The sequence below is a fragment of the Cibotium barometz genome, chromosome 36 (genome assembly GCF_041138505.1).
Source record: "Cibotium barometz isolate CiBa-2024 chromosome 36, ASM4113850v1, whole genome shotgun sequence".
Taxonomy (NCBI): Eukaryota; Viridiplantae; Streptophyta; class Polypodiopsida; order Cyatheales; family Cibotiaceae; genus Cibotium; species Cibotium barometz.
Window position 1 is genome coordinate 708,768 of NC_141081.1, and position 72,089 is coordinate 780,856.

At 39.1% G+C, this 72,089-nt stretch overlaps 1 protein-coding gene across 1 annotated transcript; it reads right to left on the reverse strand.

Annotated features, from left to right (window-relative positions):
- Positions 1–36,682: 36,682 nt before the first annotated feature.
- LAP3 (Calcium-dependent phosphotriesterase superfamily protein) lies at positions 36,683–38,753 on the reverse strand. The gene is made up of 5 exons (XM_086775382.1): positions 38,386–38,753; positions 37,849–38,133; positions 37,579–37,746; positions 37,305–37,463; positions 36,683–37,039 (listed from the first exon to the last, which is right to left on the reverse strand). Exons 1-5 carry the CDS (start codon positions 38,751–38,753, stop codon positions 36,796–36,798), a joined length of 1,224 nt encoding a protein of 407 aa, XP_086631508.1. The 3' UTR covers positions 36,683–36,795.
- Positions 38,754–72,089: the final 33,336 nt, after the last annotated feature.

Genomic DNA, 72,089 nt, shown 5'->3' on the forward strand with positions numbered 1-72,089 from the left:
ATTCATGACGAGATGAGGATATCTTGATTTCTCTAAGGGGGAAAGGATGTAACATACCCATCTTCACCAATAAAGAAATGTCCATGTAATAGATAAATTTATGAGTTTTTATGGTATAAAAATCAATGATTTTATTAAATGAGTCATTTCTACTTAGAATCTTCAAATTTTGAGCCCAATTTGGAATTTGTGCGCGATTTTACCCTAATATAGGATTTTACAGCATCCAAAACGGACACTGGATCAAGCTTATACGTAAATTTCATTTTTAGTTAAAAAGTGATGACCTTTAAACCTTAATAAATGCACGATCGGGCGTCCGATTGACGAACGGTCTGCACCCCAAAGACCAAGAGAACCTCCCGAACAAAAAAAGTTTTACCCCCTGGGGCGGCGGTCTGGCACGCAAATCGAGACTGGTGCCCCAAATTTGAAAACTTTGTCCCAAAAATTTAGACCGTACACACTTACCAGGGTGCCCGCATGATGGCCGCATAAGAACCAAAGGACGGTCGCCCACTGTGTGGTCCACACGTACCGCTACGTGGACACCCATGCTGCCCCCTTGACCAGATACGGTACATGCGTACCACTCCTTTCCCTGTTAACCGACATCGTACCTTTCTCCCTGAGCCATGCAGGCCACTGATCTTTATAGCCGGTACACCATCCTTTGTCCTTGCTTTGCGCAGCGCCCGTACTCGTACCCCACAGCTATATAAACCCCCCGGCCGGGGTGCTCCATGGGTAACATGCATTTCTGCATAGCTTATGCTATGCTGTGCCGCCGTCCATACCAGCATCTATCCCAGTGCAGTGTACTTGCTATAGTACAGCCGCCCCTTGCAGCCACTCCTCTTCACACCCCCTCATTTGCCACTTTTCAGATAAGGCAATTTTCCTCTATCTCCCTCTTGCTAGTAGGAGGCAGTGTCCTGAAACTCTTCTCCCCTCCCTCCCCACCCTCGTGTGAAGAGACTTACAGCAGCCCTTCTCCCCTTCAGCAAAACATTTTTGTGTTAAGGACATCTCACAATCCCCCCCATTTGCGTGGACTTTAGTAAGAGGTTTTAGCCTTAAGAGAAGATTCATGCGCTGTGGTATTTTGCTCATACGATGAGGAAACGATCTCAGAATTGAGATTTGATTGGAGCGTTTCGAGTGCGACGATAGCGAGCGCTATAAGACGACGTCCAAGATGGCCCCTTCCCAAAAACGTCAAAATATTACCTCGGTAGGAGCGCACAACAACGAGATTAGAGAAGATGCTCCCGATGCGGCTCCAACCCTCTCTTTTACAAGCTCCTCAAGGAAATGGTGGCCAGGTTAGCTTGATTATCTTTTAAAGAAGAGTTTTTTTTTAAATATTAGTGTTAATAAATGTGTATCTTTTCCTTTTAAAATAATGACATAAAATTGTATGAAGTTACGAATTGAGTGATGTTGTATTCAATGAATTGCATTGAAATTGTTATCTTTAAAGAGTGCAAGTTTTTCCTGGCTTCGACGCTAACTCCGTTCCGTGCTTGTGTAGTTGGGCTGCGTCGTTAGCAAAGCTCGGGAATGGTCCCAGGTATCCCTCATACCATTGGGAGAATAAGGTTTGTCGATTGGGACGAGAGATTATGATGCTGTCTACTAGTTCTGAGGGCCCAGGCTAGTGTGGTGAATAAGCCCACCCTAGTGTGCAGACATCCCTCTGAGGGGCAGAAGGATCAAGCGATGGAGCCTGAGAGGGCGACAGGCCAGCTTGAGTCCTCTTGCCAACGGTCGACGATGAGGTGTATGGTCCCATAGGGTTTTGCCTAGCATGTAGAGGCTGGAAGGCCGAATTCTAGATCATCGGTAGTATAAAGGAAAAGAATAAGAGAGCCGGTTTGGCTTGTATGGAATTGATTCATGTATAAACTTTTTTTATATATCTTGTCTTTTGCATTATTGTATTGTAGAAAAAGACTGTTTTGACAAACCTTGTGAAAAGGGCCTTAATTAAGGAACATGTTTATTTATGTCAAATAGTGTGGTAGGATTAATTAGAAAACAAATTGACGCGTGAGTAGGGTGGAAAGTGGGAGGATGGAATGCCCTGACGGCACCATCTATAGACGGGTGGACCCGATTAATCGGGTAGCTTTCCAATAGATTAAGTGAAAGCCCTACGCTAGATAACAACTCTATTCTAGAAGACTAGGCCAGTGGGTGGCTGTGCCTTGCATGGATGAGGAAAAAAGCGTTGCCTCTAGAAATCAAGTCTAGTAGTTGCCCAATTCATGATCAATTACCCTATGGGTGATTTGATTTTTAGAAGATCACGCTCCCCCTACGGGATAGGACTAGGTCTTACCTATGAATCGTATCCTTGAATCTCTACATGGTCAAGGTGTCGATAAATAGGAGATTTTCTCCAAGTTAAGCCTTAGTGGACTATCTTACGTGTTTCCCCTAGTTTAGAAGGGGGAAACCTTACAATTGGACTTTCTTCTATCATCTCGATAATAGCTCGATCTAGATAATATTAATTGTCAGAGCCTTCACGGTAGACCCCTCTGCTTGATTCTATTGTAACTCTAGTTGACGGTGATTCTATTGTAACTCTAGTTGACGGTGCTTCCAGATTGGACATTCAAAATTTTTGGTGTCTTGAAGCCTCCCCAGAGCCTTATAATCATAACATTGAAAAGTGCATCTAGATATTCTCCCTAGTCTACCTTGCCCACCATGGACGATACGATGGTGGGTTGGTGCTTACTAGATTAATAGGAGTCACTTGCTTTCATTAGGCAGGCTTGAGAAATGATGTCCTTCGGTACTTGAAGCAATGTCTCTCATGCCTAAGGATCAAAGCTGAAAGGGTCAAGATGCCTGGAAAACTTCAACCCTTGGATATTCCCCAAATGAAGTGGGAGTGCATTAGTATGGATTTTGTCACAAGTCTCGATATGACTCCATTCTGGTAGTAGTGGACTTACTTACCAAAGTAGCTCACCTTATACCAGCGAAGAAGACCTTCAAAGCTTCTGATGTTGCTCAAATATTCATCAAGGAAGTCCTCAAACTTCATGGTCTCCCAAAAAGGATAGTAAGTGATCGGGATTCTGACTTCACTTCAAAGTTTTGGCAGTCCTTATTTCAAGCCCTGGGAACTCAACTTTGCTTTAGCACAGCGTATCATCCAGAGACCGATGGCCAGACTGAGAGAGTCAATCAAGTAATTGAAGACATTCTCAGAGCATTTTGTGGACGGGAACGAAGAAGGTGGATTCAATACCTTCCTCTGGTAGAATTTGCCTACAATGCATCTTATCATCAGAGAATAGGAACGTCACCATTCAAAGCACTCTATGGGCAAGAATGCTTGTCTCCTCTAAATTTCTTTGATCCGACCATAAGAGTTGAGGCATTCAGAAAAATGCTCGAAGAGATGGAGGAACAAACCAAGGCAATCCAAAAGGATATTAAAGCTGCCGAAGATCGACAAAAGCATTATGCTGACACCAAGAGGTCTGAAAGGATCTTCATCAAGGAAGGAGACAGAGTTCTTCTACGAATGTGACCCAAACGAAGTTCTCTATCACTTGGGAAATATAAGAAACTCAGCCCTAGGTATTGTGGTCCCTATACAGTTATCAAGTGTCTAGGTAAAAGTGCCTATAAACTCCCAGACCATATCAAAGTCCACAATGTATTTCATGTAAGTTTGTTAAAACCATATGTACCCAGTCTCGATTATAGAACAAGTTGTAATCCCTACTCAAGGAGTCCTTGAATTACAACCCAGTAGCATCATAGGTTCTAGGGAAAGGTAACTCCGAAATAGAACTCTTGTAGAACATCTAGTACAGTGGAAAGATCACCCTGAAGAGGATGCGACTTGGGAAGATGAAGCTACACTCTTAAAGGATTATCCCCAATTCATGAGACGAGATGAGGACATCTTGATTTCTCTAAGGGGGGAAGGATGTAACATACCCATCTTCACTAATAAGGAAATGTCCATGTAATAGATAAATTTATGAGTTTTTATGGTATTAAAATCAATGATTTTAATATTTGAGTCATTTCTACTTAGAATCTTTTTAAATTCTGAGCCCAAATTTGAAATCGACGTGTGATTTTACCCTATTATAGGATTTTACAACATCTAAAACGGACACCGGATTAAGCTTATACGCAAATTTCAGTCATTTTAGTTAAAAAGCGACGATCTTTAAACCTTAATAAATGCACGATCGAGCATCCGATTGACGAACGGTCTGAACCCCAACAACCAAGAGAACCTCTCAGATAAAAAAATTTCACCTCCCGAGGCGGTCCGGCACGCAAATCGAGGTGGGTGCCCCAAATTTGGGGACCCCATCCCAAAAATTTAGACCGTACACACTTACCAGGGTGCCCGTACGATGGCCACACAAGAACCAAAGGACGGCCCACTGTGTGGTCCACACGTACCGCTATGTGGACACCCATGCTGTCCCAGACCAGATAAGGTACATGCGTACCACTCCTTTCCCTGATAAACCGACACCGTACCTTTCCCCTAGACCCATGCAGGCCACTGATCCATAGCCTTTGATGGTACACCATCCTTCCGTCCTTGCTTTGTGTAGCGCCCGTACCCGTATCCCACAATTATATAAACCCCCGGGGTGCTCCACAAGCAATACGCATTTCTACGCAGTGTATGCCTTGTTGTACCGCCATCCATACCGACGTCTGTCCATGTGCAATGTACTTGCTATAGTACAGACACCCCTTGCAACCACCCCTCTCACACCCCCTCATTTGCCTCTTTTCAAATAAGGCAATTTTCCTCCATCCCCCTCTTGTTGCTAGGAGGCAGTGTCCTTAACTCTTCTCTCCCCCCCGTGTGAAGAGACTTACAACAGCCCTCAGCCCTTCTCCCCTTTAGCAAAACGTTTTTGTCTTAAGGACATCTCACAATCCCCCCCCCAACCCCCCATTTGCGTAGATTTTAATAAGAGGTTTTTGCCTTAAGAAAGGGTTCATGCGCTATAGTCTTTTGCTCCCTCATACGGTGAGCAAACGATCTCAGAATTGAGATCCGACTGAAGCATTTCGCCGCGACAACGAGCCCTATAAGACGACGTCCAAGATGGCCCCATCTCGAAAACGTCAGAATATTACCTCGAGAGGAGCGCGCAACAACGAGATTAGGGAAGATGCTCGTCGCGCGATGCGGCTCCAACCCTCCCTTTTCAAGCTCCTCAAGGAAATGGTGACCAGGTTAGCTTAGTTATATTTTAAAAAAGAGTTTTTTTATATTAGTGCTAATAAATGTGTATCTTTTTCTTTTAAAATAATGACATAAAATTGTATGAAGTTACGAATTGTGTGATGCTGTATTCAATAAATTGCATTGAAATTGTTATCTTTAAAGAGTGCAAGTTTTTCCTGGCAACGCTAACTCCATTCCGTGCTTGTGTAGCTGGGCGGCGTCGTTAGCAAAGCCTGGGAATGGCCCAAGGTATCCCTCATACCATTGGGAGAATAAGGTTCACCGATTGCGGCAAGAGATTATGATGCTGCCTAGTTTCGAGGACCCAGGCTAGTGCGGTGAATAAGCCCACCCTAGTATGTAGACATCCCTCTGAGGGGTGGGAGGATCAAGTGATGGAGCCTGAGAAGATGACAGGCCGGCTTGAGTCCTCGCCAGCGAACGGCCGACGATGAGGTGTATAGTTCCGTAGGGTTTTGCCCAGTATGTAGAGGTTGGAAGGCCGAATTCTAGATCATCGGCAGTATAAAGGAAAAGAATAAGAGAGCCGGTTTGGCTTGTATGGAATTGATTCATGTATAAACTTTATATATATATATATCTTGTCTTTGGCATGATTGTATTGTGTAAAAAGGATGTTTTAACAAATCTTATAAAAAAGGGCCTTAATTAAGGAACATGTTTATTTATGTCAAACAATGTGGTAGGATTAATTAGAAAACAAATTGACGCGTGAGTAGGGTGGAAAGTGGGAGGATGGAATGCCCCGATGGCACCATTCTACAGATGGGTGGACCCGATTAGTCGGGTAGCTTTCCAACAGATTAAGTGAAAGCCCTACGCTAGATAAATAGCTTTCCAACAGATTAAGTGAAAGCCCTACGCTAGATAAATAGGTTCTTGGGCAATTCTATTCTAGAAGACTAGGTCAGCGGTTGTGCCTTGCATGGACGAGGAAAAAAGCGTTACCTCTAGAAATCAAGTGTAGTAGTTGCCCAACTTATGATCAATTACCTTATGGGTGATTTGATTTTTAGAAGATCACGCTTCCCCTGCGGGATAGGACTAGGTATTACCTATGGATCGTATCCTTGAATCTCTACATGGTCAAGGTGTCGATAAATAGGAAATTTTCTCCAAGTTAAGACTTAGTGGACTATCTTAAGTGTTTCTCCTATTTTAGAAGGGGCGACCTTACACATACATACATACATACATACATACATACATACATACATACATACATACATACATATATATATATATATATATATATAGACACACACACATATATATGTAATCGATCTACCGAAGGCGAGTCTCGTGCACTTGTATTATCTTAAGGAAGAGTTTCACAAAGCTGCCACATGGCAAGAATTTGGAGGTTTAAGAAGGGGAGGAGGAGGTTTGGGTAGAATTTGATTTTGGAAGCCTCAAAAGACATACGAAGCACGAGTTCCCAACTAGTCTCTTCTCTATATTTTCTTAAGGAAGAGTTTCACAAAGCTGCGACGTTGCAAGAATTTGGAGGTTCGGGAAGGGGAGGAGGAGGTTTGGGTAGAATTTGATTTTGGAAGCCTCAAAAGACATGCGAAGCACGGGTTCCCAACTTGTACCCCAAATAGATCACCCTCTAAATTGTTTATCTATGGTTTTGAAAGATTAGTAGATAGTTTTTGATGGCCATACCCCAATAGGTCACTCTATAAACTATTTATTTATGGCTTTGAAAGATTAGTATTAGATAGTTTTTGAAATATGCCAGTTGTGCATTAATGCCAAGTCTGTGGCTTGGTGCACTTCATTCTGTGGCTTGTTCAAGTCTTTGTTAAGTGTGGAGTGCATGTCAGTTTCATGTGGTCACCTTTACTTTAAGTGTGTGGGGTTGTTGGTGGTTAGGATTTCCAATCTTGCTTTAATTTATCGGTTTGTTCACTTATTTCATCGCTTCCTAGTTTGCCTCTAATGTGCCACCTCTGATGTGCTTCTTCTCTGTTCTCCTCTCCCTCTTGTCACGAGAGGGGGGGAGGGCTCCATTGTCCTTGCATGGAGGAACCCCCTATAATATATCTCTGAGTTTAACCAAGCTATGGTTAAAGACAATCTTAAGTTTTGGATGCTACAGATTTCAGTAATAATGAATTTCAGCAGAGCAAAAAATTCTAAGTATTAAAAATTAAGTGAAAATTCAACTTTGAGTTTCCTATTAGTTAATATGCTCAAAGGCAACCTTTAAGTGTGTATATGGACATGCAAATAGAAATTTGATCCCAAAAAAAGTAAAACGTGACCTATTTTTGGAGTTAACCTTCACATATGGCTGAATTTGGTAATTCTACTCGCTAAGGGTTGTAGACCATGTATGTTCTGGTAATTTTATATACCTACATGACTAGTTTCTAATAATTGAGCGCAAAGTTATACATGTTGCAAGTTGCAGTTCCCTGACAGCAGATCTACAGCACTTCGATAGCTTCTGGAGAGTAAACATGCATCCCAATCACTTAAGACATCATTAAATACATTGGGGAAGTACACTAATGTTCATTTTATTGTAAATTATTTTGAGATTAAATAAATAAATTGATAAACCGATGATAAGCATGTATACGAGAATCTGAGTCGATATATGGCACGCTTAACGATGAGTAATTCTTGACTTTCTTAATTATACATGATCGCCTTGGTCTATGCGACTCATAGAATAAATACTTTTGGTGGTAAAGAATTAGAAGATAGAATATTTTAGTAGTTTTACTTGATTTTAGGTATAACCTTCACGAGGGGCTATTTTGCAAAACCTTTATCTTTCCATGTGTTTAGAATCAGATTTTGACATAAACATGAAAGTTTTAGACAACAAACTCTACCAGAGTGTATGAGACTCTAGAAGGGCAAATCCCTTTTGTTTTTTAGTTATTTGAGTGCAAAGTGGGGCACTTGGCTGTATTAACAATTTTATGCTGAAAACACTTTAGCCATTTTGAACACTCTTGAAAAGACCTTAGAGCTTGTTTTTAGAGAACCATCATAGAGATATGTTCTAACAAGAGTTAGAGTCCCTCAAACTTTGTTGTTTCGACTTTTCTCTGATTTTAAATAGATTGAAAGTCCATGGATTTGAATGAAGAAGAAGGGGGTGACCGAGAAGATGAAGAGATGCAAGATCGTCTAAATTTTGATGATAGACAGGGTTAACGAGAAAAGGAGAGAAATTTTGATGAGCAACAAGAAGAACCTGGTCAAGTTCCCATAAGCCTATAACCAAGAGTTACTGCACAAGGTGGGTTTGATCTTTCAATACATTGAGCTATTAAGTAGGATATAGTGCAGGCTATGAAAATTACTATGAGCACAGGTCAAGTTACAAAGAAAAGGTCATTACCAACCTTTAATGGGAAGGGGAAGAGGAGTGAAGAAGCGGAAGCATGAATTAAGTAGCTTAAAGATTATTTTCAAACCTGCAACTTTAGTGAGGAAGCTAAGGCAAAGATGGCAGTACTTCTTTTTGAAGGTTCTATAAAATTATGGTAGAAGTCTATTATGTGTAGCAAGGACTCACGGAATGAGGATACCAAGTGGCGTCTAATCAAAAGGCATATGATTCAACATTACTGTCCACCAAAATATCACATGTAGAAAATGAATGAATTTTTAAAAGTTGGAACAGAAGGCACTTACTGTTGCAAAATATCATGACAAGTTTTGGGACTTGCATAAATATTCACCCTCTTTAACAGAGAAGGAAATATCTCCTTGATTTGTGAATGGCTTAATCTGTTGCATGGCTATATCATGAATTTGGGTTTTAGGAATGGGTTTTACCTCGGTTAATATTCACTTGTCAATGCTTTGCTATGGATCTTCCAAAGGAGGTTCTTACTGTGGTGGATTAGTCGCAATTGATAGCATTGCTTATGGCAACTTCAGTCTAGAGTGTTAGTGGGGAAATAAAGAAGAAGAAGAAGAAGAAGAAGAAGAAGGGTGTGTATCTTTTGGGTTGTTAGTATCTTCTCCCTTCTTAGCTTTTATGCTTTCTTGAGCTAGAGAAATCCTTGGCCTATAGGTGGGGTAACTGTATTCTACTTTTGATTCTTTATCCACTCTCTCTTCATCTGGGTTTGGTGTCTATGGTTTTGTAGAGATAAATGCATTATGTATGACATGTATGTCCTTCTCCTTAGAAAATCTAGGATATTCTATATGATCTTGATCAAGACCATATAATAAGGTAGTAGTTAAAGCTTTTAAACGCATAGTAATAATGTCAAACAACTTAAATCTAGGTTTGGTGGGTTGTAGTTTTGTAGAGATAAAGACATTATGTATGTATGTCCTCCTTAGAAAAGGTACGATATTCTATAAGCTCTTGATCAAAATCATATACTAAGGTAGTAGTTAAAGCTTTTAGATGCACATTAATGATGTCAAATAGCTTAATTATGTCATCTAATGGGCATTAATAGATGTTGGTGAGTATCCCAAGCCTTAAACCAAACCTCTTCTTGCATCCACTCTAGTGTTCTTTTTATCTTTGGAAGGGGAGCTATAGAAGTTACTCTTGATGGTTTCATTAATTCTAAAAGCTCTTTTGCTTGTTGAAGGTTAGTGGAATGTAATAGTAATCTATACCACAATCTAAAATTTAACACTTGGGTGGAGGGAGTAATGATAAATGGCATTTGGATCTTTTAGTTCTAAATTCCCATGAAATACAACCATTATTATAGTAGGGTTAGTGTATCTAGTAGTAGAGAGTTAGTGAAGCAAAAAACAGAGTAGTAGAGAGTTAGTGAAGCAAAAAACAGAGTGAAAGTTTAGAGAGGGGCCTGAGGAGTTATTGAAAGATTAGCCAATGGCGGTGCCCTTTCCATCAAGGTTTCTGTTAAGTCATTGAGATTTGTGGGTGTCATTAGTTGTTTTTCCTCTCTTATTGGCTTTGTTGGAGCTATACTAAATTTTCTTCCTTTTCTTCCAATGCTTGGGTAAATTTCTCCTCTCTCTTTTGCTTGGAATCTATTAGTTAGTGTTTACTAATTCTTCTTTCTCTCTCATGAAAGCCTCAACCTTGTTTTGTAACCTGGAGATGCCTTGGCATTTGTGATTTGATTGTTAAAATGTGTAGTGACATCTTGATGGCTTTTAATCATGGCATCCTTTTTATGTAGTATATATGCTACCCTAGTCTTCACAATTTGTAGTTCTTTGTTTAGCCCCTCACATGTATTTGTATATAATTTCTTGGCTTGGGATTTTTCCTCCTCCATTGCTACATTTTATTAAGTTGATATTGAGTTCTGCATTTTGTAATCTGTTTTAAGCATTTACCCTTGCTTCTTTCTTTACCTCTTGCTGGTCTAACAAACTTTGGATTTTTGTATTGGCATTGTTTGTCACCTCAGTGAGCTGTAATGTGTGTGCGTCTTGTATATTCTACATTCGTAATTGCATGTCTCCATGAAGCTCTATCTTATAGGCTAAGCTGTTAGTCTTGTCTTCTAGCTCTTTGGTTAGATTGTTCATTTTATTACAAAGTTTACCATGGCTCTCCTAGAAGTCTTGTAGCCTGCTCTTGAGTTCTGCTTTCTCCTCTTCTTGAGCTTTCTCTCTTGCATTCATCCGTTCCTCACTGTTTGATGGTTTCTCGATTCAGCTTCTTTATTTTGGAAGCTTGGAGGCATTGGTTCCTTTCCATCATAGTGTGGCTGTTAAAATATTGAGATTTGCTACCATTTCCTTGTGAGATGCATCCTCTATGCTTTTTGCAAGGTGTTTTGCGAAGTAATGTATTTGTCTAAAAGGAAATGTTCGAGTCCCTATGTCAATTTTTTGATTACATGTTTCTTCTCTATGTACATCATATCAAGAAACTACTGGATTAGTGCCATGCATGGCTCTTTATCAAATTCTTTAGTGTTCTCCAAGCATGGTTGCTTTGGTACGAGTGTATCTCCTTCACCCAAGGTTAGTTCAACTCTTTCATGCTTTTAAGAGGTGATGGTCCTATTTTATGATGTGGCTTGTTGCATGGGAAAAGTAGTAGTACTACAATTACTGTGGACATTGGTGAATTACTCATTTATGTTGGCATGCTACACACTATAGCTATCCCCCCTTACGCTTCATTACACACTACTTAATGGGCGTACTAGCTGGCATTTGTGAAACCCTTTCTTGATTTTTAATAGCTATCCCCCCTTGGCCTTGCAAAACCTCTATAATGGACCTAGTGGATGGAGTTCTTGAAACCCTTTCTTGCATTTTTAGAGCGACTCACTTTCCCTTCTATGAGGGCTAGGCATCTCCCTTAACATGTTTCTTCACCTTGTTCACTGGGGCAGTTGTTTCTTTAGTGCCCCTTGGTAGTACATAGTTGCCTACATCAATAGTTTCCAATTGTTACAATTCTTTTAGAGATGACAGGGGAGGTAAAAGCATCTTCTGTGGTAGCTAGCACTGCTTGTATGCATTGGGTGGTAGCTAGCACTACTTGTATGCATTGGGTGGTAGCTAGCACTACTTGTATGCGTTGGGTGGTGGTGGGCCTTACAGGTGTGTTCTTGTCCTTCCTTCTTCGTTTTCTCCTCTTGGAGTCTCTATTGTAATTCTATCTCTTTCACTTAGCTAGCACTACTTGTATGCGTTGGGTGGTGGTGGGCCTTACAGGTGTGTTCTTGTCCTTCCTTCTTCGTTTTCTCCTCTTGGAGTCTCTATTGTAATTCTATCTCTTTCACTTACACACATATTTTTCAACAAATTCTCTGTGTATGAAAGGATTTGTTTGTATGTACTGATATCTTTGTGTCTTTTTTTACCATCTATGGGTCGTGAACGGACCTTAAGTCAACAATGGAATGTGTACAGCATGACTAGGCATTCTTATCATTAAATAAATATTTATTGATTGTACAATGATTAAGAATTCTTGTCATTAAATAAGGATTTAATGAACGTAGAGCATAACTAAGATTTCTTGCCATTAAATAAGGATTTACTACCTTGCATCCATGCTTCGTCATATATGTAATGAAATCTTGTTAAAAATCCTAATATGGGTTTGATCATGGTGATAGACACAAGATTAAGCATAAGGTTAAGGTGGATTAAACCACACAAGAAACTCCACACACACACACACACACACACACACACACACACACACACACACACACACACACACACAGAGAGAGAGAGAGAGAGAGAGATTGCACACTCAACCAAAAATCTCTATTTCATTCACAGTAAACCATACAATGATATAGGCCTTCTAGCCTTATCCCACTTTACACATCATCATGCCATGTGGCACTCCCTTTTCTACTCTTTTGTTCACCACTCACACACCATACAATATCACATGTGGCATTCTTATCTTACCACAATATCTTGCACCTCTAGGGTGCGTTCACATACTCAAGCCCAAGATTCACTCTCACACATTTTACATTGCACATTTAAACACCCCTCTCCTCAATGTAAACTTGCATACAATCTCTCCAATCATTTTGATCATCTCACCTCTAACCCCAACTCAAAGTTGAGAAAATAGCATATTCCCCAGTTGATGGTTGTTGGAAAGATGTCGCTATTATAGTTGTGCCTGAACCCAAACAAATGTAAATTCATGGTTAGGCATGGAAGAAACGTGTCCAAAGATAGAATCACACGACTGATGAGAAGGGGAATTTCGAGTGATTGTAGAAGTTGGAGAAGTGCTTGACTCCTTTCTCATGAAAAGAGATTGTGTCTCTTCTTTTTCCTCTTTCTTCCACTTTCTTTATTCTTGCATTTCTTCTCTATCTTATTTGTGTGCAACCGTCTCCTTTAGTGATGGAGAGAGTCTGAAAAATAAAAAAAGCACCATATCTTAGTTGTGTGTGTGATTTTTAAGAAATTTTGTGTGTTAATTACCTTTTTAATCCTTCCCAAAGCGTCGAGCCAAGCTCGCAACATATACTTTGTTGGCTTTTTACCACAATTTTGGACTACAAGAAGGGAATTTCATGGGTGTGTTAGCTAGGAGGAAGTAAGCTTTGGAAGGTGTAATAATGGAAGGTTCAGGTGTCAATTATCAAAGAAAGATCTTGAAGAAGTTTCCAAGGTCAAGGTTATTGGTGAAGTGGAGAAGAAGTTGGTGTTAAAAACTGAAGAAAAAATCAAGTCCTGCAAAACAAGAAAGAGGTTTGCTGGACCATTTACTAAGTAAAAAATATTTTTTTTGGTTTATTTTGGTGTCTGATGCATTGGGAACGTGCTTCTCGACTTGGACGAATGTATCGACGATGTAGGGGAATGTCGTGAGTGTAAATGCTATTTTCTCTCTTTTTCATAGGTAAAATAAGCATTTTGCAGATTTGTTATCGGAGTTCTGCACATGATATTGTGGATAATTTTGGTAGAAAGGTTCCCCTTACATCTCATGAAAATTTAGGAAATTTTTCCTTAAATTTTAAGACATTTTTTGACCATAGAAATGGTAAATTAGGCTTTTTTAGCGGTTTTTTTTTGTGTGAAAAGCCGGCATGCGTGTTGACTGGCATCGTGCTTGTATGTCGTGTGGAGCTTATTCTTTCCCCCCTTTCTGTAAGAAAACATGGTGGCCAAGATGAGGGCAAGAAAACCCGGTAGGCGTAAAGAGTAGAATTTGGAAAGATTAAGACTTTTTGTGCCACATATGTGTGTCTTTGTACACAAATTTTATTTTGGCACATGCACACCAGTTGGTGAATGGGATGGTGTTATGGTTGAACCTTTGTTTGATTCCATTGGTCATGTGAGTTAATTTTTCCATGATTTTTTTTCGAGTTTATCTTGTGTGGAATTATTTCTTATTGGACCTGTTCCTTGCTTTCTTCGATGATGGTTGAAATTTGTGTTCCAAGTGTGTCGCCTTTGACACTTGTCCATGATAATTTATTTTTCACTTGTTTAAGTGTGTTCTATGCTTAATTTCCTAAGCCTAAGACAAATTCTATCATGGGTTAGTTGATCTATTTGTTTTGGTGGATTTTATTGGATGGTTTCCAAGTTTTATATGAACTCATCAGCTTCTGCCTAGATCACTTGTGTCTAGGGGTTTTTAATGAGTGCTACACACATGTGTTTCACTTGCTTTCTTTGGATTTTTGCTTGAACACCACCACATTCATATACTCTGGAGGATTGACGAGTTGGCACCAATTTTAATGCTTCTTTTGGCATGATTAATCACCATTAGATGGCATGCATTGATTTTTATGATTAACTATGGTTTTCATGGATTCGAGGTGCTTTTATGCTTCTATCCATGGTTTTATGAGGATCTTTTGATCTTTTGGATAATATCATGTGGTTTGAAGGTAATGTTTTCCTTTGTTTTTGCACGTAATTTTGGACTATGTTCCTTGTACTCTTGTGCATATTCCAACTTAGATACCTAGTTGCTTATGTATCTAGGTGAATTGTTATTTTTCTACCCTAGCTTTATTGTGTTTATTGGGTAGTTATCATTAGAAAGGCGCCAATAATTCAAATTATTTTCTAATGATGTACTTGAAAAGAGTTATTCCTTGATGTGGTCTCAGGTATGTAGAGACAGGTTTTTGTATGTGAAAGTCTAGGATAAGGCCATCTCATTCCTTTTATGCAAGATTTTATTCATATTTCCTAGACGGCATACTAGGGAGTTCCAAATTGGTAAGGTATGTATGGGTGGTATCATGGTGGTATGGGACGCTAGTGATCCCTCACATATATTATCTTATCGGATAATTTGGCTAAGGATTATTGCCTTGCTTACATCACTTGGCATGTTGACCCCAACATTCAAAGACAATCTCATTTTTTGAATTCACTTGAAGTTGTAGTGTAGGCGTTCTCTAGATAAACTTCTTTTATCTATAGTCTGCATGTTTTAATGGGTGTAATCTCGTCGACATTTTCACTTGTTGAAATTTGGCTAAGGATTATTGCCTTGCTTACATCACTTGGCATGTTGACCCCAACATTCAAAGACAATCTCATTTTTTGAATTCACTTGAAGTTGTAGTGTAGGCGTTCTCTAGATAAACTTCTTTTATCTATAGTCTGCATGTTTTAATGTGTGTAATCTCGTCGACATTTTCACTTGTTGAAATATCTTTCTTTAGATTTCAACGAGTTTATCTGTTTGTGTTTGGATTAAGGAATTTTGGATTCTTCCTTTGTTGGCATTTCCTTCTCTAGTTCCATCCTTTAGGTGATTTATACAGTTCACCTCATGGTTTACGGATGTGCATATGTGACTTATCGAGACATTGATGACTCCCTATGTTGATATGGGTAATTCGGGATGCCGATAATTCCCTGTGCAGATGTGGGTATGTTGGGCCCCCAATGGATCCCTGATTCCTGCCATTATAATGCCATGTCTTCCTACTTTATTCCGAATGGTTTACAATGAGAAAACTACTTTGAGTATGAGTTCCTTTGATCACCCCCACAGTGTGATGGGTAAACACAGTGTGTGAAGCAGATTGTAGAGGATATGCTTCGTGCATATGTCTTTAGAAAACCATTGAGTCGGGAAAAATATATTCCAATGATGGAATCTGCCTATAACAGTTCTAAGCATACGGTTATTGGTTGTTCATGCTTATGTATGGGTATCAACCCAGGGCACGTGTTGATGTTGGTCTTAAGGACATTGAGCTTGATGCATAGAGGGATTTCTTGCGAGATATGTAGGATATGCTGACCCAAGCTTAGGATTTTGTCAGGAGTGCTCAGGATAGAGCACAAATTTATGCTGATAGGGGAAGCTCTCCTTGGTCTTCTAAACCAGGAGCGTTGGTTTATTTGAAAGTTCCTAAAGATTCTTAGACTTTGTCAACAGGAAAGTGCTCAAAATTATCTCCTAGATATTGTGGTCCATTCCGAGTTAGTTGTCGGATTGGCACGGTTGCATATGAATTAAAACTACCTCCACATGTCAGAATTCATCCAGTCTTTCATGTCAGCAGACTGAAAGAGAAGCTGGGAGGTGTGGATAACATAGTTACTCCTCAAGAACTCATGAGGTTGAGGATTTATCATATGTTCCACATGAACCTAAAAAGGTACTTGAATTCACGAAAAGAAAAACTTGCAATCACTTAATCCTTGAGGATAAAATTGGCTGGAAAGATAGGGAAATCAAGGATTCAACTTGGGAGTCAGTTGAGAACATTCAGCGCAGGTTTCCTTCTTTTCATTGAAAGAGTACAATGTTTTGAGAGAGGGGAAGTATGTTATGTGCACATCATGTGCATATACTAGGAGGCTAACCCACCCTATGCATGTGAGCATGGGAACAGGCTCTAGTGGGACTAGGGTTAGGCCTAACCTTGGGTTGAGGTTAGGGTTAGGCAACCAAGGGCCGCACATGAAAATGGAAGGCCAAGAGTCACTCTGGAAATGGAAGGTCAAGAGTCACTCTAGAAATGGAAGGTCAAGAGTCACTTTGGAAATGGAGAGTCAAGAGTCACTTGAGAGCTCTCCTATATAATAGGGGCATGGGGCACCCTCAAGGGATGTTTACTAGTGTAGAGCATTGTGTCTACTCTTTTGCCATTTCAAGCTAGAGCCAAGTGCTGCTGGAGTGAAGTCATATCTCTTGGTGGTATGGGACACTAAGGTAAGATATGTGATACTTCATTGTATTTATGTGTGCACCCTTGGGCTCGGGGGTGGTGGGGTGGATGAGAATATGCCTGGTTTATGCATGTTTATGCATAGTGATTAACTAGAGAGATCTTTAGAGTTTTAACAGTGGTTTTAAATCAAAATTTTTTGACGTGTTAAAAAAAATGAAATTTGGTCTTTCAAAGTGGCATTTTTGGGTGATGAGCTTTCATGGTGGAGTTAGCATTTCTTTTTGTGCTTGGTTGGGGAGATGATGTTTTTTTGGTATTTGGAGTTGTTCTTTTGCCTTATCATTTTGAGGTGTGTGAGAAAGAGTTTAGTTTGGTATAGAGTTTGAGAAGAAGAGTGATAGAAGAAGAATGTATTTGTGAGAAGTGTGAGAAGAAGAAGGGTGTCTAAATGACATTGGGAGAGTGAAAATTGATTAGATGTGGTTTCACAAAATGACAAAACAGTTTCTTTTTGTGCTTGTGAGGATGATTCACGATTGATCGTGGGAGGAATGATAACCCCTATTTTTGGTACCAAAAAATATCAACAAATTATTCTACATTGGCAAAATTAATTATTTTATTAGCCTGTGATGGCATTTATACCTTTGTAAATTTCATTGCAATATTTTGTAACCACTTTGTAAGTGGTTAGCTTTAATAGTGGATCCATAGATTTGTAAAAGCCAATGCACATTTAAATTTATTCCTTTCTTTGGTAGTATGAGAACCTTAGTAAACTAGAAAAATAAAGTCTCAATTTAGAACCTTAGGAGACGTAAAATATTTATACTTTTTGCAAAATGAATAAAATGTTAATAAAAGGTGGTCTAGGTGGTTGGAGAAGTGCACGACTCCTTTCTCATGAAAAGAGGTTGTCTCTTCTTTTTTCCCTCTCTTCCACTTTCTTTCTTCTTTCATTTCTTCTCTATCTTGTTTGTGTGCAACCATGTCTCCTTTTAGTAATGGAAAGAGTGTGAGAAATCAAGAAAGCACCATAGCTTAGTTGTGTGTGTGATTTTTGGGCATTTTCTTGTGTTAATTACCTTTTTAATCCTTCCCAAAGCTTAGAGCCAAGATCTTAACATATACTTTATTTTCTTTTTTACCCATAATTTTGGATTACAAGGAGGGCATTTCATTGGTGCATTTTCCGGGAGGAAGCAAGCTTTAGAAGATGCAACAAAATTGAAGGTTCAGGTGCTACTATCAATTAGCAAAGAAAGGTCTTCAAGAATTTTTCAAGGGAAAGGTTCTTTGTGAAGTTTCATTGTAGTATTTTGTAACCACTTTGTAATTGGTTAGCTTTAATAGTAGATCTATAAATTTTTTAAAAGCCAATGCACATTTAAATTTATTCCTTTCTTTGGTAGTATGAGAACCTTAGTCAAATAGAAAAATAAAGTCTCAATTTAGAACCTTAGGAGACGTAAAAGTTGTATACTTTTTGCAAAACGAATAAAATATTAAGAAAAAGTGGTCTGGGTGGTTGGAGAAGTGCACGACTCCTTTCTCATGAAAAGAGGTTGTGTCTCTTCTTTTTTCCCTCTCTTTCAATTTCTTGCTTCTTGCATTTCTTCTCTATCTTGTTTGTGTGTGCAACCATGTCTCCTTTTAGTAATGGAAAGACTGTGAAAAATCAAGAAAGCACCATAGCTTAGTTGTGTGTGTGATTTTTGGGCATTTTCTTGTGTTACTATTACCTTTTTAATCCTTGCCAAAGCTTAGAGCATGGCCTTGGAGGACTCACCTCTAAGAAATTTTATGTATCACATGCCTTCAAGGGGTATTTAAAAAACCCCTTACACTGACATACTTTTAAGAATAAAATGATCCCTTTTCTGTGTAATTGTAATTCTATAACTTTTTTGAAATAATATACCCCTCTTGATGAACTCACATGCTACACTTACATATTTTTAGGTAAACCCCCTGAGAGCCAAGCTCTTAACCATAATTCTGGACTACAAGGAGGGAGCAAGGAGGGCATTTCATCGATGCATTTTCTAGGAGGAAGCAAGCTTTAGAAGGTGCAACAACTGAAGGTTCAAGAACTGCTATCACAAAGAAAGGTCTTCAAGAAGTTTTCAAGGGAAAGGTTCTTTGTGAAGTGGAGAAGAAACCGGTGCTTAAAATCAAAGAAAAAATCAAGTTTTGCATAGGAAGAAAGAGGTTTACTGGTCTTTTGTTGGTTTAAAATGAAGAAATTTTGAGGAAATTAGACCTATGAATTGTAATTTTGTCTTGAGAGAATGAATTCATCATTCGGCGAGAGAGAGAAGAAATGTGAAGGTCCAAGGTTGGAAATTTCCAAACTGCATACGTGCAAACTTCAATCACTTGCAATTTTGGACTTGTAAATCAAGGAGGAAAGAATTTTTGAATGCAAAGAGAAAAGATCTGAGAGAAGGAGATGATGATAAAGAGGTAGCAAGCTTGCTACTGAGTTATTTGAAAGTGAGAGAGAAGATGCAGCAAACTAACACATTACAAATCAGCACAGACTTGTAAGACATCACCAAAGAAAAGAAACTTTATGGCATGCTAATCATGAAGCAGAGAAAGATGAAGGTTGTGTGTGTGGCTTTTGGGCATTTTCTTGTGTTAATTACCTTCTTAATCCTTCCCAAAGCTTATAGCCAAGCTCTCAACATATACTTTGTTGGCTTTTTACCCATAATTTTGGACTACAAGGAGGGCGTTTCAAGAGGGAAAGACTATCACGATGGTTTATGTAGTAAAGAAGTTTCTCCATTACCTTTTGGGTAAATAAATTTATATTCTATGTTGACCATCGAGCCTTTCTCCATCTCATGAACAAATCATGTACAATGAGGAGAATAAATTTATATTCCATGTTGACCATCAAGCCTTACTCTATCTTATGAACAAATCGTGCACAATAGGGAATTATTATCACAAGGTGGTTATTGCTTCATCTAGAGTTTGATTTTACCATCTTAGTAAGGAAAGATCTACTCATGTTAGGGTCAACCATCTGTCAAGAATCTAAGTTCTTCTAAATAGGAGTTGTGAAGATAACCTTCCAGACACTCCCCTATTCTAAATAAGTTTAGTGCTAAGACAGGGTTATCAAATTTCTTAGTTCTTGAGCCACAAATTCCCATTAGAGGATTAAATGTTCTTAAAAAAAAAGGTCAAGATCACAAGTGTATACACACTCAACTCGGGGCAACTTTATATAAAAAGCAAAAGATGGTGTCTTAAGACTCTGTGTGTGACAATGAGTACATGGATATTCTTGAATAAGCTCATGCTCGAGTTTCTAGAGTACACTTTGGGGGTAAAATAACCACTTGAAAAGTCATCTATGCAAGGTTGTGGGAGGGCCAACACTCTTTGGCAATGTCATGGAATATGATAAACGATATGATGAGTGTTAATCCTTCACTATCCCTCAACAAAGAGACATAATACCTATTATGTCCCATTAGACCATTTTCCAAATGGGATTGGATTTTGTTGGACCCTTTAGCCCTATAAAAAAAAGCACACATGTGATATGTGATTGTAGTAGCTATGGACTACGTAACTAAATGGGCTAAGTGGATAGTCAAGGGTCATGCCAAGATGACTACTAAGTTTCTTTACGAGTTCATCATCACCAAGGTTGTGTGTCCCCTAGATTTAATAAGTGATCAAGGGACTCCTTTCTTAAATGAGGTGGTGGAGTTTCTCTTAGAAAATTTATGGTTGTCCACTATCTAAGTCTTCCCCTTATTATCCATAAACAAATGGAGAAGTTAAGAGAATAAATAAGGTGTTATGTGTAGTGTTCTTAAAAAATAGTTACTAAAGCTTCCATGATAGACTGGGAATAAAAACTTTCATAAACACTATGGGCATATCGAAATGCCTACAAAATGTCAATAGGGATTGCACCTTATAACTTAGTCTTCAAGATATACAATTCTCCCTATAGAGTTCATGTTCCCAACTTTAAGAGTTCAAGATAGATGCAATTCTCCCTGCTGTAGATTTCATGTTCCCAACTTTAAGAGTGACCAAAGAGATGGAATGGACTGGCCACCCACAAGTTATCTGAATGACTCATAAAACTTAAAAAAATAAGACATTGAGACTAGGTTACACTTAGTAGTGGGCATGTATGCCAAAACAAAAAGGAGAAAAAGATGGTTCGATTTGAATATAAATACCAAGAGGTTCAAAGTAGGGAATTTGGTCCTACTTTATAACCTTAAGAAAAATAAAAGAAAACTCAAGCTTAGAGGGATGGATGCTTTAGGATTTATCAACTGACTCAGGAGAAGTGATCCACCAAGAAACATTGGACAAAGTCTAGATGGAAGGATTTTTGAGTGGGAGTAAACTTAAGATGTTCTATGGACTTCTCTCCTATGAACAAATTGAAGCCATCCACTAGCTGAGGACATCAAAAATAAAGAAACAAGCTCGATGAGAAGCCAAAGCTTATGAGGAGAAAGGAAGAAACAAGTTTGATGAGAAGCCAAAGCTCATGAGGGGAAAGCTAAATTTAGGAGAGGTATTCTACCTATCCACATGGCTAAGGTAAACACTAAGCTCGATGAGAAGCCAAAGCTCGTGATGAGGAGAAAGCTAAATTAATGAGAGGTATTCCACCTATCCACATGGCTAAGGTAAACACTAACAGTGGAGAAGAAGATGTGAAGCCCACATCCAAGATTTCTAGTAGGATTTCATGCCTTTGGTCTAGCCTCCACTTGTTGAGAGTGATCTGACAACGCCTATTGAAATTTTGTAAATATAGCTGATGGGATCTTCTCCTTGATTTCCAAAAAATATCAAAATGGCCAACTTGATAAATTTACCGAATGCTATGGACACATCTTAAAAACCAAACAACATTAATCTGTTATCCCAATCTAATAATATTGTTGGCCTATCAACTTCATTCCAATGCTAACAACTATATCTAACCAAACCGCTCATCCCCATTGTCTCCTCTAGAAAGGACGTGATTCTTATCTAAAGTATAATCCTAAAGTTTTTCAAATTGTGGGCCATTGGGCATCAAGTGGAGTTAAACCAAAAGATCTTTGCACTAATATCACCACTAATTATTGTTGGCAACATATACAATTTAACATGTTAACACATTATAATCAATTGATAGTTACATAAATAGATAGTACATTCTAGACATCTATAAGAGAAACAACGACAACATAACATATTTGTATTATTATAATCTCTCTCTCTCTCTCTCTCTCTCTCTCTCTTACTATGCTGATGATTTTCATTACATTGTGATCTTGCACCTTGCGCTATCAAATAATCCAAAAATATACAAGAAGACACGTATGGTTTTAGTATGCTAATTGATATTTAAATACGAGAATAATGACCAAGGTTTAATACTATATGGGTAATACTATGGATTAACACTTGGCACACTTGATGGGTTGTTCACCCCATGAACAAAGGTGAGACCCACATGAGAATCCCATGGATAAACTATAATGTAGCCAAAAGGAGTAACTTCCTGACTAGAATATCCTAATTTGATTCTTTCTTGTGGATGTCATAACTACACATTAATCGCATGTGCATCTGGATATGTACTACATAACATTTAAACTTATTGATAAAGATAAGCTTGAAAAGTTTGTTGGCCCTCTAGAAACAATCAGTCCTGCATCTATATCTTCTTCTTCATTTCTCTAGAATGCCTAATTGCCTTGGCCAAAGAGTCAAAGACTCTCCGATGTGTCTAGATCTGGGTTGGATTTCTGCCGAATGATTCGGAGTACTGACTCTGATGAAGTGGTTGAAGTAGTGGTGATCCAGTGTGGAGAAATTTCTAGCAGCTCTCCTCTACCATAATGATGAATAATCAACCATATCCCATTCCATTCTTCAACTTATATATGTTGTTGTCTAAGAAGTTCATTTGCATGTTAATGAACATTTTACAAGTTGTCTTTCAAATGCTTGAATTGTCTCTGCATTCAAATTAGACTGGTCTTTGAGCACAATATTTATGCTTTGTAAATTATACAATATTGCAAAAAGTTTTGTTTCCATTGGTTGCATTCTTTATTCATATTCATCAAGTTTTTTGCCTATAGCTTAAAGCTCTTTTGAAGATTTAACTATCAGACTTTTAAAGTTGTTGAATAAGTTCTCCATATTTTTTTGATGTTCAATCATTTCTGCTTGATTTTTCTTGATTCTTCTAAAGATTTAAGCCCCTTTTGAAGTTGTTGAATAAGGTCTCCATCTTCTTTCTGATGTTCAATCACTATTTTTTCTTGATTCTTCCTTGAGCTCATGGTTAGCCACTTTAAGAGCTAACTTCTCATCACTAAGCTCTTTAACTCTGTTTACGTAAACTAGAGTCTGCGAGTCATGGACAATTTGTAAATCTTAAATGCTTTATTTTCATTAGCAAAACCCTATTTGATGAAGAGGGTTGAGAAGATGTTGTTGTTGTTGTGGGTGTTGCTGTTTGAGTTTTAGTTATATTCTTTGCATGCCCTTCAGACTTTCTAGTAAGAGTTATGTACTACAAACTGCATAAACATCCATTTTTATAAATGATAATTCATAATTTTTTGTATCTTCCTCTAATTTCAACCTAGCTATTTTTCTCTTGATAATATGTAATTGAGCCCTGTCTCTTCCCAAGAGCAACGACCTCTATCTGATTCAAAGAAAATAAATGCTATTGATAAATTCTATTAGCCTGGAGATGTGTATCATATATTTATTTTGTACTTCTAGATGATCCCCTTGTAACTAATCTTTGTTAGATTACGCCTGTCATAAATATTCTTGTTGTATAGCGCTTAGAGATTGTCTCAAGATTTTGTTCATGATTTTTTTCTGAGATTCTATGGTTGCCAATCAATTTTGGATAGTTGGAACTACTCCCAATTTGGCTTGTGTATTCCAGAGCTGAATCTACATTTCTTGGTTTTGCTCCTTGAGGGCTCCTTAAGGTCCCTGCCATGGAGTTTCCTACCTAGTGAGATGCAAATAAACAGGTAGATTGCATCAAATATCCATGCTCACTTCCTTATGTGAAAAATTATTGATGGCAAAGGCATCACGAGGTTTCATAGCATGTTAGGACTCTTCTCTAGTTAATTCCTTGGTGTGTATGGGGGTTCGTGTTTCTATTGATGCCCTTGTGCACACATCCTTGCCACTTCTGCTATCTTTTTTATGTTTCTACTTCCTTCTCTATTGTTTCTTCCTTATCTACAGCTGCCCTCTTTGTTTCTTTCTGTTGTATCATTTTCATCAACGTGTCTCGTCTTAATTTTTTTAATTCTTCAAAAATTGAAGATTATTGGGTAATCCTAAAGCAACAATTTGTGGGGGTATAGTCTTGTTATAGTCAAGCCATTGGTCTGCAAACTGAGATAAGGAGACATTTTTATCTTTCTTGATTGTAGATTCAAATGCTTCATCTCTGCAAAGAGAGTTGGTTGCATAACAAGGTAGTGCATAACACTTGCGTGCCCATATCTCTGTAGCCAAGAACCATCCCATGGCTCCCTTTGATATGTAAGGTATCTGTTGTGTTAACATAACCATCTTTGTGATGAATAAAAAATGGAGGCGATTTGATAGGATTAGAATGATTGGCTATTTTGTGTTCCTTTCCAGACCCCTTTGAGCCAAAGAATGCCCCCAATTCTTCGGTTAAATTACTAGAGTAATTTTTTGTTGCACCCTTCAATGGAAGCATGAAGACTTTCTTCAGCAAAACATTTTTGTGTTAAGGACATCTCACAATCCCTCCCCATTTGCGTAGACTTTAGTAAGAGGTTTTAGCCTTAAGAGAGGGTTCATGCATTGTGGTATTTTGCTCATACGACGAGAAAACGATCTAAGAAATGAGATCTGACTGGAGCGTTTTGACTGCGACAGGCGAGCCCTACAAGGCGACGTCCAAGATGGGCCCTTCCCAAAAACGTCAAAATATTACCTCGAGAGGAGGTGCGCGCAACAACGAGATTAGAGAAGATGCTCTCGCCAACCCTCCTTTTACAAGCTCCTCAAGGAAATGGTGGCCAAGTTAGCTTGGTTATCTTTTAAAGAAGAGTTTTTTTTATATTAGTGTTAATAAATGTGTATCTTTTCCTTTTATGATCAATTACCCTATGGGTGATTTGATTTTTAGAAGATCACGCTTCCCCTGCGGGGATAGGACTAGGTCTTACCTATTAATCGTATCCTTGAATCTCTACATGGTCAAGGTATCGATAAATAGGAGATTTTCTCCAAGTTAAGACTTAGTGGACTATCTTAAGTGTTTCCCCTATTTTAGAAGGGCGAAACCTTACAATTGGTATCAGAGCCGATCTAAGCTCCTAGGATTTGTCATTTAAGGACTGTTTTGCAATGAATGTTTTACCTAACATAATGCTAATTAATAAAAACATCCTACTAAAAAAACAAGTTGAATTGATGTTTGAATGATTGTAGGAAGAGGAAGATGCCTACTCAAAGTTTCTAGTTTTCCAATGCATCTTCGAGACTACTAGTCACTCCTCAAATTTCGAGTTCCGTGACACCATGGTGCAGATACTAGAGAAGATGTCCCTCCGTCCTTTCTCTCGTATTGAAAAAGGATGGTTTAGAGATTTCTGGAGTCATGGGCCAAGATATTTCTTCATCTGAGCAGATCGAATTGGGAACCTTACCACCACCACCGACCTAAAGCAGATTCGTTGGATTGAAAAGTTGAAGATGATCCATTTATTTTGGTTTGTCGGTACCCCCAAGGCCGACACCTCTATGACTATAGATGGGATTCGCATACCTCAGGAGGATCGATGGGTGTATGACCAAGTGATGCAGGTCTTACCTACTGATAGAGTAGCTGTGTTGGGACCTACCCCAATCCAAATTCTACCACCCTTACCATCAATTTTTAGAGTCTTAGAAACTATAGCGGAACCCCCATATTTCACCTATGTGGACCGCTCTACCCTTATGTCATAGTCAAGCTTAGGAATTTTCCTTGATGGCAAATAAGACTAATTATATTAGTTTCTCAGACCTTTGTAATAATTTAGAAATAAAATGATTTCAATGTTTTACTCTCCAAAATAAGCGTTATGCAAGTATGAATCTTGTAATCTTAAAATTGTTTTTACAATGATAGCCAAGACGATCACCCTCCACTTCCGAATGTGCTTTACACTGATATCCAGGACAAGAAGCTCCTGCTCAAGCAAATGCAACCTCCCTCCTTTAAAGGAGAAGGTTCAAAGATTGAGAAGGATGCTGAAGTCTGGATTGAAGCGATGGACGATTATTTCTCTGCCGCCGCCGGTATAGGAGTAGTAAATCAGTCTATGCTTGCACAGTTTCGCCTCATCGGAGATGCTAAACTCTAGTGGAAACAGTGGTGCCGTGACAAGGGAGTCACCGAGCATTCTCAAATGTGGGAAGACATCAAGCAGGCCGTGAAGGAAAGATATCTTCCCCCATTCCATGAATCCATAAAGATGAATGAGTTTTTTAGTCTTAGGCAGTGTAGCTTAACTCTTGAGGACTACTATTCCAAATTTATCACTCTTCGGAAGTATTCCCTAGCTATGACCACTTCCTAGCAAGTGGCTCATTTCTGCCAAGGGTTGAATGAACCCTTAGATTCCCGCCTTGAAGCAATGAGGCCAAGCACATTACAGAATGCTCTCATACGAGCAAAGCCCCTTGTGAAAGAAATGAGGACTGACAAACCTAAGCCTCAAAAGAGATCTTACCCTGAGGCAAATCCTAAAGATCAACCCTACAAGAAACCCCAACAGAATTTCCCCTACTACAATAGAGGGCGACAAAGCAACTCTTTTGTCTCCCACTCGTATGCTACTTCTTCCAGAGAAGGCCCTCTGTGTTTTGAGTGCAATGAGCCGGGACACTTTAGGGCCAACTGTCCCAAGATGGCAACATCATTTCCCCAAGGTGGTAGAGAAAATCAAGGTCGTGGAACCCCTATCCACCAAGGTGCAAGAGGCGATGGGCGTGGCAGAGGCCACGGAGGAGCAGTTGCCTAGGACCGCTTGTATTATAAGTGAAGAACCGATCTTGGAAATGACTGAAGAAGAGCGCGCCACCGTCCATGCGGCAGTAGAACACCAAGGTCCGAATAAACAATTTGGTGTAATCCAAACCCCAACCACTCATCACGACAAGCCATTTCCGCTTTTGATTGATTGTGGCAGTACCCATTCATTTCTTTCTCCTATGTGTTTGCAAAAATTAAACTTGGGTCAAAAAACAGCTAGAAGAATGACTGTAGAGTTAGCCAGTGGGAAAGAAGTAGTATCTCGCCACTCTATAGGAAACCTTGATTTTGAGCTAGGTGATGAGCGAACTCATGGTGGCCACTTTAGAGTCTTGCCATTAGAAATTTATGATGGAATCCTTGGGATGGATTGGCTAATTGCAGACAAAGCTAGCATTTATTGTAACCAGGGGAGTATCACTTTTGATAATGAGCATGGCCAAGTAATATCCGTCCAGGGGATAACAAGAAAACCTACATCTAGGGTAGTCAAGGCAAAACATCTTCTCAAGGGAACACGTAAGGGTCACCAAGTTTTCTTAGTCAAGCTCAACAAAGCCATTGAACCTAGTAAGGAGACCTTCCCTGACAAGCTTATAGGGCTACCGCCTCCTCGCGAAGTTGATCATGAAATCGAGGTGATCCCTGGAGCTCAACCCGTCTCAAAAACGCCCTATGAAATGTCCCTTACTTAAGCCATTGAACTTAAAGAGCAACTTTCCCAACTCATTGAGCAAGGATTCGTACGCCCCAGTAGCTCTCCTTGGGGGGCACCTGTTCTTTTCCAAAAAAAGAAAGACGGAACTCTCCGCCTCTGCATAGATTATCGAGGGCTAAATCAAGTCACTGTCAAGAATAAGTATCCTATCCCTCGCATCATCGACGAACTTCTTGACAGGCTTTATGGGGCCAAAGTCTTCTCAAAAATAGATTTGAGGTCTGGTTACTATCATATCAAAGTCAAGGAAGTAGATATACCCAAGACAGCCTTCAATACCTAAGACAGCCTTCAATACCCGTTATGGCCACTATGAGTTTACTTTAATGTCAGTCGGGTTAACCAATGCTCCTGCAACCTTTAACCGCCTAATGCAAGATATATTCCGTCCTTACTTGGATGAATTTGTGCTTGTTTTTTTTATGACATCTTAATCTACTCCAAATCAATGGAAGAGCATGTGCATAGAGTTCTACAATTGTTGCGTAGACACAAACTCTATGCCAAAAAGAGCAAATGTACCTTCTTTACTCATCAAATTGAGTATCTTGGGTTCCGTCTCCAAAGATGGCATTTCAGTAGACCCCGCCAAGGTCAAAGATATTCTGGAGTGGCCACCCCCTAAATCAGTTTGTGAAGTTTGTGGGTTTTTGGGAATCACGGGACGGTATAGGATTTTTATCAAAGATTATGCCTTGGTAGCTGCACCTTTGACGGATCTTCTTAAGAAGGATTGCAAAATAGTGTGGCTGCCAATCCATCAAAACAGTTTTGATCAGCTCAAGGTCATTATTACTTCTACCCCAATCCTGAAACTTCCTGATTTCACCAAGGAATTTGAAGTGGTTATTTACTGATGCCAGTAGTCTAGAACTTGGTGGTGTCTTAGGCCAAGAAGGAAGACCAGTTGCTTATACTTCCTGCAAGCTGAAGCAATATTAAGCAAATTATGCCATCCATGATTTGGAGCTCTTAGCAGTTGTTCATTGCCTCAAATTATGGAGACATTATCTCTTGGGAGGCAAATTCCAGCTTGTAATAACTGACCACAAAAGTCTGAAGTGGATCTTCACCTAGCCTAACCTCAACATACGGCAAAGGAGATGGATTGAAATTCTACAAGAATATGACTTCGACATCAAATTCTGCCCTAGGAAAGATAACGTGGTAGCAAATGCACTTAGACACAAATCTTTCTTAAGTGCAATTTCAATGCCAAATGATCCCATACTGGTCAAGGTGGAAGAAGTCTCATCTCATGATCTAGATTATCAAAGGATGATGAAGTTAGTAGAAGAAGGGGGAAATTCAGAGAAAGAGAAGAATCTAATCAAGGGATACTCCACTTATGAAGGAAGCCTCTACTTCAATCACAGGCTATGTATCCCTAAGGATCTTGCTTTAAAGAAACTAATCCTCCATGAAGCTCATGATAGTCCTGCTCTGCAGGACACCCAGGCTATGCAAAAACATTAAATGCCGTAAGAAGGAGCTTTCATTAGGCAGGCTTGAGAAATGATGTCCTTCGGTACTTGAAGCAATGTCTCTCATGCCTAAGGATCAAAGCTGAAAGGGTCAAGATGCCTGGAAAACTTCAACCCTTGGATATTCCCCAAATGAAGTGGGAGTGCATTAGTATGGATTTTGTCACAAGTCTCCCCACTATTCAAGGAGGATATGACTCCATTCTGGTAGTAGTGGACTTACTTACCAAAGTAGCTCACCTTATACCAGCGAAGAAGACCTTCAAAGCTTCTGATGTTGCTCAAATATTCATCAAGGAAGTCCTCAAACTTCATGGTCTCCCAAAAAGAATAGTAAGTGACTGGGATTTTGACTTCACTTCAAAGTTATGGCAATCCTTATTTCAAGCCTTGGGAATTCAACTTTGCTTTAGCACAGCTTATCATCTAGAGACCGATGGCCAGACTGAGAGAGTCAATAAAGTAATTGAAGACATTCTCAGAGCATATTGTGGACGGGAACCAAGAAGGTGGATTCAATACCTTCCTCTGGTAGAATTTGCCTACAATGCATCTTATCATCAAAGCATAGGAATGTCACCATTCAAAGCACTCTATGGGTAAGAATGCTTGTCTCCTCTAAATTTCTCTGATCCGACCATAAGAGTTGAGGCATCCAGGAAAATGCTCGAAGAGATGGAGGAACAAACCACCAAGATCGACAAAAGCATTATGCTGACACCAAGAGGTCTGAAAGGATCTTCAAGGAAGGAGACAAAGTTCTTCTACAAGTGCGACCAAAACGAAGCTCTCTATCACTTGGGAAATACAGGAAGCTCAGCCCTAGGTATTGTGGTCCCTATACAGCAAGTGTCTAGGTAAAAGTGCCTATAAACTCCAACTCCTAGCCCATATCAAAGTCCACAATGTATTTCATGTAAGTTTGTTAAAACCTTATGTACCCAGTCTAAATCATATTCTTGATGATGAACAAGTTGTAATCCCTACTCAAGGAGTCCTTGAATTATAGCCCAGTAGCATCATAGATTCTAGGGAAAGGCAACTCCGAAATAGAACTCTTGTAGAACATCTAGTACAGTGGAAAGATTACCCTGAAGAGGATGCAACTTGGGAAGATGAAGCTACACTCTTAAAGGATTATCCCCAATTCATGACGAGATGAGGATATCTTGATTTCTCTAAGGGGGAAAGGATGTAACATACCCATCTTCACCAATAAAGAAATGTCCATGTAATAGATAAATTTATGAGTTTTTATGGTATAAAAATCAATGATTTTATTAAATGAGTCATTTCTACTTAGAATCTTCAAATTTTGAGCCCAATTTGGAATTTGTGCGCGATTTTACCCTAATATAGGATTTTATAGCATCCAAAACGGACACTGGATCAAGCTTATACGTAAATTTCATTTTTAGTTAAAAAGTGATGACCTTTAAACCTTAATAAATGCACGATCGGGCGTCCGATTGACGAACGGTCTGCACCCCAAAGACCAAGAGAACCTCCCGAACAAAAAAAGTTTTACCCCCTGGGGCGGCGGTCTGGCACGCAAATCGAGACTGGTGCCCCAAATTTGAAAACTTTGTCCCAAAAATTTAGACCGTACACACTTACCAGGGTGCCCGCATGATGGCCGCATAAGAACCAAAGGACGGTCGCCCACTGTGTGGTCCACACGTACCGCTACGTGGACACCCATGCTGCCCCCTTGACCAGATACGGTACATGCGTACCACTCCTTTCCCTGTTAACCGACATCGTACCTTTCTCCCTGAGCCATGCAGGCCACTGATCTTTATAGCCTTTGCTGGTACACCATCCTTTGTCCTTGCTTTGCGCAGCGCCCGTACTCGTACCCCACAGCTATATAAACCCCCCGGCCGGGGTGCTCCATGGGCAACATGCATTTCTGCATAGCTTATGCTATGCTGTGCCGCCGTCCATACCAGCATCTATCCCAGTGCAGTGTACTTGCTGTAGTACAGCCGCCCCTTTTGCAGAGCCACCCCTCTTCACACCCCCTCATTTGCCACTTTTCAGATAAGGCAATTTTCCTCTATCTCCCTCTTGCTAGGAGGCAGTGTCCTGAAACTCTTCTCCCCTCCCTCCCCACCCTCGTGTGAAGAGACTTACAGCAGCCCTTCTCCCCTTCAGCAAAACATTTTTGTGTTAAGGACATCTCACAATCCCCCCCCATTTGCGTGGACTTTAGTAAGAGGTTTTAGCCTTAAGAGAAGATTCATGCGCTGTGGTATTTTGCTCATACGATGAGGAAACGATCTCAGAATTGAGATTTGATTGGAGCGTTTCGAGTATGACGATAGCGAGCGCTATAAGACGACGTCCAAGATGGCCCCTTCCCAAAAACGTCAAAATATTACCTCGGTAGGAGCGCACAACAACGAGATTAGAGAAGATGCTCCCGATGCGGCTCCAACCCTTTCTTTTACAAGCTCCTCAAGGAAATGGTGGCCAGGTTAGCTTGATTATCTTTTAAAGAAGAGTTTTTTTTTAAATATTAGTGTTAATAAATGTGTATCTTTTCCTTTTAAAATAATGACATAAAATTGTATGAAGTTACGAATTGAGTGATGTTGTATTCAATGAATTGCATTGAAATTGTTATCTTTAAAGAGTGCAAGTTTTTCCTGGCTTCGACGCTAACTCCGTTCCGTGCTTGTGTAGTTGGGCTGCGTCGTTAGCAAAGCTCGGGAATGGTCCCAGGTATCCCTCATACCATTGGGAGAATAAGGTTTGTCGATTGGGACAAGAGATTATGATGCTGTCTACTAGTTCTGAGGGCCCAGGCTAGTGTGGTGAATAAGCCCACCCTAGTGTGCAGACATCCCTCTGAGGGGCAGGAGGATCAAGCGATGGAGCCTGAGAGGGCGACAGGCCAGCTTGAGTCCTCTTGCCAACGGTCGATGATGAGGTGTATGGTCCCATAGGGTTTTTGCCTAGCATGTAGAGGCTGGAAGGCCGAATTCTAGATCATCGGTAGTATAAAGGAAAAGAATAAGAGAGCCGGTTTGGCTTGTATGGAATTGATTCATGTATAAACTTTTTTTATATATCTTGTCTTTTGCATTATTGTATTGTAGAAAAAGACTGTTTTAACAAACCTTGTGAAAAGGGCCTTAATTAAGGAACATGTTTATTTATGTCAAATAGTGTGGTAGGATCAATTAAACAAATTGACGCGTGAGTAGGGTGGAAAGTGGGAGGATGGAATGCCCTGACGGCACCATCTATAGACGGGTGGACCCGATTAATCGGGTAGCTTTCCAATAGATTAAGTGAAAGCCCTACGCTAGATAACAACTCTATTCTAGAAGACTAGGCCAGTGGGTGGCTGTGCCTTGCATGGATGAGGAAAAAAGCGTTGCCTCTAGAAATCAAGTCTAGTAGTTGCCCAATTCATGATCAATTACCCTATGGGTGATTTGATTTTTAGAAGATCACGCTCCCCCTACGGGATAGGACTAGGTCTTACCTATGAATCGTATCCTTGAATCTCTACATGGTCAAGGTGTCGATAAATAGGAGATTTTCTCCAAGTTAAGCCTTAGTGGACTATCTTACGTGTTTCCCCTAGTTTAGAAGGGGGAAACCTTACAATTGGACTTTCTTCTATCATCTCGATAATAGCTCGATCTAGATAATATTAATTGTCAGAGCCTTCACGGTAGACCCCTCTGCTTGATTCTATTGTAACTCTAGTTGACGGTGATTCTATTGTAACTCTAGTTGACGGTGCTTCCAGATTGGACATTCAAAATTTTTGGTGTCTTGAAGCCTCCCCAAAGCCTTATAATCATAACATTGAAAAGTGCATCTAGATATTCTCCCTAGTCTACCTTGCCCACCATGGACGATACGATGGTGGGTTGGTGCTTACTAGATTAATAGGAGTCACTTGCTGCACCAAAATTGTTGATTGTTTCGTGCTACCGTCAAACCTCAGTAACATGAGTAGTGGTCCGGCATATTGCACATTATAGGGTTAACTTGAAGACTTCTTTGGTATGACCTTGATTGGAGTAATTGGTGCACTAGGAATCCGGTTGAGGCTTCACTTGGTATGACCTTAATTGGAGCACTTGGTGCACTAAACATCTAGTCGGACTTCGCTTCCTCTACTGAACTTTGCCAATATTGCCAAACAATCATCTTTAACTTTCTTGTCTGGCTTCTAGCTTTTCTTCTTCTTGTTTTGATGCTTTGAATCTGAATCTAATCCACATTCGAATCCTTCTCCAAAGTGTCCTCCACTTCTTGGTCCAAACTCGACAAATCCATATCTTGCTTATACTTTCTCTTCTTAGGAGTCTTTTTTATCAAACTACATTTAGAACGCACAATGGCTTCCACTAATGCATCAAAACCACCCACGAGGTGCATAATATATGGTTTTAACTTTTTATGTAAAAACACTCCCACATTAAGGGATTAGCTGGGTGATCCATGTTATCTACCCTACTTTGGACAGTGCAGAACTTAGCTACATAATCTTCTACTAGTAAACTCTTTTGCTCTAGATGATGTAGCTTATCCAACACTTGCGACGACGAGGACATCTTATATTTCTGAAAGTGATGCAGGAAGGCATCTTGTAGGTCCTCGAAAGTGAAAAAATGATTAGGGTTGTATTGAGCATGCTAATTGGGCCATCAAAGGTTCAACTGAAGCCATTCCGCTTCATGACATTGGAGAGAATGTGGGTAGCATGCCATTGGCATGCAAGATATTCTCAAAGTTGTTGGTGACATAGGATCCTCCTTCTTCTTTCCAATGAACTTTGAATACTTAAGGGACATATAATGTGCCATAAGAGTAGGATGTTATAGTAATGCTGCAGTACTGAGGCCAAGAGGATCCCAAGGTCTAACGTTAGTACCAAGACTAGCGAAAAGAAGGCAAAAAATTAGCAAATTCTACACCCATACAACCCCATATGGGATCCTTGATTGACACTTAGAATCCTCCTCAGTGAAGGTCTCCTCCCTCTAGATCCCCATCTTGATGATTTCGGTGAGTTGTGCATGCTCCGCAAACGAGTTTCATAACATCGCACCCGTGGTACTCCACCGCCTGTGGTCATAACCTCCCTCATTCCAAAGGGTTTATATATCATCAAGCCCCTTGTATGTGGATCAACAAATGGCAGAAATAGACAAAAATCCTCGAACCGCATGGGATAGTTAATGTCATTGAAATAAAATTGCTGATAATAACTAGACCCTTTAGAAAGATGGATAGTGTTAAATTCGATACGGTCATCATCAATAATACTCCAATAACTAGCTAATTGAATAGGGATTAATTCAGTGAAACAATAATTCATATATGATAAAGCATAGGCATTGATAAAACATAATCCAAATGTAAACTGGAGGATTCTATGCATGGACCACATTACGGTGATTTAATTCAGCTTTTTCAATCTCTAAAAGACCTTTGACACTTGCTCGCTTAGCTAGGTGACAAGTCCATGATAATGAAACAATATTCTAAAGAAAACTCAAGAGAAACACAAGAGAATAAAAAAATACAATAGGATTGCCGAAAGTGTTGGTGGATAACCAACACATATGGTTTAACATGTTAATACATTACAATCATTTGATAACATAAACCGATATGAGTACATACAATATATTTACAAGATAAATAGTGATAGCATAACATATCTATGTACTATTATAAAATCTCTCTCTCTCTCTCTCTCTCTCTCTCTCTCTCTCTCTCTCTCACTGATGATTTTCATTACATTATGGGTTTGCATCTTGTGCTAAAAGATAATAAAAAAGTATATAATGTGAGATATGGTTTCAGTATATCGATTGATATCTAAGTACGAGAATAATGACTTAGATTTAATACTATATGGGTAATACGATGGATTAACAACTATACATACTAGTCCAGAACAACTAATATCAGCACATAATAACCAATACCACCACTAACTACACATACTAGTGAACAACAACCACTAACTATACATACTAGTCCACAACAACCAATATCACCACAAACTATACATGCTTGTCTGCAAAAACTAATATCACCACAAACTATACATGCTTGTCCACAATAACTAATATCACCACAAACTACACATGCTTGTCCACAACAACTAATATCACCACAAACTATACATGCTTGTCTGCAAAACAATCAATGTCACCACAAACTATACATTCTTGTCCACAACAACCAACTATGAGACCCACCTTGAACATGCATGTATACTCTGTTTACAACATGTTTTAAGAAGTCTAGTGGCCCCACATACACCCAATATATTCTAGATGATGCTCTTTAGAAGACCCCAATTTTGCACACTATGCAAACGTGAGAATTGGTGAGCAGAATCTAGTACTCCCCAAGGCCCCAATACTCTCAAGAAGGCCTCCAAAAATGGGCCCTAGCCTTACAATGTGCATATTATACAAGTCCCAGTTTTGCCATGCATATGCCTCCTATATAAAGATTTAATAGCTTGGCATATATTGCATCCTACTTGACTCAAAGTATACCCAAAGTATACTATCCTATTGACTCCTAGTACAACTCTGTAGAAGACTTAGGTTACAAATAAGCTCAACAATCCCCGCAAATTAAGCCCCTACGCATGTATGTATACATTTGAAACATGGTGTTTTGGTGCACTCGGGAAGCTTTACAAAACAGGGCATTACAAAGACGCCCCATTAATCCCACATGTCTACAACTCTGTAGAAGACTTAGGTTACAAATAAGCTCAATAATCCCCGCAAATTAAGCCCCTATGCATGTATGTATACATGAAACATGGTGTTTTGGTGCACTTGGGAAGCTTTACACAATGGGGCATTACAAAGATGCCCCATTAATCCCGCATGGCATCATGAAATTTGGGGCTTAGCTCTATCATATATATACATGTATGTAATATATATATATATATATATATATATATATATATATATATATATATATATATAGGGAGAGAGCTTAGGGAGCCTTCTTCTTTCATGCATGGCTTGTTGCCAGTGCCCGGGGGTTTGTGGTCCCAATGATTATTAAGTCCTACATGGATGCCCGGTGCTCTACCCTCCTTGCCCATTAGCGCATTAATGGTTGGTGGGCCTTCCCTTTTGAAATAAAAGAAACACAATTCGCAAGGTAAAATGGGAGAGTCTCCCCGACACATGCAAAGATTACCCTAGGCCCCTCCCTTAAGTTGACCATATAGCAAGTCCATCACTTATTATAAGGCATGGATCTTGCAACCATATAATCACTTGCTAATGGCCTCCTTTGTGGCACTTAATTAGACTTATAAAATCCGTGACCTCCTATAAGAGCTTATTCCCATGTAAAAAATTGTAATGGTGTGAACAATTTACATATCATGTGAATAGAGAGAGAGAGAGAGAGAGAGAGAGAGAGAGAGAGAGAGAGAGAGAGAGAGAGAGAGAGAGAGAGAGATGCTTTGATCATCTTGATGATGTTATACAAGTTTAAAGGAGTTGACATCATAAATTTGGAAATGAATTCATTTGAATACACATCATGTTGGAGGATGGCATCAACTCCCTTAAAGACAAGGATTTACAAAAGGGGCAAAAATCAAGGGGGAAGAAGAAGACCTGCACCAAGTGATCTTAAAAAAGCTTCTATACAAGGGCTTATTCCTTGTAGTTGAAGGTTGCAATTTGCTTGTGATGAACAGAACCAATCCAAAGGGTGTGGTTCTTTTGTTGAACCTCACTTACAAGTTTAACGACATGGCCGTATGTGTCCTCAAGTGAGTCTACAATCTTGCCATGGTGATCAAAGAGGGTTATCATGGTGAACATGCGCATGCCCACGATTTTGTAGAGGAGGCTGATGGGCATAGGCAACTTGAAGAAGGCGAGCCGAAGCCATGGCCTATAGTGCAAAGACAACAAGTTTGTTAGCATATCAGAAGGACTAGAAGCAACTAAGCTAATAGGGTTTCAATCACTAAAGGGGGCTTATAGGGTTTCAAATACTAAAGGGGCACGAGCTAGAGCTTATCCGGGCTTACTCTTGAAGGGCTCTTGAAGAGAGTCCGGACAGACTACAAGCCTCGTCTCATTAGGCCCATTGTTATTATGTACAAAAAGTGTGAACACGCGTGCGCCAATGGTGTGATAGAGAAAGAGAGCATTGCCTGGTACTGAAGATCTCCTGCAGGCGAGTCCTGCAGCAATCGATGGCTACCCAAAACTGCCCCTTCTCGTTCATCCTCACGTTGTCCGGGAAGCCGGGCAGGTCTGCAAACACGTCCAGCTTCCCCTTGTCCGGCCCGTCCAGCCAGTACCTCAGCACCCTGTGTGTTCATGCACGAATTCAATGAGCAAAGTCGAGAGAGAGAGAGAGAGAGAGAGGAGATAGTCCTAAGTCGGCTTTGAAACCAAATTAGAAGCCATCTTTGCATAGCTTGCCTGCAATTTGTTGTCTCTGTTACGAGCAAGAATGTTTGATCCTCAGAAATCTGCACACCGTTTGGGAAACATAAGCCTCTCAGGACCACAGCCGTCTCCCCAGTGTGTGGATCATACCTCAGCAGCCTGCCGGAGTCCTCCCCTTCCAAAAGAATCCTCTGATGTTCCCTGCAACAAACAGTAATATATCTATCGGACTTGTAGACATCATGGACACTTAATCACAATTAGAGAGCCTAATCATTGGACGGTTTGCTGATAATTACTCACAGTCTCGTGTGGCGTGCACTGCTGTCTGTGAAGAAGATTGAGCCATTGCGGTGGATGTCCAAGTCATTGGCAAACTTGATGTGTTCACCGCCTGCTTGCTGGGCTAGGACCCTGGCGACGCCTCCTTCAGGTCCCACAGACAAGAGGCCATAGTAGGAGTCTGCAAAATAGAGATTCTCATCAGCCTTGTGAAACCTCAGCCCCAAAGGCCTCCCACAGAGCCCCTCATTCTTCTGCTTTTTCGTCTTGGCCGACGTAGAGTTGTCCCCTAAACAGCTTGTATTCCTGCAAAAGCACCACACACAGAATTGTAACTATCTAGTGATCCAGCCTTAGAATAACCTGTCTTGGGCGACATTAAAACTGATGAAGCTGATCATGGCAAAAAGCGTTTCTCTGTTCGAGTCTAATTAGATGGCAAAACGCGTTTAATTAAGGATGGCACTGATCTGATCTAGGGCGCGGGGGCCGACAACACAGCCCTGTTAGATCCTGGCTCTAAAAGCAAAAGCAAAGCGAACTGTTGTATCCTCTTACCATCGTTGGGAAGGCAAGGCGAAGAGCTGCCAGCCCGTGGAGTCCGACCAGCGCATCACACGGCCGTCAGCGAGACCTGTGTAAGGGCCCCGGCCCTGGGCGTCGAATTCGAGGGACTCGGGGCCATGCACCTCCCCTTTGGAGTGGAGGGTGGCGGCCTGCAGGCGGCTGGCGGCGTCCCGCGGCCAGCCGCCCATTACCTCGTCGTAAGAAGCCAAAACGTGGCTCATGGGACTGTACTTGGCGCTAAACTCTCCCAACGGACCCATCCCCAAGGGGTCGGCTGCCACCCACATCGCCACGGCCAGCACCGCCATCACCCATCTATACCTCTTGCACCTCCTTATCACAGAGACCACCCTCTCCATCACCGTAACAGAAAGTGAAAATCAACGCCTTCTGCTATAGAATCACACACAAATCATTGAGCCGGGTAGGTTGCTTTACGTAGAAGAGTCATACATACACCACATATATATATAGAGGTGCTTTCTCGCCATTCTTGCATGATCCCCTTAAAAAAGAGCCAAATTTGTTTATAAGGTCAAAGACATCAACATGCCTCTTGCCTCCCCATGTATTACTATTATTTAATCTAGACTCCCATTCTCTTTGTGCACTCTCGTGCCTTCATAAAAACGTGGGAGTAAGGTATCCATTAATGTACCTTTAGTTTGTTGTGCAGGGAAAATCAACTTTGACTTGAATGCTTTTGGATTTTCAATGGTTCATAATTGAGATTTCTCTGTTTGAAAATCCCTATGACTTGAAAGAAGGAAGATTCACATTCTTATGTCACTATCATTGTGATGTGTGCATTGTAACTTATTCTGCCATCACAGAACAAGTTACTTCATTGCCCTTAGTATGTTCATATGTATGCTTGTACATAGTAGAGACAAAATAATTTTCTATAGAGGTCAAAATGATATAGACAAATACTGTGTTAAGATTCTTACATTTTATTTTCAATATCTAGAGAAGTTGCATGTGTCATAGTAAAAACCAAATACATTTTACAAGGTGTAGGGAAAGACCATGGGGTGGCCTTTCCCTAGAGGAAAATGGGGAGCTAACACTAGCCATTGACCCATTTTCCTAGGGAAACATTTTCCTAGGGAAAATGGCCTTTCCCAACCATCATGAGGCTTGGGGAGTGGAACAATCTTTTTTTAATTTTCCTTGTTGATGTGGACAATTTTTATTAGCTCTCTAATTTTTAACATTCCATGTCCTGATGTGTCAAGGTTTTATTGGCCTTCTATTTTTTAACATTTTCAGTGTCATCAACTCATTTGCTTTTATTTGAGTAAAATCAATATCTTGTGGTGAGTTATTTAAAAAAACAGCTTGTTGATTTGATGGTTGGGATTTATTTTTCCCAAGACCATGATGATGTAGGAATAGTTCGGTGAGGATCTTTAGATAGGACATCTAAGTGAGTACTGCAATCAGAAACTACTCTCTTGTTTTGTTTTCTTGTCTTGGGATTTATTTTCCCAAGACCATGATGGTGTAGGAATGGTTCGGTGAGGATCCTTAGATAGGACATCTAAGTGAGTACTGCAATGAGAAACTACTCTCTTGTTTTGTTTTCTTGTCTTCTTTCACAATAAAACAAATTCTTTATGATAGGAGTAGCTTTATTGAAATTCTCATCAAACGTAACTAAAGAGTGCAATGAGAAACTACTCTTATTTAGTTTCCTTGTCTTCTTACAATGAAACAAATTCTTAATGATAGGAGTTTATTAAAATTACCATCAAACATAACTAAGAGTGAAACTTAAAAAATCCTTTTGTATCAACACATCATATTGATTTTCATGAGTATAATGTACTAAGAGTGAAACTTAATAAAATTCCTTTTATATCAACACATTATACTCATATTCATGAGTATAATGTACTTAGAGTGAAACTTAAAACTAGATGGATTTGTAAGTAATGTGTACTCCTTAGATAGTTCAAGATAATTGCGGTGAAGATCATCCATGAATACCTTTATCACTAAAATTTAGAAACATTACAAAACGTTTTTTTTAAAGTTCCACCATTTTGGTGACATTTAATCAATTCTTTTATGTTCACTGATTTGGGATCAGTTGAGCCTTGCATGAGGAAGAGAAGAAGAAGGATAATGCAAGGGTCCTACCAGCTTGCATCTCTAGCCACTCTTGGTGGAGAAACCCTCTCTTGTGGAGAGCTAGGGTCCACAACCTTGCCTTCCTCATTGTCTCACCACAAGGAAGCCTTGCAAATGGGTGGGGACAAAAGCGGGAGAAAGATATGAAAAGCTCAACCTCTATCTCAATGCCTTGGTGTGTGAGAGCATGGGGAAGACGGGAAGAGAAGGAGAGAGAGAGAACAGAGCTAGCATCATCACACTATCACTCACCCACACAAACCTCAAGAAAGCATGCATCAAAGAGAAGAGAGCATACAAGTAATCAAAAGAGCAAGAAAGACTCAAACTCAATTATGAAAATGGGAGAGCATACAAGTAATCACAAGAGCAAGAAATACTCAAACTCAATTGTGAGAATCAGATTATGTTAGCTCTCTTCTCCCTCTCCCCTTCTCTCCCCTTCTCCCCTTCTCCCCTATTCTCTTACTCACTAAGATATTGAGGTAGAGATTGAGCTTTCCATAGCTCCCTCCCTCTGTGCTCCCCAATTGTGAGAGCATACAAGTAATCAAAAGAGCAAGAAAGACTCAAAATTGATTGTGAGAGTGGGATTATGTTAGCTCTCTTCTCCCTCTCCCCTTCTCTCCCCTTCTTCTGCCCTATGCTCTTACTCACTAAGACATTGAGGTAGAGCTTGAGCTTTCCATAGCTCTCTCCCTCTTTGCTCCCCACCCATTTGCAAGGCTTCCTTGGTGACAATGAGGAAGGAAAGTTTGAGGACCCTACTTCTTCACAAGAGATGAATGTTTCCTTGGTGACAATGAGGAAGGAAATGTTGAGGACCCTACCTCTTCACAAGAGAGGGTTTCTCTACCAAGAGTGGTTAGAGGTGCAAGCTATCAAGATCCTTGCATTCTTCTTCTTTTTCTCTCTCGCATGCATGACTCAAGTGTTCCCAAGTGGGTGATCTTTGGTGGTGCCATGACTTGCAAAGCACCCTAGCTTAGGACCCCCTTAATATACCTTGCAATTGGAGTATTGACATAGCTTGATTAGAATGTAAATCCATCGATTGGTATTTTTTAACTCATGTTTTGTTGTTTTTTAATTGTTTAATTGATTACTTTGGTGCAATGGAGCATGGAGTAACACTTCAAGATCAATTTGCATGCGTAGAAGTAAGTATTCTCTTCCTTTTCTTTTGATTCAAGCTCTTTCTTCTTGCATTTGTTAAGTTTTTAAGTTTTGGCTCATTTTAGACATTCATCTCACCATTAAACCTTGTAGAAACACCATTAGGCTACATTGAGCATGCCATTATGTAGATTAGGAGTGCATTAATCATCTTATCAAATAAAAAATTATATTGATAGGAGAAATCTAGAGAATATCCTCACTAGAGGTCAAAAAATATTCCCTCCATAAATGACCATAATAATAAAAATGCCTAAAACCTAAACCATCACGTGGCCCAAAATTCCAGCATTGTAGTTGGCAGAGCTATTAGATGACATACGCATATACCCAAGTAGCCACACATGTTGGCACATCACCATGCATGTTTCGAGACTTGTGAATGTGCACATTCACAAGTCAAACAGGGACTTGGCCATGCACGTTCCCATCTCATCTAGCCACATCCACATACCCAAGTGGGAACACACATTCTCATCTTGTGAGCAAACGTTTGCAAGTCACACAAGGACTCAAAAACTTTTTAAAAATCGAGTATAGTTCAAAATTTCTAGGGCCACCTTGCCACTTGTGTTTGAGTAGGTTGTGCCTTAAGCTAATCACCTTACATGTACACAAGATCAAGAAGGACTTTCAGACTCATTCCCCCACAAGAGGAGAGTGCCTTAAACGATGTAGAATTGAGAGCACCATATTAAGAGAAATCATTGCATGCTTCATAGTCCTTGGGGCCTCATAGGAGAGCAAAACAACCCTAGTGTGTGACAGAGTATTCGAGTAGTTATTAGCAAAGATGCTAGCAGTTTGAGTGAGGCCTATTACTGGGAGCCTATCACTATATGGACGAAGAAATCAAAGTACATGACTCCCCTACAAGCACTCAAAGGAGTTTTGTGGATGTAATTAGAGACATTATCAATAAGAGGTCCATTTAATGAGTGGGAGTTAGAGAATTACCAAATCGCTAGCAAATAAGAGACCATCAGCTAAAAAGATCAACCATGGCCATCCATTCCTGATATAGACCCTCACTAGTCTAGTTTAGGAAGTGGAAGAACCAACCCTATAGGGGACAGAGTAATACTTCCTAGAACCATAAATAGGATGGCTAGCTTTTAGGTTAGCTAGCTCTCAACTACAAACCATGGATTGTTTAGAACTGCATGAAGGCCTACTGCATCTTTGGGTTTTACAATACTAGATGTGCTAGTAGTACTACACGCAGTGCAGTGGGGGTATTAGGCCACCAAGGTTGCAGTGGAACCTTACAACACAATGAGTAGGTGTAATTGAGATAGGTTTGGCATCGGGAGGAGCCCACGCCCCACAATATGACCCACCCTTACGTGGCTACCCTCCTCAGTTGTACCCCAACTTGCATCAAGGCAACGTGCAATATCTTGCATATGCCATAGTGCCACCAAGATGCTATGCCACCAACCTAATAGTACCCATACTACCCCTCACAACCATTACCTCAACCTCTACGTGCACCACCACCAATTGAAAAGGACTTGAAAAAGTAGTAAAATTAAAGTAATTTAATGGGGAAAAAGAAACAAACTGAAATGGTATCATGACTCCACCACTCTGAGGAGTGATTACGGGCCTCTCTCTCTCTCTCTCTCTCTATTCTCTGTGATGCTAATGAGTCTGCATTGAAACAAACTGAAATGGTCTCACGACTCCACCACTCTAAGAAGTGATTACGGGTCTCTCTCTCTCTCTCTCTATATATATATCTGTGTGTCCCTCCCTCCCTCCCTCTATTCTCTATGATGTTAATGAGTCTTCATTGACACTCTATGTGGTCCTCTCTCTCTCTCTCTCTCTCTCTCTCATTGGGTTTCATTGATGGAAAGACTACATTTAGTGGAAGCTAGCAACTCACAACAAGGGATGCACATTATGGAAGTTGATTATTCACAACATATCCATGCTATTGAAGCAACTTCATTACTCGAACAAGACTACACATTAGAAATATACCATGCATATGTATTTGCTATGCTATATAGCTATTAATATTTTAATCTTACTCTGTTTGTGCTATATAATTAGTGCACAAATATTAAAAAATGTGTCTAACTTACTCTATCTCTACTATATAGCACAATATGTGGTATATAGCTACATGTGTCTTCTTATGCTTTATATATATGAATAGTTATCTTTCTGCAATTCATACCTGTGAAATTTGTGTGGTATTTTTAATGATTTTGTTTGTTTCTTTTAAAGCTATGATTGTAGTTTTTTATTGAATTCTTGGATTTTTTTAGACAAAGTACTTTTTGAAGTTTAGAGACACCCACACACATGTGCAAATTTTGCAAAGGTCCTTTGAGAAGCTCAAACTGTTGTGGTGATCAATCGCAAGGCTGGACAATGTGTCCTTAGGATTGTACATCATGTTTTGGTGTGCAAATTGGGTGGGATTTGTAGAAAATCTCAATCTCACACCCAATGGAGTAAAGTGGTGGTAATAAAATTTGGGTTCTGTGTAAAATAGCACCAGAAGTCTGCCAAACACTTAAGAAAGGTGGGCTTACTATTATCTCTTTATGTCCCTGCTGCTACAGGGACCCCACATGAATATCAACTAGATTAAAATTATCTTCTCTACACCTATCCTATGCGATGACATCAAGAAAGAAGCCTCTATTCATAGCTGGAAAACATATTTGCATGGTTGTATCCAATTTCCCTTCGTGTAGCTACTCCATAACACAAGATTGAAACTCTGCCCACCACAGCCTTGAAGAACCTCTAGTGCATCAAGTCTTACAACATATTGAAAATGTGCTTGTCTTGCCGAACCTTTAGGGGGGTGATGACCTTATACAAGTTTCTTATGTCACCAGTCACCCATCCCCTTCCCATTCCTTGAACGTAGGTAATTTTGTATTTTTTAGCAAAAAAGCATTGAGGTCAAGAATCAAACATTTATCCTTTGAGGATACATGCGGTGCAATAACTTGCAAAGGCATCATGAGGGCATTACATGGGATACTATTTGCATCATCTTCAACCTTAGCATCTGTATTAGCCATTATAGCAACCTTAATGATAATTTTATCGTTCACAGCTCCACATGTGGTAGCCTCAACATTGGCAAGTGCATGAGCATTAGTAGCATCCCCACCATGGCAATTCCTAGCCTTGTCAGCATCTGCCATGCACAATTTTGCGCATCATCCACTGATCAGGGGAAATATCATCAAGCATATTGCTTGATGTGTCAACATTTTCCCCAAGAAGTACATCTCGCGCATCATCCACTAATGCATGGGATGTTGTATCAGTCATCTTGCTTGCCATGTGAGCTTAGGGCCCCAAGATGTACATCTACCCCACAATTTTGCACATCATCCACTTGATCAGGAGAAATATCATCAGTCATCTTGCTTGCTATATCAGCATCTACACGAAGAAGTACATCTTGTGCATCATCCACCAATGCAGGGGATGTTGTATCAGCCACCTTGCTTGCCATGTCAGCTTAGGGCCCCAAGATGTACATCTTGTACATCATCACCACTAATGCATGGGATTTTGTATTAGCCATCTTGCTTTCTGTGTCAGCATTTGCCCCAGCATCAAAATTTTGTGCATCAATTGTAGTGTGAGCATCTACCCCAATGTCAAAATCTTATGCATCAACTGTAGCATTAGCATCTACCCAACATCAAAATCCTGTGCATCAATTGTAGCATCAGCATTTTCTTATGTGCTGCATTAAATGAACAGCAAGAAAAGAGGTTTGTGTGCATTCCAATTGTTTGTAGGTGCAATCTAATTGACATCCGCTGCTTGCGCCTGGGTTGCAAGCGTTTGTATCTGCAACCCTCGCCATATATCTTGCTTTAGCAATATCTCTAGCTTTCTTTGACTTTTGGCCAAAAACACTCTTACCCTTTGGAACTTTGTACTTGGATGGAGCTTTTGCCCTTTTTTCGATGGCCATTTATGGCCATTTATGAAGGACATCCTGCATATCATTGTCAAGAGAGACCGCGCTGCTAGACGACATGATTGAGCATGTTTTTGGTCCCCTTTTGATGATGGTCGACGCATTTGGCATATCTATAGAGACAAATAGTTAACAATACACATTTTTGAATTCTATACCTTAACCATGTACTGTGAAGTGTACAATAAATGGTGCAAGTGTTTAAACAGTATGCAATAAGGAAAAGATGCAAATGTAGAGAATAAAACGACTAAATTAGAAGACAAAATTCATTTTCAAACAATCTTTCCCTTGGGCTACAATATGAAAATGATGGAATGCCACATCGTTAATTAGCATCATCAGAGTGCTTAGACTTATCACTAGAATATAGTTTCTACTTAGCAAATGGTTTTTTCTTCTTTACAAAATGACTAAGGGGTACATATAGCTCATCACCACCTAGGCTCTTGGAGGTTGATCTCATGCGCTTCGGAGTTGGCTTCTTCTACCTTGGCGATGGCATTCCCTTCAAATAGCTAGCTTCCACACGTATCCCTGCCAACATTTCTTTCAAATCAGCACCAAGTGTTGACTTTGCTTCACTTGCCCTACACACCATTGGCATTGTTGGGTCATCTTGGGTAATAGAATTAACCATCTTTGTTGGGTTGGCATGTGAGAAATGTTCTGAAGTAACACATGTGGAGACATAATTGATAACTAAATTTAGTATTGCAAGTTATCTTTAATTATAAAATAACATAGTATAGTTACTTGTGGCTTGCATGTATATTTGTGATGGTGCTCCTATAGGCTCTTTGACCACAAACCCAGATGTTCCTTTTTCTGTACCTAAAAATCACATGTCAGATATTACACGTAAAGCATCAATTTTAGCAGCTACTAAGATATCATGTGCATCCCTTACCAGTGCTATGTTCTTTCTTAATAGCTTTGTGATTTATCCCCATCATACCTTTTGCCCTCTCAGCGGATGACATGTTTTTAATTAGGAGTAACACAACTTCCATATTCTTTGTAGATATGAGAAAAGCATAGCATATGGTACACATGACGGCAAGGCAATGAAAATATGTCAAGGGCAGTAGCGTCAAAAGGGAACCCACAACCTGTGCAAAGAAAGGATTCCCCAACTAAGGCTCTCTTGCTAAAGTCTTCAACTACACTTGGGGGGATAGGTAAAAATGTACACTTTCCCCTATGGTCAGATGTCACCTCCATACTTTCACAAAACTTGAAATGGTCTGTTTCCTTATGAAACTCCAACCCAGTTTCTACCAATAATCTCTCAAGAAACAAGAAACAAGTCCAAAATCATGTCAATATTCATGTATTTTTACCATTGAACATTCATGCTAGTATTCATGTATTTATACCATTTATTATTGATCTTGCTATATAGCACATGTGGAAATCTTTAAAGCCAAATCTCTGAGCTATATAGTAGAGTCTGACCTATATCCTATAGGCAGATTCCATATGGTAAAATCACTAAGCTATATAGCACAAAATAAGCTATATAGCATGGGACAATATACATACAATCTTAGTTATACACAGAAGAATCATTGGCCCTGCACGAGGTTCATAACACATTCTCCAAGAGAATATGAGTACTGCTTAATCTGGACTTGGAAGGAGAGGAAGGCACTGTTATGTCTCTTACGGTATGTCCATTATCTCTTTCATGGGTGAAAGCATGGAATGGTGGAATGCTATAAGAGTTATATAGCTAAATTTCATAACAAGGGTAGAGGCTTAAAACTTTTTTTTTTTGGTTTGAATGCTATATAGCATAGAAAAATGAAATATTAGAAATGTTCACTAGAAATTTGTTTGAACATACATTTCAAATAAAATGAACTAAAAAGTAGTGGCATCTTTATGTCATGATAATGCCCCTCACGCCCCTCTCTTTAGTTTGTTTCAAGTACTGTAATCAAGACCCACCAAACTCCATTCTACAATTCTCTATAGCATTCATACCATAGACTTCCTTCTTTGCACCAATGCGCTAATCACAAGCTACTGCAAGAGGTGAGTAATGTGATTTTATGCGCTAAATTTTTTTGAAGGGCTTTGCCCAAGCGACCTTTTTCTTTATGAAGAGATTGGAAGGGCATATAACTAAATTTCCCAAAACCTTTCCCTTATTTTGAAGGTTAATTATGTTTCACCCTTCTTATGAAGGTTTTGAATCCTTGGGAAGAGTACTGCAACCTTCAAATTCTAGCTTTGTTTGCATGTTGAGAGGTTGCATTTTAGTGCCTTGTTTGCATTTAATTTCTACAATTTGCACTACTGATATTTGGAGAGGAAAATTAAAAGAAAATAGTTAAGAAATTGAGCACATGTGTATAGATGCTCTAGAATGTGTAGAGTATTTTTAAATGTTAATGAAAGGTCTACAAGTTAGCTACTTACATGTTTATGCTCTTTTGGGCTGCATTTAGTTTGCTACAAGATGGGAAAATCGAGATCTTTAAGCCAGCATAATGAAAATTCCAAATCTATCAGAAAGAATGTGGCCCCACCCTTGCAGACTCGATTTTGTTATTATGCACATGAATTTCATGAGCACAAAGAGAAATAAACCCTCAAGTTTGAGTGAATCTAAAAAACTCTCTCACTTTGTAAGAATATAAAGAAACAAAGCCTTAGCACATAGGCTGAAAATGAAGCTAAGTGCATTCTACAAGAGAGTGTGTGTGTGGAAGTTATGGTAGGCTCTTGAGAACTTTAAAACATATGACATGGGTGACTGCCTCATACATTTTGAAAAGGCAAAGAGGACCCTTGAAGAAAAGCATGGAACATCTTATGATTGACTAGCTGAAGTTAAGGAGATCAACCTAATGGGACCTGACAAAGATTTAAAATCAATTTACATTGGAAAAGACCTAGATCTAGACGAAGAAAAGGACTTAGCCAACCTACACACAGGCTGAAAGCATGGATACCTTATTAAGATATAGGCCTTGGAGCCTTAGTAAACAAGGGTGTAGAAGGTGTATGGGTGTGAATGGTCCTAAGGGAGCCACCTAATCCTAGGTCACTAGCAAGCCTATTTAAAGGCACATGCCAAAGGCATTTGGATGAAGCATGGTGCAAAGGCCAAGTTGTATGCATAAGCAACTCAATTAACAAGATTTTTTCTTGTATACGTGTGAGCTTCTCTCCTTGTGTTTTGTGTGGTTGTGAGCTTTCATCTCCTTATCTCCTTCTCCTCCTCCACTCGACCTTGTGCAAACTCTCAACACCAATGTAGATCTTCTAACACAGTATTCGAGCCAGCTACGTGAGGTTCCTTGCCTTGTGCTGCTAGTAGGCAACTCATAAGTGTTGCTGCTATGCAAGGTGCCCAACACATAAGCATTGCTACTCAAGCGTGTACAATGACTGCCGTAGTGTGCTCAATTGTGTAATGACAGTTCTAGTCGCAGCCTGCTCTCTATGTGGCAGCAGTTTGCTGCTCATCATTTGCTACTGTGCCAGTCCGTGTTGTGCTGTTCTAAACACCACAAGTATTGCTACGCTGGTGCTATTGCGGCCACACATAAGTGCTGCTACACTCGCATCTGCCCAGCATGCAAGATCTACCCAACAAGTCATCATGTACCTGCTCGTTATCCGGCGAACCTCCTATGATCGACGGCTGCAAGTTGTGCTGTCTGGTAGAGTTGCTCTGAATACAACAGGGTTGCCAAGCCTTGCCTACATCCCCATGAGCTACTTGCTACAGCTCCCCACCACCTACAAGCTTCAGAGATCCGCATGCAAGGGTTTGTTTTTTGCCATGGAGGCTTGTATAAAAGCTTTATAAAAGTGTTTTTATACACTAGTTAGCTTTCATGATTATCATTAAAGGAGTACTAATCAGTTAAGTGCTCTTGTGAGGGTTTTTTTCCATATCCTTAAAGCGGTGGGCATACAGGCCATGAGGTGTTCATAAGCCTCATTGTCGTGTTCATAAAGCTTCATCAACATCTTCAAGTGCACAAAGCTTCTCAAAGTGTGCTTATAATAGTGTTGCTTAACACTAATAGTGGTCATAACCATCAAAAAAGGAGGTCTTTAACACTAAGGAGGCTCTTCTTCATCAGTATTGGAGGCCGGGCACACACCATAAGTGCCACATTATAAGTCTTCATCATCAACCCGCTTCTATGCTTACCTTGGCAAGCTTCCAAGGAGAAATGGTGCAACCATAAGCAATTGTCTTCATCCCATAAGCCAAAGAGGTTGAAGTTTGCTGGTTTTTCATCATCAAACTTAGTTCCTTGAGTGGTTTAAAGTTGGGCACATGTACACTAAGTGCTCATCTTTAATGCTTTTATGTATCACCCTTGAGGCTCTTATTTGTAAGAAGCATAGGCATGTCATAAGCCATATGCTCTCATTTTCCAAGCCCAAGGCATGTTATTCCGGTACATAGTGAGCATTTTCATCTTCTAAGATGAGTTTTAAGGTTGAGCATAGCATTTCTAAGTGCTCTACCTTGTTGTTGATTGTCAAGTTTTTGATAAAAATTTATTGGCATTGTCTTTGTAAGAGGCATAGGCAACATTATGAGCCATGCCCTCACCTTCTTGAGCCAAGAATGATGTACCTTATTGGTTTGAGAATTTACCTCAGCCACTTACTCACTTTCATTAAGCTTGTACTTTCAAACCCTAATGGGTATCATGTAACCAACATGCACAAAAGCTCTTGTTATAATTATGGTGTAGACACTGCCCTTGACCAATCTATAAGGCAAGTGGTAAGACCCTCCCTTTCCCTTTCCCATATAAATCTACCTCATAACCATTACTCTAAGGAATACCCTCATTGCCCATGGAGGAGGTATGGTATGCAGAGAAACATCAAGCATGTTGAAGGAACATCTATGTGCAAACCACTTAAGCAAGGGTGGCAGCCTTGTGTTGATCATTGTGTGAGAATGGTCGTGGAAAGCATGTGGAAGAAATGGCATGTATATCCAAAGCATGTCAACTACAAGAGGTCAAGCAAGCACAAAGAGTGGGGTGCACCATCATTAAGGTGTACATCTTCATCGCTCGTGACATCAAATAAAGAATTAGATGGCATCATTGTATTAGCCTTTAAGGCTCTAGGAACATAGTTGTAAGTCCTAGATAACCACACCACCATGAACATTCTTGTAAGCCTAATGTTATAAAGGCAAGTTTTTTTTTTTCATATGTCCAATACCACCCATTCCAAGCACATTTTTTCATGGTGGTTGCTATTGAGGGGGTGGTATTAAGATATAGGCCTTGGAGCCTTAGTAAACAAGGGTGTAGAAGGTGTGTGGGTGTGAATGGTCCTAGGGGAGCCACCTAACCCTAGGCCACTAGCAGCAAGCCTATTTAAAAGCACATGCCAAAGGCATTTGGATGTAGCATGAAGCTTAGTTGTATTTTAAGCAACTTAATAAGCAAGAGTCATTCTTGTATTTTGGGTCTCTCTCCTCCACATCTTCTTGATCTAGCATAAGCACCACGTTTTCTCAACATACCTAGGTGGTAAAAAAACTAGTGTCTTTGACATCTCTGTCCAAGTAGGAAAAATAACGTGAAAGTTTGTAATTTTACACATTTGTAAAAAAATTATGTTTCTTTCTTATGTGGTTAGTTCAATAGGTGGAGGGTTCTTGCCAACGCTCCATTTTGCCCAATTCTTGCTTTGTGTGCCTGCGTGCGTGCGTGCGTGTGCGTGTGTGTGTGTAGGTGGAGGGTTCTTGCCTGCGTGTGTGTGTGCATGCGTGTGTGTGCGTGCGTGCGTGCGTGCGTGTGTGTGTGCGTGTGTGTGTGTAGGTGGAGGGTTCTTGCCAACGCTCCATTTTGCCCAATTCTTTCTTTGTGTGCGTGCGTGTGCGTGTGTGCGTGTGTGTGTGTGTAGGCAAACATGGAGTACTTTAGTGAGAATACAAATACATAGCTTTTGGAGCCTACAAAGTACATGGATGTATAACCACTACAGATTATGGCTGGAGAGGGTGCAAATATGGCTACAAAAGGTGAAAATATAGCTAGGAAAAGCGTTGAAAATCACCATGTCTCTCTACAAGGGCAATCAAGGAGTACTCAGCTTTGAAGAAGAGGGAGGAATACAGGGAAGGTCATTGAGCAGAGCTTTGGGGAGAATGTTCAAATTGCACAATTTTAACGAAAGAAAATCTACAAGGTTGTTTTGCGAATTGTTGGCAAGAGACCACCCCAGGAATTGGCATCACTACTCTAAGGGAGATTTTTCAACAACTCCATCTCCATCCTACTTTTAAGAATCTACAACTTTCAAGTTCAAGTCTTGAAAGAGTTATTTTTTTCAAACATAAAAAACACTTTGATGCAAGTGAAGGTCCCCTGATCAGGAGATGAGATTTTTCTCAAGAGATCAACCTGTATGATGATGGTGAATAGTGAGGGTAGCAACTCAAAATATGTCAATTTTTCACAAGCAACAAAGCTATTAGGCATCCATCATAGAAATCTTGTTGCAAAAAATTCTCACTTACAGCTCCTCACAGTAGACGATGGTGCCTTGCCCTTGCAAACATGCCAAAGACAACCACCTCAAAGTAGTATCCTCAAAGATGAGGTCAAGGACCTTGTTTTTACCTTTTGGATGTCTGAGACCTAACAAAAAAGATGTTTGCCAAAAGCGACTGGGGAGAAAATCTATCATCATGCAACATCCTATACGTTTGCTTAACGAACCCCAGGTACATATCTCACAAAATCTTCAAAGTTCTTGATCAAATGTTTACAGTATTTTGAATGCTAAAAAGTGCCTAAGTGATATCTTCACATGTTCAAGGTGGTCAAAAGGATAGTTGGACTATTGCAGAATGGTCTATAGTATCTAAAAAGTAGGCAACAATACTTTAGCAGGAGTCCAAAGTACTTCAAAAAATGTGCAAATGACTTTTAAGTAGTTTGTAAGCCTTAGAATTATCCCAAAAGTATTGCAAAATACTCTTAATGATACCCACAATACCTTGAAATTATCCACATGACTTAGCTGAAGTATAAAGTTCTTATAAAAACTACGTTATAAGTAGTCCAAATTTTTAAATGTGTGTATTGAAGTACTTAAACTACGTTATAAGTAGTCCAAATTTTTAAATGTGTGTCTTGAAGTAGTCGATAGTGCTTTGAAAATAGTCCAAACTTCTATACAAGTACTAGAGAAAAAACTTTCAGCAAGCTCAGGTCCGAAGTACTTCACAAAATCATTCTGTCAATAACACAAGTCCCGGGTACTTCACCCTAGGTGAATAAAACTTCTAAGTTGTTTATGAAATTTTAAAGTAGTCCAAAGTATTTACAAGTAGGACAAAATACTTTGCCAGTAGCCTACAACACCATGAAATTATCAACATGATTTCTGTGTAGTACAGAGGACTTGCAAAAACTACTTTATAAGTAGGCCAAAGTACAAAAGAGGTCTTAGAAAGCTCTAAAACACTCTCTAAAGTAGTTTACATGATTTTAAAAATAGTCCAAAGTTCCATACAATTAGTCTACAAAGAACTTTTAGGATACTTAAAGTACTTTACAAAACAATTGCCTAGAACAGTTCAGAGTAATTTGCAAACAAACCATAAGCAGTCCAAACTACTTTGCAAGTAGTTTATAGTACTCTCAAAGGTAGTTTGTAGTTAATTTAAAAGTAGTTTACACATAATTCAAAACTAGTTTACAATTAATTCAAAAGTAGTTTATAGTACTTTCAAAAGTAGTTTATAATACTTTCAAAAGTAGTTTGCAGTAGTATAAATCACTTATACTTGATTGTAAATATTTTTGTCTGGAAGGTGGAGTTTTTAAAAAGATTTCAAGACTAGCAAACAACATTTACAGATCTCTCTGAGAAGTTTTGAGGGGTTGAAACCTTTCTTTGTGCGAAAACTAAAAAGATCGTTATACTTGTTGTTGTATTGCTCGTGTAAATGATGTTTTTAAGAGATGCATTCAATCACATGCACCATCAATCATTTGGGCTTCATGGCCCTTCTTGTAAATGTAGGTGTCTGGTATGTAGCCCAGATGCACCTCTCACTTTATGTAGAGCTATTCAGCATAGACATCATAATATCATAGATATTTGAGAGTCACTACTTGTTCCAAAGCCAACATCTTCAGAGTTCCATGCAAAGTCTTGTTTGCTAGGAGAGTGCAATGATTGTGGCACAAGTAGGCTTACGCTATGTCCCAACAATGAAGTGTGCAATGATGATTTGTTGCTTTTAGTCAAGGTCTTTAAAGACATTGAGTCAGGACACTGTGATGAAGAAGGAAACAAGAAGAAACGAAAGGATTTGGTAGTTAGATATTTGAAAGGCAAGGATTTCATATCCTTGTTTCAGAAGCATATTGCCTCTTTCACCGAGCACAACTTCATAGTTAGGTGGTAGGCTTAATAATTTAAAAATTGCTTGTTAAAGTTTCCAAACGACATGGTGGTCTCTGTAATTGACTTTGCAGAGAACTATTCATTCAAAGAAAAACAGCCAATGCATTGGTATTCTTCTCAGGTCACTATTTTGGTTCACATTACATATGTATATGTTCACAAGGTGTCAAATGAAGTGCAAAAGGCTATACACTTTTATATTTCTGATGACAAGACCCATGATACTTTATTTGTCAAGCATTGCTTGCTCTTACATGTAGGGTGGCTCAAGCAACAAAACTTTACGCCAAAGAGACATTAGGTTTGGTCAGATGGAGATGCTTCCCAAAGCAAAGTGGCCTTTTTACTTCATTGCAAGGTACTTCCAACAACTGACAAGAGTAGAGATGATATGGAATTTTTTCACCTCAGGCCACAGAAAGGGTGAGCATGATGGAGCTAGAGCAGTCATCAAGATAACACTAACACATGAACAACTGACGCCGAATGGGTGGCATCAAAAGTGCGTAGAAGATGTGGTTGCCTTCCTAAGACACAAGTTTTGTGGTGAAGATAACACAGGAGTTCACAGGATCTTCTGGGAAATCAAGGAAAGTGATGTACAAAGAGAAAAGAAGTGGGATTGCAAGCATGTGATCAGTTCACGAGGGTCAATGCATTGTGTGAATGGATACTCAGCCACATCACTGATAAGTGTGCCTGGAGATGCAGACAACTCACTTTTGCGATTCATGTATGTTGTAACGTTGGAGAAGATGTAGCAATCCAGCATATGTAGATGCCTAGGAGTATCATCAAATTGTTCCCCTGGCTGTTAATTATTCAGATGAAGACTCAAGTGATGGAGAGGTTGACAATAACCCAATGTATGTAGGTCACCACGATGCTTTAAGTGATGCTTTATGTGTAGGAGATACCTTTTCCTCCAACCTTGCAAAGAAAAATGTTGATTTCTACATCCTCAAATGCTCCACGGAAAATTACAAAACAATGAGAGCACGTGAAGATGGGTGGGGTAGCTATCGGCACACTCATATGTGGTTGATGGATACTATTATGAGTAGATTGATGGTCAAAATGACCTATACTACATCCCAACAAATCAACCTCCTGTACGCTTACCCTCACACCTAGTAAGAGGAGTTAAGTTTAAAATGGAATGTATATAGGGTAAGCATAACCTATTTAGGTTATCACTGGAGGTCCAAGAAAACATTTACAATAGCATGCCCCTTGAGCTCTAGAAAGATTTGTATTCATTTTCGAATGAAATTTGAATTCATTTTGTCAATTCATTTGATACAAAGTGTAAACTACCATGCACGTAACCTACTTTTTTCGTATTGTAGCCACTATTTTAGTACCATGAACTAACTTTTAAGTACTTCAAACAATCTTATTAGGACCATCATATATGTATACCATTATGTGAAGAGAACATAGCCTAATTTCATATTTTTGAAAACTACTTGTAAAGTAATAAACCCATCTTTTCAAGTATTGTAATCTACATGTAAACCACCTACATTCAGATTATAGAAAACTACATATCAAGTTGAAAGCTCATATTTTTCAGTATTGTAAACTACTTCAGAACCACCTTTAAAGTTTTTTACTTCCAACTCTCAAGTACTGTAGACTACTCTTGAAGGAATTAAAATTACTTGTAGATTAAATCCAAATTGAGTCTAGATATACTCCACTTATGAAGATAAAATACCCTCATTGCAAATTACCTATAAAGTTGTAAGAACATATTTTCAAGTAATAAAAACTACTTGAGAACCACCTATAAAATATTTGGTACCATAGACTACTTTTGAAGTACAAAAAACTACTTTTATATTAAATCTAGAGAAATACTCCACTTATCAATAAAAAATACCCTCATTTCATATTATTGCAAACTACCTGTGAAGTAGTACTTGCACAAATTTGCAATAACTTAAAACTACCTGTAAAGTAGTAAGCTCATATTTTCAAGCACTTAACTACTTGAGAAGTACTGTGTAGACTACATTTCAAGTACTGTAACTACTTGTATATTCAATCCAAAATGAGTTTACAATTATGGCAGACTATTTACAAATGTCAAATACAAAATGAGTTTACAAAAACTCAAGATCCAAAAAGTGTTTACAAATACCCAGGGTTTCAATAAGATTTTTATAATATGAGTACATACAAAAATTGGTTCTATTATATATATTTTTATACCTGCATATGTAAGATTCCTCCCTCTAGCTTTTGAGATGTGCAGGTGTGTAGGTGTAGGAACCTCCCCTTTTGATTGTTGGAATTATGCAGGAAAGCACACAAAGCTTGGAGAAAAAGAAGCAAGAATGCACACAACACAAAGTGTATTAGATTGTGTCAATGTACAAAAGATAAGTTAGCCCTAGAAGAATGGGCGTATATACAAGCCGGGGGAAAAAACCTCCTAAAGAGGAAAAAAGTGCCTCGACGGTCCTAAGTGTGTTCACACACATCACTGCCTATATATATGGCAACAAATCCCCCCTGGGAGTGATGGTGTGAACGAGAGCTGGCACTCATGTATAGGGGAGTGCCATGCCCGAAGTAGATCAATCCACAAGGGGAGCAAGCCCAAAGCTTTGCGGAAAGCTTTGAACTTCTCACGAGGAAGCGCCTTTGTGAAAAGATCGACGAGGTTGTCCTGTGTTAGCACATAGGCCAAGCTGATCTCTCCTGCTGAGAGTCTCTCCCTGACATAGTGATAATGCACCTCAATGTGCTTTGTGCGAGCATGAAAAATAGGGTTTCTCGCAACTGCCAATGTGCTCTGACTGTCAGCAGTGAAGATAGAGGTGGCAGACTCCTGTCCAACACCTAAGTCAGCTATAAGCCATCTGAGCAACACACACTCAACCGTAGCTGTGAAAGCTGCCCTGTACTCAGCTTCACAACTCGAAGTGGCCACAGTAGGTTGCTTCTTGCTCAACCAAGATATGCATGAGCTACTGAGCATGAAACAAAAAACACTTGTGGACACTCTTGTGTCATAGCAACCAGCCCAATCTGAGTCCAAAAAAGCATACAAATCTAGCGGCAACGATCTCCCCTTGGGATAAAATAACCCAAGATGTATGGTGCCACTCAAGTAGCGAAAGATGCATTTAACTGCCTTCCAATGTTGAGACCCTAGGCTATGCATAAACCTGCTCACTTGTGAGACTGCAAACTGAATGTCCAGCCTCGTAATGCATACATAAATGAGGCAACCAACAGCTGTCTGATAGAGTGTGACATCAAAGTGATCTCCAGCATCATGAAGACTCAACTTCAAACCTGTCTCCATTGGAGTAGCAATAGGCTTGCAGTCTTCAAGGCCAAATCTCCGCAACAATGTCTCAATATACTTTGTTTGACACAAAGCAATACCTCCATCACACTGCTTAAACTATATCCCCAAATAATGATGCAAATGCCCCAAATCTGACATCTCAAAAGAGGCATTCAAATCAGCCTTAAAATCAGCAATATGACTCTCAATTGGTCCTGTGAGCAGCATGTCATCGACATAGAGAGCAATGATTAGATGTACATCATCCACACGTTTAGCATACAAAGTGCTTTCTGTTGGACTATTCTGAAAACCATGTGCAGTCAAATATGCATGTATCTTTTCATACCAAGCTTGTGGAGCTTGCTTTAAACCATATAAAGCCTTTTTCAACCTGCACACTTTGTTTTCCTGCCCTCTTTGAACAAAACCACGAGGTTGCGATACATACACCTCCTCATGCAAATCTCCATTCAAGAACGCAGTCTTTATGTCCAACTGATGTACATTCCAACCATTATGAGCTGCCAATGCACAAATGCTATGAATGGTAGTCATATGACAAGTGGGAGCAAAGGTCTCATCAAAATCAATGCCCTTTTCTTGAGCATAACCCTTTGCAACAAGTCTAGCTTTATAGCGATCAACACTGCCATCTGGCTTTCGTTTCAACTTAAAAACCCACTTACATCCAATGGCCTTTTTACCAATAGGCAAATCACACAAAGACCATGTACCATTCTTCATTATAGCATCATATTCACTTTGCATTGCAGCCAACCAATTTTTTGATTTTTGTGCCTCATCAAATGAAAGAGGTTCTTCCTCTTCAGTGTTCACACATACTAGACACAGCTAAAGAGGCAACTAGTATGTGCAAGTTGCAATTTGTGAGTGGCTCGCACAGAACCATCCTTTGGAAACACAGAACACTGCATTTTGCCCAAGATACAGTCTTCACAAACATGTTTCAATGGTGCCTCAAGAGGGGGCAATGAAGCAACCATATCAAATTTGTGCAAACACAGCAAACTAGCAAAGTTTAGATGACCAAAACGAGCATGCCATAGTTTTGCATCTGAAACTACCTTTTCATTAGAAACTGCATTTGCTGAATCTTCCACACACTTGTCATAAGAATTGAGCCTATATAGCCCACGAAACAAGATGCCAGATACAATAATCGTATCACCAGAAGTCAAATCATGAACAATACATCTGTCATCCACAAATTTGACTACAAGTCCAAGTCTAGCAAGCACAGAGACAGACAATAGATTCTTCTTTATCCCTGGCACATACAAAGCATCTGAAAGTGTGAAAGCACTGCCATTTGCAGAGCAGTAAGCATAATTTTACCAATGCCCTTCACTGGGTAAGAAGCATTATTGGCACATGTGACAGTATTCCCATTAGGGACAGCCTCAAGACAAGTGAACATATCACGATGCGAGGTAATGTGCTTTGTAGCACCACTGTCAAAATACCATACATGAGAGTCAACAGAAATTGCCAAACATGCATCATGTATAGATGGGTCATACTGGCAATACACGCTAAAAGCTCATTTTGTATCCTGCACAACATTTGCAGAATCTGCATTTGTAGAAGCATCCGCTATTGTGGCTGCATTTGACTCTTTCTTCTTTGCTTCTTTAGCCTTTAGCTTAAGGCTAATTCTTAATGACATGATCATTTGCCTTACAATAGTTGCACACACCTGATCTTTTTCTTCCCTTTATCAAGAGCCTTCTCAGACTTATTGTTGCTACTTGTGGAAGGAGAAGATGTTGCAGACCTATTAATAGAAGAAGAAACAGTGGAAGGGGCTGCCTTACTACTTCTTCACTACTGGGCAGCAATAAATGCCTCATCAACTACATGATGCTGCCTAGCCCTTTTTGGACTGCGCTTCTTGCAAGAGCTTGTTGACTAGATTATCATACTTGACAACATCAGGTCTGTCCTTAGTAACAAGTCTCCAGGTGAAAGCAAAAGAATGATATGACTCAGGTAAGGCATCAAGAATAGTCTGCACAAGAGAATGATCAGGAATAATCTCACTTGCAGAAATCAACTGTTCCTTGAGATCTTTAATCTCAACAAGAAAAACATTCATGTCATCATCTTCCTGCATAATCTTCGATTCTAGCTCTTTACGCAGGTAAGAGATTTTTGCCTCGTTACGACCTGCATACAAACCAGCTAGAATATCCCAAGCCTGTTTTGCTGTTTTAGTTGAACGAATATGTGGGATGATGTTACGTTTGACAGAAAGTGCAATCAAGACATGAGCTTGCGTATCTTTACCATCCCAATGAGCTTGTTCAGCAGTGGGTAAAACAGCAGCAACAGTAGAGCTGCTAGAACCTGCAACATCCTCAACAGATCCTACATCCACAGAACTTGGACGTACATCCATACCCTGCACAATGTTCCACACTCCTTTTGCAACCAAAACATGCTGCATCATGTATGCCCAAAGTGGGTAGTTGCTGTCTCCATCCAGTTTGTCATCAGCAGACAACATGCGAAATACATCATTGCTATTATCAACCCTGGCCACTGACTGAAACTGATGTAAAAACTACCTGTAATGAAGCAAAGACTGAACAAAAAACATCTCGTGCTATGTAACACGGTCCACAATAGAATATGTATGCCTGTTTTGTAGAAAACTGCACTGTCAAAATTTCTCAATCGGAGAACGTGAGTCGGAGAGTGCCGACGACGTAGCCCTGGGAGCCGATGCCTGCTCTGATACCAATTGTTAGAATTAGGGTTGCAAGAAAGCACACAAATCTTGGAGAAAAAGAAGCAAGAATGCACACAACACAAAGTGTATTAGATTGTGTCAATGTACAAAAGATAAGTTAGCCCTAGAAGAATGGGCGTATATACAAGCCGGGGGAAAAAACCTCCTAAAGAGGGAAAAAGTACCCCGGTGGTCCTAAGTGTGTTCACACACATCACTGCCTATATATATGGCAACACTGATCTTATAATTATTCCCCTCTTTGAAATACAAGAAAGATCCTGTTTTACCTTGTTTTTACCTAGAGAGAGAAAATGTCTAGATGGAGGTAATTCAAAATTGAGATATTTTTGGATATAAAAATCCTACTAGTGTCTAAAATGATTTCCCCTAAAATAGAAATTCAAAAAGAACTTTCCAATGTGTAATTGAAATTAATTGAATATAGGTAAAAAGGACCTTAGCCTAAGGGTCCAGATTTTAAAAAAAAATTGGATTATGGTCCAATTAAGGTTCCTATGGACCAATAAGATTAATCTAAATGTAGGGAGGAGATAAATTGAAGAATAAAAGAAAAACTCTCCCAAAAATGAGTAAATGCTCACATAAGATGAACAATGGACTAAGGACCAAAGAAATCAATTAAAAAACTGAATTTTGACACCTCAGTGTGGGGATCTCCCCTCATGAAGTAGGCACCTTTTTTCTCATCATTACCCCAATTTTAAATCAAGAAAATGAGATATTTCATCTCTCCTCTCTCCTATTTCAAAACTAGATTCAAAAAGTAAGCTGAACTGACCAAAAAATGGTCAAAAATTGACCAAACTGATCTGGAAAATTCTAGAATCAGTTTGCTTGCTTAGAGGCTCACTTTTTCCTATATATAGAAGCCTCCTCCTTTGTAAAAGCTTAATGGTGTTTATGCACTATTACTCTGCTTCTGTCCTAAGCCATCTACATTGAATTTTTTAATAATTCAATTATTTTTGGCCTAATCCTCTCCAAAGTGAATTGGTGGCCACTCTTGCTTCAATCAAGAGTAGAACCCTCAATCCCTCAAGCCAAAGGAGAGCTTACAAGCTCTATGTAAGTTAATTTTCTTACTTATTTATAAATTTATAAATTTATGGTTTTCTTGATTTTTATATTTTGTAGTTAATTGAATTAAATTCAAATTCTATGCCTTGATGAAAAGGCCACCCTCTTCTCTTCTTTACATTCTAGCCTTTCTTAATCCTAGAAAGATTAACTAAGGGATTAATTAAACTCTTCTTATTGTTTACTCTCTTGAATTTTAGAAAATTGTGTAGATTAGAGTTCCATGAATCTAATTTGGGTTAATTTAAGTTAAAATAGAATGATAAAAATGAGAAATGGTCAACCATACAAAGGAGGTTATGGTAAAATTTTCCAGAATTTTGTGGAAAAGAAAGTTTGTTTTTATGTTATTCCAAAAGAGTAATTCCCACCATTTTTGCATCTAAAAGAAATATTGTAATTACTCCATGTACATATTCACCTATGAATATGCATGGATATCACTGATATTAATTATTAAATTTAATTTTTATGCATAGATAGATGCATAAAGGAATTTTTTTACTACAAAAGTGTTATTCTCATGTAACTTGATTTTTATGCATAGAAAGATGCATAAAGGATTTTTTTTAATTATAAAAGTGTTATTCTCATTAAATTTGGTTTTTATGCATAGAGAGATGCATAAAGGAGTTTTTTTTATTACAAAAGTGTTATTCTCATTAAATTTGATTTTTATGCATAGAAAGATGCATAAAGGAATTTTTTTATACAAAATGTTATTCTCATTAAATTTGATTTTTATGCATAGAAAGATGCATAAAGGAATTTTTTTAATTACAAAAGTGTTATTCTCATTAAATTTGATTTTTATGCATAGAAAGATGCATAAAAGAAATTTTTTATTTCAAAAGTGTTATTCTCATTAAATTTTATTTTTATGCATCGAAAGATGCATAAATGATTTTTTTTACAAAAGTGTTATTCTCATTAAATTTGATTTTTATGCATAGAAAGATGCATAAAGGGATTTTTAAATTACAAAAGTGTTATTCTCATTAAATTTGATTTTTAAGCATAGAAAGATGCATAAAGGAATTTTTTTAATTACAAAAGTGTTATTCTCATTAAATTTGATTTTTATGCATAGAAAGATGCATAAAGGATTTTTTTTATTACAAAAGTGTTATTCTCATTAAATTTGATTTTTATGCATAGAAAGATGCATAAAGGATTTTTTTTATTTCAAAAGTGTTATTCTCATTAAATTGATTTTTATGCATGGAAAGATGCATAAAGGAATTTTTTTATTATAAAGCGTTATTCTTATAAAAATTGATTTTTATGCATAAATAGATGCATAAAGAAATTGAGTAAAATAGTAACTGAATTATCAAACCTTTTCGAGAAAGATAGATCAAGAAAAATCTTATTCGACTCCAACATTGAATCAGACTATGACCAAGACCAAACTCTTTCGTCAATTTTGAGGAAAGAAGGTGTGACCAGTTTATAAAAATACACTCAAAACTCTTGCCAAATCTGAAACTAAGTTTGAGACCCTTCAAATTGATCTGTGGATCAAGGTTATAGAATTCGAGAAATTCTGGTATGAAATTCAGAATTCTGATCAAGAAGTTTTGGGGATACTGATTCAAGAAAAACCCCTTGTATTCAAAAGAAAAACAAACTGAAAACTGCATAGAAATGAGATGTGATGATATGTGATGTGAATAGATGTGATGAGATGCGATGTGAATCAAATAGATATGAATGAATGGATGAGATGTAATGTGATGTGAATCGGGATGTGAATGAATGAGATGTGATGACATGTGAATCAGGATAGATGTGAATAAATGAATGGATGAGATGTAAAGTGATGTGAAATGGGATGTGAATAAATGAGTGAGATGTCATGGGAATCGGGATGTAAATGAGTGAGATGTAAAGTGATGTGAAACGGGATGTGAATGAGTGAGATGTAAAGTGATGTGAGATGTAAATGAGTGAGATGTAAAGTGATGTGAGATGTCATGGGAATCGGGGTGTAAATGAGTGAGATGTAAAGTGATGTGAAACGGGACGTGAATGAATGAGATGTGATGTCATGGGGAATCGGGATGTAAATGAATGATATAAGATGTGAAGAATGGATGTGAATGTGTATGTGAAGAATGGATATGGATGTGTATGTGAAGAATGGATGTGAACGTGTATGTGAAGAATGGATGTAGATGTGTATGTGAATGTGTATGTGAAGAATGGATATGGATGTGTATGTGAAGAATGGATGTGGATGTGTATGTGAAGAATGGATGTGGATGTGTATGTGAAGAATGGATATGGATGTGTATGTGAAGAATGGATGTGAATGTGTATGTGAAGAATGGATATGGATATGGATGTGAATGTGTATGTGAAGAATGGATGTAGATGTGTATGTGAAGAATGGATGTGAATGTGTATGTGAAGAATGGATCTGGATGTGTATGTGAAGAATGGATGTGGATGTGTATGTGAAGAATGGATCTGGATGTGTATGTGAAGAATGGATGTGGATGTGTATGTGAAGAATGGATGTGGATGTATGTGAAAGAATGTGATGTGATGTAAAGAGGTGTGATGTGACATGAATATATGTGGATGTAAAGTGATAGATATGAATGTATGGATAGATGTGAGTAGTCGTACATGTGAACGATTGGATGGATGTGGATAAATGAGATGAGATGTGTATGAATGAGATATGATGTGGATAGAAGTGATGTGATATAATGTGGATAGAATGTATATGATGGGATGGTTATGAGAATGAATGTGGTGGATATGAATGAACGAATGAATGTGATGGATATGAATGAATGAATGTGATGGGATGGTTATGAGAATGAATGTGGTGGATATGAATGAATGAATGTGATGGATATGAATGAATGTGATGTGACGGATGTGATGTAAATGAATGTGATGGACATGAATAGATGTGATGTGAATTGGGATGTGAATGAATGAGATGTGATGTCATGTGAATCGGGATGTGATCATTAGGAATTTTTTGGACCCAAAGAGGGCCTCTTGGATTAACTTTTGATTAGGAATTTTTGATTAGGAATGGACCAATAGGAAGAGGGCTGGGTGCACATTTTTGACTACTTTGACCCTAGGGGGCCTAGGCTTTGGTTTGCTAATGGGGCCTAATTACTACTCTTGTCACCCTACCTCCTGAGCCCAAACTTAGAGGTCCCCCCACCTAGAATCGCGTACATTAAAAACCCTAAAAATTTATTTTTTAAATTTTTTTTCCAAAAGTGTGTTTTCCCTCTCAAACTTCCCCCCAACATCCTCTAGGTTTGGAAAGCTCATTTTGAACCTCTTTCTTCCTCTTCTAAGCTCTCCATTGCTATAGAAACTCCATACCTCTCAAGCTCTCCCTCCTTGTCAAGCTCCCTAAGTCTCAAGCTCCCTCTCCCTCTTTCTTCCTTTTCTAAGCTCTCCATTGCTGCAGAAACTCCATCCCTCTCAAGCTGGTTGGGGCTTGGGTCTTCATGCAGCCAAGCTCTAAGGGACCACATTGAGTGTGTCAACTGGGGAATATGCTACATCATTGGAAGGGGGGCTACAAGGCTTCAAGCATACTAAGAAGGAAGGACTAGTTGCCATAGTGCAACATATGTATACCCTTGGAGACCTGTACATTCAAGGCCAGCGACCAAGATTTCCTTCAAATTATTAGTGTAACATAAACACAGCTTTAACATCATGCTAATATTGGATTTTTTGTTTCAAATTTTCTTATGATCCTCCATTTTCTTATGTCTCTCTGCAGATACTTCATTAGGAACTCAATGGAGTCTTCTTGGGCCCTTTAATTTGCCATGAGGTTATGGAAACGTTTAACTTTTAGGAGCCCGCCATGTAAGCAAAAACCATTGGTTTGTAAGAGAGGTGTAAGAGTGGTCAAAGGGTGCACTTTTTCCCCCAAAAAGGGGGAGGGGGCAATTTTACAATTTTCAGACCTCCATAACTTCTACATACAAGCTCCGATCTGAGCGGAGATTACAGATCCGTGATCTACGCATCAAGAGCTTTCCATAGATATGTTACATGATATGGTTTTATCCGCTAGATTTTAAATTCTATTTTCCCCCCCAAATTCAAATTCGAATAAAGTAGCCGTTTTGAAGCTTCAAATTAGAAAACGTTTCTTCTTAAGAGAAAAGGTTTGACTCCCTTAAAAAATTATGTATAGGAAAATATTTTGATTTTTCCTTTGATTGCAGAGGGTGGTTGAAATTGATGCATTTGCAGGGAGAGGTGGCGGCAGGAGCAGAGACCAAGCCAAGGTCCATGGACATGATGCTGTGTTGGCGCACTATCTTGGTTGGCTTCTTGTGGATGGCATCACCATTATCGATAGGGACTATACCCCTCAATCTGCCTTCACTCTCTTCTTTTTGAAAGCCCTCTCTAAGGTGCTCTGTGTAGCCTCTATGGCACAGAGCACCAAACGTATAGTTCTGATTAAAAAATCCCTTGCCTTCGATGTTTTTGGTTCTGGATTTAGGGGTAAGCTTCTTGCTCGTATAGGTATAGCCAAAAGCATAGGCATAGAGGATCCTCAAGAAATAGCCCAATCACTCCTTGAGCACACTCTGCCCAATAACAAGAGAAGGAAGCTCAATATTGTAAGAAAGCTTTTGTAAAGATGATGTATCACTTCTTATTATGAATACAATACAGTTTTTGCAAACTTATTTTCATAAAGTATATCATTGTTTTTTCTAGTTTGTACCATCAATGTTTTGGTAAATACATCAGAAATGACCCTGGGAGCCTAGGGGAGAGTGCCAAAACAGTTCGAATTTTGAGCCTGCAGCGCTGCTGTAGAGCCCAAATTCGCACTACTCTGGCATAGCTTCCCCAGCCCTCCAGGAGCAATTCTGATGTATTGGATGACAAATAATGTATTTTTACACATGATTAAAGGTAATTTTATCTTGTAAATTACTATTTTTTATAATTAATGTACTTAACTTCATTAAATGCATCAGAAATGATCCTGAGTGGTTGGGGGAGCACTGCCAAAAGAGTGCAAATTTTGAGCCTGCAGCACCGCTGCAGAGCCTAAATTCGCACTATTCTAGCATAGCTTCCCCAATCCTCCAACAGTAATTCTGATGCATTGGATGATAAATATGTAATTTTACACATAATTAAAGCTGTTTTTATCTTATAAACTATTGTTTCTCACAATTAGTGTACTCAACTTCATTATAAATGCATCAGAAATGATCCTGAGTGGCTAGGGGAGCAGTGCGAGAACAGTGCAAATTTTGAGCCTGCACCGTCGCGCTACAGAGCCTAAATTCGCACTGTTTTGGCATAGTTTCCCTAGTCCTCTAGGAGCAATTTTGATGCATTGGATGATAAACACTGTATTTTCACACATGATTAAAGGTGTTTTTATAAACTACTGTTTCTCACAATTAGTGTGCTCAACTTCATTATTATAAATGCATCAGAAATGATCTTTAGTGGCTAAGGGAGAAGTGCCAGAACAGTGCGAATTTTGAGCCTACATCGCCGTTACAGAGGTCAAATTCGCACTGTTCTGGCACAGCTTCTTCAGTCCTCCAGGAGCATTTCTGATGCCTTGGGTAACAAACTGGCACATGATAGACACTCCATATTAAACAAACATGATGACACCGAGACATTGTAAGAGAAACTTAAAATTTTAATTATCAGAAGGTTACAAATGAAAGCTAGATAGGCTTGTTATAAAGGGGGATTTGAAACAAAAGAGTTTCTTCAAAAAGAAGGTTAACATCTAAGATCTCTAGATTGTGTCTCGCTCGCTTCGAATGCGCCGAGCTAGTTGCACATCCTTGGCAGATATGGTAATCCTCTTTGCATGTATTGCAAGGAGGTTGGTGTCTTCAAAAAGCCCAACAAGGTAAGCCTCGGAGGCTTCTTGTAATGCTTCAAGGGCAATCCCCTGCACACACGGAACTCTGTTCTATATCATTGGAGAATCTCCTTCACTGTGCAAGCGAAAGGGACTTTTCTTATCACAGCAACTTAGTGTTCCTCTGATAAAACTTGATTTCTTGATTTATTGTGATGCTTGCAATTGATATTGGAGAATATGGGTTTGCCAAGCTCCACTTGTAGTCAATCTTCTACGGTATCCTAACAAGCCAAGCTCTCCTTCACCAGCAAATTGCATAAAAGATGATAAATCACGGAAAGGAGGGTTTGCTCTTAATGGAGGGTCATTTGGATAGAGATGCCCATTAACCCAAAGATCTACATTTTTCTTCTTAGCTATCCTATGAGCTTGGACAGATTGTGCATCAGTAGGATGGGTTTTTTAGAGCTGCCATACTTTTTAGGAATACGAATGTGTAAATCAACCTTCCGTTTTCTAGCTTCACAAGGGGCTACACACACAGCTTGCAAAGGCTCCATAGCTAAGCAGAGGAAGAAGCTAAAGCAGAGAGATCCTCAGAGAGAGAGAGAGAGAGAGAGAGAGAGAGAGAGAGAGAGAGAGAGAGAGAGAGAGAGAGAGAGAGACTGTTAAAACTTTGCTATTGGAAGTTTAACACAAATCCGTTTTTCTAAGTAGAAAATGATATTTTTGATATACAAATATACTAACATGGAGTTTTTCATCAATAAATTACATTTATGAAAAAATTTAAAAAATAATAATTTTTGGGGTCCCCACAATTTTGGGATCTCATGGATGTAGTGATTCCTGACAATTAGTTATGTTTATGGGGTTGTGGGGACCTGACAGTTAGTTATGGATGTACTTGCTCAACAAGCTTCTAACATGACCCTTGAATTACAAGCTTTTTGGAGGAAAAAAATTATTTTCATCATACATATTGGTTGGGTGGTGTTTTTTCCACCTCAAAATGTTAAAAAAAAATCACTTTTTGGGACCCACCTAAATACGAGAATGTTTTGCTGATGTGGAAGGGAGATATGGTGGGAGTTAATGAGAAAGGAGATTTCAAACTAACAAGAAAGATTCAATTTGTAGAGAGTGAAGATAAAAAATTCATACATATTGGTTGGGTGGTGTTTTTTCCACCTCAAAATGTAAAAAAATAAAAAAAATAAAAAATTTTACTTTTTGGGGTCCACCTAAATACGAGAATGTTTTGCTAATGTGGAAGGGAGATATAGTGGGAGTTAATGAGAAAGGAGATTTCAAACTGACAAGAAAGATTCAATTTGTAGAGAGTGAAGAAAAAAAATTCAAAAAGTAAGAGAAAGTATGAGAAAAGTCAAAAAGTAAGAGAGAGAGTATAAGAATATTCCCTTCAAAAAGTGAAACTAGGAGGGTATGGCTGATGTGGTAAGGCAAAAAATAGGGGTCATCATAGCCTTTGTCTCCCTTAAGCCCAGCTTTTTAAGCTCTAATCTCTTAAAATTAGGAATCCTTAGGAGGCCCTTTTTGGGTCCAAAAAATTCCTAATAACTCAAATTTAGGAATTTTGGGAAATATGCACAATTTTGGGACAATTCTTTGTTAGGTCCAATACAATGTTTACTGTGCGATATGCAAGATTTATTATTGGATGTTCTCAACAAGCATTCTTTGTTGTTAGATCCAATACAATGTTTACTGTACGATCTGCAAGATTTATTATTGGATGTTCTCAACAAGCATTTGAATAATGCGATATGATTTATATACTATTGTACATTTGTAACAAGTGTATATGATGTTGGTGGTGGGATGTAAATTTGCCTGCACACCAGGAATTAAGCTTGTTTATATCACATAGCCTCCAGTTGACCATCAAATACAGAAATTTTAACAAAGAAAGGATATTCAATGTAACTTTAAGTTGTAAGAAAGTCTAGGTGATAGAATTAAAAAGATCACCATCTGTATTGAATCAAAATTCTTGAACAATGGGTGAACCATAAATCTAAAAGCTTAAGAAAGCCTTACAATCTGAATAATGATCGAACTATGAGTTTGGTAGCTTCATACAACATTGCTAAAAGATTACGAAGCTAGTTGCCCATATGCTAACAAATTATTCTTGCTCAACTGCACTGACATGTTGATTCAATTGATTCTGTTTGGCCTTCAGTATTATAGCCTTTGGAATCTTGATTTTCTCTGGAAGTCGTCCACCCTTGGGCTTCCATGCCCAAATGATGCAGCTAGTATCTTACCAGCGCTGAGGATCATTTCTGTTCTCTCGCCAATACTTGTTCCAGCAATCCTTATAAACCTCCACATCACTTGCATTCTTCTTCTTTGAAATTGGTGCCCAATATTGTATCTGAACTTGTAGGTAGTTTATCGAGTTGTTGTTTTGATCAACATCACTTGTTGTCACTCCCAACCATATTGGGTAATTTGCATCACAAGGTTGTACAAGCGCAAAATCTCCTTTAGACACATCAAGAGTCGGGTTGAACTCTTCAGCAGGTTTGTTGTGCATTGGACCACAATAATGGTCCTCATTTACATCAAACCCTTCATCTACATTATCCTCCACTTGAAGGTTAAGAGGCTCAGCTTTTTTGCATACACTCCTTGGCCAAAAGTCATAAAATCCAATGTCTTCCCTTGCACTAGGGGTTTGCATGTTTAGCATAAGATTCTCCCAATAGGCAAGGACCGGATTGATCCACTTAGCATAATCACTTTGGTCTCCTTTCTCTTGCAAGTGCTCTTTCCATCAATTGACATGTTTTTTTAAGCCCTCCACAACCTTCTCATTTTCCTTAACATACTCAAAGGGTGGCAATACTTTTGGAAAACCTTCAGGAAGCTTGGGTCCTCCCTGGTCATTTCTCTTCCATAACTTTATACCGCTTTCTGGTAACCAATCAACATTTTTGGGGTGTACTTTGTATTGCATCAAAGGTATTCCATCACTCATATAAAACCTGAATTGCAATGGCTTTGAATGTCCAATCAAGCTATCGGCTCCATCATGTAAGCATCCCTTGACAAAGCCTTTGAAGTCTGCCACCTTTTGTAGGAGAAAGGGTGCTGGATGCATGCTAACACACTCATTAAAGATCTTCATCAAATGTGGAAATGTGAAAATGGTTTGTTTCCTTAACTTCTCAGAGAAGCGACTGAACAATGCATCAATATCTTCATGAGTATGACCAACCATAAGAAAACCAAGCTGCACCATGTCAAACACTCCTTGTGCAACCAATAGGGATAGATAGGCAAATACATAACGGTTCTTATTTTCAGAACCACAATTGTCAAGTTGCAACAACAACGTCCTTGGCAATCTCTTAAAAAATGTCCTTGAATTTGATGGCATTAAACTTGACGCATTTCCATTGCCCCTATCTTGCACATGTGTGTTAGTATGAAAGACTGACTGCATATGTGAAGAACAATTTCCCTCTATATCCACATTTGTTTCTGTCTCTGCATCTGCATCCTCAATGCTCTGCTTGCAATATGCATTTCTCTCCTTCAGTACTTCCATATGCTGATACAGGGCCATAGTAGACAAAACACAATAAAAAAGATCTGTTTGTGGTTCAGCATCTGAGTTTTGTGAGCTCAAGTCACCATACATGTGTTGCTCTCCTCTTTCTAAGTTTCTTAAACATTTTGAGAGAGATGAAATTGTGAAGTTGGGATCACTTGGCCATAACCCCAAGGCAAAGTGACCATAAGCTGTCCATGTCCATGAGTGAGCATTCCTGTTAAGGATACTGGAAGCCTCTCAACCCCATTGAGAGATTTAGGAATTGGTTTAATTTGTAGTATGGCAGTCTTGCTCTGGTCCATCTTATCATGTATAACACACAAATACCTGTTTGGGTTCATTTCGGAAGAGCTCCTCCAAGCATAGTATAGATTTCTACAACTCATTTGTTTCAACATGTGTGCCCTTCTTTGTGCCATGTATCTGGCACGCTCCTCTTGATTTTTTGTTTTCCAACTTGACCTTGATTGCCGTACAAATGTCGCATTTTGAGAAGGTGCTGGTTTTTGATAAACTAACTGTCTTGAACTCTGTGTTCCACAATCTTGAGAATGATGGTTGTGACAGTGGCCGGTATTCGAACGAGACAAGTGTGTCATTCACTTCACGCAATATGTCCACCTGTTTGTACATTGTTGGTAGAACACGTTGGGTCTCGCGAGCTCCATGCATAGTTGTCCTTGACCTATGTGGCATTTGATCGGCATTATTATCTATGAAGCCCTGTATGATTGATTTTGCCATCTCAACATGTGTCATGCCCTTCCGTATTATCCCACTGTTGCCATGACTGACATTACATGCACCATTCAAGAACTTCTTTCTGAGCCTATAGAACGTTGACTTACCGATGCCATGCATTACATACCATGCTTTACTACAAACCTTCTTCGCATCAAATGTGAACTCAAAGCACTCGTCATCTTGACCTTGTCTATAGGCCATGCCCATGCAATCTAGTACAAATGTGTATCGTGTACTATAGCTCTGTCCCCAAAAGTGTACCCTAGCTTGCATGATTTTGGATCTATCTCCAATTTGACAACATCGGTTCTCACAACAATCAATGGTTGCGACGTTGTGAATGTTTGCAACATCACATTTTTTGCCAGCTCCATGGGTTTTATCGTAATTTTTCATTACCCTTACCCTATGGACATAGCTCCTTTTCTTATTTGTCCCTTCAATGATATCATAGTCAGTGATCATGGCATCATGGTGTTTGTCATCAGAACTATCGCCATCATTGTCCTCTACATCATCATCCTCTTTTTCATCACTTGAAGTGTTTAGGCTGTCAATATTTTTTTGCATGAAGTGATCTTGAATACCCTCATCAATAGAAGAAGATTCTGTGTCCTTCACTAATGGTTCACCATTCTCAAATGT

Bases quoted from the DNA above. Each gene is read 5' to 3' on its own strand.
- LAP3 (XM_086775382.1), bottom strand. From the start codon at position 38,753: ATGGAGAGGGTGGTCTCTGTGATAAGGAGGTGCAAGAGGTATAGATGG. The intron at 38,134-38,385 runs GTAAGAGGATAC...GTGCTTTTGCAG, and splicing joins GCCTTGCCTTCCCAACGATG to GAATACAAGCTGTTTAGGGG. The intron at 37,747-37,848 runs GTGAGTAATTAT...TGTTTGTTGCAG, and splicing joins AGTGCACGCCACACGAGACT to GGAACATCAGAGGATTCTTT.